This window comes from Cervus canadensis, chromosome X, assembly GCF_019320065.1.
Source record: "Cervus canadensis isolate Bull #8, Minnesota chromosome X, ASM1932006v1, whole genome shotgun sequence".
Lineage (NCBI taxonomy): Eukaryota > Metazoa > Chordata > Mammalia > Artiodactyla > Cervidae > Cervus > Cervus canadensis.
The window spans coordinates 117,357,888-117,429,976 of NC_057419.1; the positions used below are offsets into that span (position 1 = coordinate 117,357,888).

At 43.0% G+C, this 72,089-nt stretch overlaps 1 protein-coding gene and 1 non-coding gene across 2 annotated transcripts; both read right to left on the bottom strand.

Moving 5' to 3' along the window:
• Window positions 1-40,426: 40,426 nt before the first annotated feature.
• Window positions 40,427-40,498, bottom strand: TRNAP-UGG. The gene has a single exon. It is a non-coding gene; the product is annotated as a tRNA-Pro (tRNA).
• Window positions 40,499-68,447: 27,949 nt separating this feature from the next.
• On the bottom strand, window positions 68,448-69,818 carry LOC122435861 (aldo-keto reductase family 1 member B1-like). The gene has a single exon (XM_043459949.1). It carries the CDS (start codon window positions 69,777-69,779, stop codon window positions 68,814-68,816), a length of 966 nt encoding a protein of 321 aa, XP_043315884.1. The 5' UTR covers window positions 69,780-69,818; the 3' UTR covers window positions 68,448-68,813.
• Window positions 69,819-72,089: the final 2,271 nt, after the last annotated feature.

Consider the following 72,089-nt stretch of genomic DNA (forward strand, 5'->3'; position numbering starts at 1 on the left):
CTCTACAACAGTCCTGCCAAGCGGTTGCCCAACCACTGCTTGAACAGCTCCAGTGACAGGGATCTCACTGCTTCACCAATGGTGTTATCTCTAGGCAGCTCTAAGTATTAGAAAGGGTTTTCTGCCGACTCCAGAGTGTCCGCATATGTACTGTTTGCTCAGTGATTAGGTGGCAAAGCCTTTGAAGTTGCTGTCAGTGTTTACTGGAAATGGAAGTTTTCAGATGTTTCTAACTAAAATTTCCTTGCAGATTCATAAGTGTTGCCAAGAGATACTTTAAAAAATAAACAATTGAGTAACTCTGGGAAAATTTTGGCTTGTCTGCATTAAGATCTGTAGATATTTTTCATAATTCAAACCCATTTTTGGCTTGACTGGTTTAAATTTTAACAAGAGGTTAGACCATAGCATAACCTAATAACTAACATTTTGGGGGGGAAATGTTTTAAGGAAATGCCTTGTGGTATTAGCTTTAAAAGTAGTCTTTGTATGTCCCACATAGCTCCTGCCCCAGTTAGATTGGAGAAGCCTAGCTGAACTCCTCGTTGTCCCTGTGGGAAGAGGAGGTCATCTCTTGCTGTGAGAGTAAGATAGTGTATTTGGTGTGTTCACATGAATCCAGATGAATGGGAAATAGCAATGGCTCCTGCCTTGGCCATGCCCACAAGGACTTGGTAGCAATGATGGGTGTGCTGCAGTGGGTGGGAGTTGGGGACAATGTCTCAAGGGGATTCTAGGGTAGAGATTAAGGTATGTTTTGTCCCCTAATAACTGTTCTTCTCTGGATACATGGATCGCCACTCCCTGATCAAACCAAAGGAAGTTGCCCAGGCTCACCAGAGTCATAAATTCTAGTCAATTGTTTTTAAATCTCAATATGACGTTATGGAAAGATTTTCTCTATGTCCAGCTGGGAAGATTGCCCATAAGTGTGCCTGCATTGTCAGAGACATGATATTACTTTTTTAAAAAACTGAAGTATAGTCAATGTACAGTAATATTATATAAGTTACAGGTGTACAATAGAGTGATTTATAATTTTTAAAGGTTATACTTCATTTATAGTTGTTATAAAGTACTGGCTATATTCCCTGTGTTTTACAATATATCCATATAGCTTATTTTATACTTCATTCCCTACTCCTTCATTGCCCCTCATCCTCCCCTCACCCCACTGGTCACCACTAGTTTGTTTTCTATATCCTTGAGTCTGCTTCTTTTTTTTTTTTTTTTTATATTCACTACCTTGTAGTACTTTTTCAGATCTACATTTAAGTGATAATCATACAGTATTTGTCTTTCTCTGACTTATTTCACTTAACATAATGCCTTTCCAATCTATCCATGTTGTTGCAAAACTTCATTCTTTTTCATGGCTGAGTAGTATTCCATCCTATATATGTACCACATATTTTTCATCCATTCATCTGTTTATGAACACTTAGGTTGTTTCCATGTCTTGGCTATGAACATTGGGGTGCATGCATCTCTTCAAATTAGAGTTTTTGTTATGAAATAAAAAGTAATATTTCAAGGTTGATTCCCCAGTGAGTCACAGGAGCAGTGAGTGGCTAACCTCTTGAGGGAACAGCCTAAACAGACCCTATTGGAAAAATGAGAACATGTCTGTTAAAGGAGAATGGCCACGTGTGACTACTGGAAGTTGGGCACTATCTTCTGAAGGTTAGTTCCACAGACTATGTCAATCTCTAATGTTACCCCTTCCTTCACCACTCTCCAGATTCATGGTCATTCCCTCCACCACCAATTCTGAAGCCACTGTCCTTGTAGCAATGCTACTTCCTTCCACCTCCCTTCTTTGGGACTGGCCATCCCATGTTCAGATATGGGATTTGGGTTTGGTTTCAGCTTTGTAGAAATATGATTAAGGCAGAGTTATACTTCTCTAACAGTGACCAAGAGCTTGACATGGCCTGTAGAACCAACCTTCAGAAAATTGCTCCCAATTCCCAGTAGTCACAGATGGCCATTCTCCTTTAACAGACATGTCCTCATTTTTCCAATGGTGTCTGTTCAGGCTGCTCCCTCAAGAGGCTAGCCACTCACTGCTCCTGTGGCTCACTGGGGAGTGTCTTCCTAGGCTGTGGCACACTTGGGGGCCCATTTCCTAACTCTGATGATGGATATAAAATTTTTTAATAGCCAGAAGTTGGTAAAGGCCAAGTCTGATGCCCTGACCAAAGGACTCGGTCACTAACCAGACCCTTCTGCATATTATATGGGTGCCAAGGAAGCCAGGTTCTCGTGACCTCAGTGTCAAGGTAAGTAATTTTGCTCAGAAATGGGATGTGATTATGAAAGGAGAGAGATTTTCTCATATGGCTCTCAGAAACAGGTTCTGAAGGCAGGTCACATTAACAGTTGCTTCAAGCCTGTACTTGAGAGGAGCCAGCATGCTTGAAATGTAAGTCCTGCTCTCTTGTTAAAAGTCACAGATTTCATGACCGTATGGACACATGGTGGCTGGTATGAGGCTGCGTCAGGAGGTCCTATCAACTGGGTGGTCTTATCCAGCTCACTTTAAGGTTGGCTATTGTCATCTTGTCACCCATGACCTGCTTCTCTGGCAGTTACCACTGGTGTGATCAGTGCTCAGACCCGTCAGAGCCTCAATCTGTGTGATCTCTCAGGGACAAATTCTGAAACTCAAAAAAATTAGTGAGAGAAGCCAGGTTTGTCCCAGGGCCCCTCTGCCTCCCAAGTATCAGTCTCTTCCTACCCTAGGGGCTCTGACATTGACAGGGAACAATGTCTTCACTGGAAGACATTGTCATTGAGGGATTTGAGGTGAGGGTGGCGAGGAAGGGCAGGGCCCTGGAGGCTGCTTCCAAGTTCCCCAAGTCACTCATTAGCTCCAAAAAACACCAGCCACTGTGCTGTTTCCCATCCTCAAGAGAATGTGCCACCAAGATGGTCTCCAGAACCTTGTAATGCCTGGCCAAGAGAAAGATGGTTTCCATTTAGTCTATACTTTCAGCTGCTTCCCCCGAGGGAAGGCCTGGCCCGTCCACTTCACTGCATAAATAACAGGCAGGAGGAGCCTCTCTGGTGACATGGGCCAGACTTCTCGGGTCCCTCCACGGATTGCAGATAAGCTGAGTGAGGACTCAGGGTGGAGGGCACCATGAGTGGATACCAGCCAGACCACCATGGCCCAGGCAGGTTAATTATACAGGCGGATCCCAGCTCTGGAGAGGGCTGGGCTGGTGAGGAATTGGAGGCTGTTTCAACAGTCGACCTAATTTGAGGCCTAAGTAAAAATGTGTGTTTGGTAATAGAGACACTCATATTGGAAACAGGTGGGGTTTGGGCTTTTGCCTACTCTCGAAAATGGATTGTCTGAGGCCCACAGTGCTTTTCTGGCTCCAAAGTCTGCCTGTTTTGGGTTTGGAGCTTCACTAAGGATGAGGCCTGCTTGAGCCTCTGTTCTGAAGGGGGCTCCTTGACGGTTACCAAGGATGTGGGGTTTTCGTCAAGTTACAGACCTTGCCCCACAGTGAAGAGCAGCAGGAAGCCCAATTTCTGTCCTGTTGGTCATCATGTGCGCCTATGCTTCCTGGGGGCAAGTGAATAAGCAGCTGCAAAACTAACTTGGAGGGGACTTCCTTGGTGGTCCATTGGTTAAGATTCTGAGCTTCCAATGCAAGGGGCACAGGTTCCATCCCTGATCAGGGAACTAAGATCCCATATGCCACGAGGCATGGCGGCATGGCCAAAAAAAAAAACTTACTTGAAGCCCTGGCTGTACACCAGTTACAGTGTAAATATGTAGGAGAGACAAAGATGGGGCTTACATGCTAATACAAGGCATAATATGCACAGGAAATGATAACAGTAGAAGGTAACACAACTGCCAATTAAGCACTATGGTCTAGGGCTCTCCAGACTGTTCTCTCAAAGCTTACTATAGTGCACTGAGAGTGTTTTATAAGTAGGGTTGATTCATTAATGTGTCCGTTGATGCATTTATTAATTCAATCCATAAACTCTGCTTCCATGGAAAGAGAGGTCATTCACACAAGAGTATGTGTGTGTGTGTTTTAAGTGAGGGCTCCTGGTTCTTATTTAAATAATGAATTTCCTTTCTTTTCTCTCTGCAAACCATACTCTCATCTTCACCCTGTAGTGAGTATATATTCAAGTGCAGGCCGGAATCAGTCAGAAAGTGATCTGTCCAAGTGTTGCTATGTAGAAACAAAAAGCTGTTTCCATTCATATGCCCAATCATCCATAATACCCTGCATCTCATCTCATCTTTAATATTTTATCATTTTTAAAGAGAAACAACACTCATCATTGTATATTAGTTACAAGTGGTGAAAGTAGGGCTTAATTGGAGTTTTTGTGGGTTGGCGCAATTGATGTGCTGGTTCCACGAATGTGAAGGTAGAGCTCAGACAGGTTGGAAGGAGGGCATAGTGGGGCTCCCACCACCACCACCAGCCCACTCTGGAAACTTCCTTTGGATCAAAATGACCATTATGTTTAGGTAACTCTTGGGTGTTTGAATGCAATTTCTGAAGTACTACCTGCTCTAAATATCAGTGTTTTGAAGACAACTTAATGGATTACTTTAGCTGGGATTACCTTACCCACAGCTGGGGAGGGTAGCCAAGGGGTTGAGGTGGCCCTTATTGTTAGTGTCACTTTTGACTGTAGCTTATATTAAAAGACTATGGATACAATGAAGAAAATAAATTTAATGTGAGATTTTCCAATGTGTTGGGCCACATTTGGCCATCTATGGAATTACTGGGGAAATTACCTGCAAGATTTTACACAGTGATCTCAAATATTTACTGGAATGCAGTGAATACAAAATCACTGACATATACAAATCCTGATGAATTTGCAGGTGGATATCTGCTGGGTTTTCATCAGCAAGCTAGACGATTCTCTGAATTCAGTTTCCAACTGGGAAGTTCCACCCTAGCACTTTGTTTCATGTGAAAACATGAACAAACTTGGTGTGGCTTTCTGGCTTTCACTGAAATGCCCTGGAGCCTTTCCGCCTCTCTGCAGTCTGCGGGGCTGAGCCTCAAGTCGGACTGCATGGCTCTGAAGCCAAAGGCGATCTGAGATTGGAGGCTATTTAGTTTATGACCATTTGGGGGTCTTAAACCCTCATGAAACTGAATGGGTCTTTTTAATTTTGTTGCTGAGTTAGTGGGGTAATTGCTTCCAATTCCATTTCATTCTGGCTGGGGTCTCGTGCTCTTGTTTTTGTTTCTTGAGGATTGTACTTGATTTTCTCACTTGAATCCTATAAAGGTGCTGTCCACAGTGCTCTTAGGGGACCATTCTTTGGCCATTTTCTCTGATACCTAGTAAACAACTAAAAAGTCCTGCTCCTAATCAGTGACTGGATGGAGCCGGAGCAGGGAATTTTGATCCCAGTCGTGAATCTTTCAACGGACTCTCCTGTGAAGCTCATTCTTGGAGGACACCTCCTTGTTAAGGGAGGACCACGGAGTTGAAGGGAATCTACACTGGCTGTGACCAGAGGGAGCGAAGACAGTGTTAAGCGCTTCGTGGACCTTTTGGAAAGATTTCTCTTTGCATATCTGTGTGGGTGAAAATGTCCATGTGAACATGCTTTGGTTAGCATGAAGTCACCAAAGTTAACCTAAGTAATGAACTTAGAGACCCTTCGAAACCTTTTCTGGTCTCTTTAGGCCATACTGAAATCCCCATATAATTAGCCATTCATTTTTAAATCAGAAGAAATGAGTCATATTTGTAGGTAAAAATGTTGAGAAATAAAGAGGAAAGGGAGAAAGTAGAAAAAGATCAGGTACAAGCACAGTACATGTGCTTCAAATTTTTTATTCCTGAGACTCTGAAAAGGGAAATGAAGTTTTGAATTTACCAAGTCTAACTGGACATGGAACAACAGACTGGTTCCAAATAGGAAAAGGAGTACATCAAGGCTGTATGTTGTCACCCTGCTTATTTAACTTATATGCAGAGTACATCATGAGAAACGCTGGGCTGGAAGAAGCACAAGCTGGAGTCAAGATTGCTGGGAGAAATATCAATAACCTCAGATATGCAGATGACACCACCCTTATGGCAGAAAGTGAAGAAGAACTAAAGAGCCTCTTGATGAAAGTGAAAGAGGAGAGTGAAAAAGTTGGCTTGAAGCTCAACATTCAGAAAACTAAGATAATGGCATCTGGTCCCATCACTTCATGGCAGATAGATCGGGAAACAGTGGAAACAGTGGCTGACTTTATTTTGGGGGGGCTCCAAAATCACTGCAGATGGTGACTGCAGCCACGAAATTAAAAGATGCTTACTCCTTGGAAGGAAAGTTATAACCAACCTAGACAGCATATTAAAAAGCAGAGACATTACTTTGCCAACAAAGGTCCATCTAGTCAAGGCTATGGTTTTTCCAGTAGTCATGTATGGATGTGAGAGTTGGACTATAAAGAAAGCTAAGTGCAGAAGAATTGATGCTTTTGAACTGTGGTGTTGGAGAAGACTCTTGAGAGTCCCCTGGACTGCAAGGAGATCCAACCAGTCCATCCTAAAGGAAATCAGTCCTGGGTGTTCATTGGAAGGACTGATGTTGAAACTCCAATACTTTGGCTACCTGATGCAAAGAGCTGACTCATTGGAAAAGACCCTTATGCTGGGAAAGATTGAGAGCAGGAGGAGAAGGGGGCGACAGAGGGTGAGATGAGATGGTTGGATGGTATCACCAACTCAATGAACATGAGTTTGGGTGAACTCTGGGAGTTGGTGATGGACAGGGAGGCCTGGTGTGCTGCAGTTCATGGGATTGCAAAGAGTCAGACACAACTGAGTGACTGAACTGAATTAGGTTTTCTGATCTCAGAACAGGTTAAAGTGGGGTTTCCTTTCCCAACTGTAAGCTAGAATTGAAATTGAGGCCAGCTTTGTCTTCTTAGACTTAGAAAGTACCTTCCAGGCAGAGTATTTTAAGGCACAACTTTCCTCATAACTCATCAGTATAAACAGAAAACTTTGAACAAATGCCTTCTTCATTCCATAGCAAATAAGGTGCTGATAAGATACAGGAGTAAAAATATAACCACCTGCTCAATAAGGAGTTCCAGAGGGGAGAGAGAGGGAAGAATGTGTGTGTTCCTGTGTCCTCGACCCAAGGACTTTCCTAGTGACCCAAGTTACTAAAAGAGAAGTGGGTGAGTCCAAACCAACCTTTCATAGCATTTGCTGCTTTCTTAGAAATAAACTGCAACCAAGCATCATGCAATGTTCCTTGGGCATTGTTTGAGGGCTAGTTTGCAAAAGTCAAGTGAAGGAATTGTTTGAATCTTCTTTGAAAAGCACCATGTAGCTTTTAAGAGATTTATCGAAGTCATTGAAGTAGCTTCTGAAACAAAGGGGGGGATGTAATATCTTTTTTTTTCTCGGCCACATAGCATTTGGGGATGTCAGTTCCCCAACCAGGGATGGAACCCATGGCCCCTGCAGTGGAAGCTCAGAGTCCTAATGACTGGACCACCATGGAAGTCCCATGTAATATCTAAATTGTATAAACCTAAGTCATTTGGGGGCTAGAAAGCAGCTGAAGGTGAGGCAGCGTTAGAGGAGCCAGCATTTTGCATTCACATTCCCTTCGTCTTCTTCGCCTGCTGTTTAGTCACTCAGTCATGTCCGACTCTTTGCAACCCCATGGATTATAGCCCGCAAGGCTCCTCTGTCCATAGGATTCTCCAGGCAACAATACAGGAGTGGGTTGCCATTTCTTCCTTGCCTACTTTCTCAGTAATGGATTTGTCAACAGCAGGATTGACCTAAAGAATTCCCTGAGAGCAACGCCTTGTTATTGAGCAAACAATTATAGTAAGAATGTTGAGATTTGGGCTCAAATTGTATTTTGTTACACCGACTTCCTACAGACCTCAGGTGAGTATGGTATGTAGGGCTTTAACGTGAAATGATCTCTATGAAGAATTTCATTTTCCCAGGATCTTTGAATGAAATGAATACTGATCCACTATTGTTTTCTCCCAGGGCTTATCTAGAGGGAGAACAGAGGGGCTATAGAAGTGTGTACTCCTCTCTTTCTTTGGGGCAGTGATCAAGCAGATAAGATCGAGGGATCTTCAGCCAGCAGGGATTCCCCTTCAAAGAAGGAATGTGAGCAGGTCAACTCTTCCAGCTCTTGAAGGATTTGGGTGAGAATTTGTATGTATTTACATGTATAGAATTGGACACCTAGCCCTCTCAGCTTGGGCTCATATATCAATTTGATCAAGGGATTCTACTTAAACTTCTCTTGACAAGGAATATCCATCCACACAGAGCTGGAGGGTCCCACTCTTCCCCCCAACCCATGCTGCCATCAACCAATTCCCTGGAAGAGTAAGGCACCAGATGCAAGCCTCCTTAACTGTTACCATCCACCCACATTTCACCGTTTTGTTGATGAGAGTATCATGGAAGACAGTACAGTTTAGAACACATGGAAGATCAGCAGAACTTTGAACATGCAGGTAAAGAAGAGTACTCATTGAACCAGAAAATCTGGAGCAGGGGCTTTGCTGTTGTGTGAGTGATGAAGGAATTATTAACAAAAGTCTGCATCAGAAACCCACTTTAAGCTATTCTCGGCTGTTGGTTTTATTTCTGTTTAAGAAAGCTCTTGCAAAACATAATCCATGCTGTAGGTTCAGTCATTCTCAGTACTTTCCAAGATCTTCGTGATGTCCTGTGTTTAATACCCCCTCCAGGTGTTGTTACAGAAACACGAACACTACGGTCCATCCTGCTTCCCGTCATCAAATACTGCTCTTTGACTAGAGCTGCTCAGAGGTTTCCTCTTTAACCTTTTCAAGCCCAGTGGTGTGTGGGCTCCACATTCTTTTCTAAATATGCAGAAGCCACCTGTTTGAGAATGTGGTCCAGAATATTGCTGGGGCTCAGTGTCAGGTTCACCACTTTGCCGTTTCCGGAATCCACCCATATGTGTGTCTATATTTAGTCACTACCATCAACATTTTCCATCTCTTACATGTTTAGCCAACTTTTGTGTGGGCTGTTGCTTTGACCTTGCAGTGAAGTTCTAACCGTGTATGGGACCCAAAATAAATAATTAAAAGATCATCTGTTCACTGCAGTCAGCAACCTCCTCAACCTATTTCATTTCAGCGACGGTTGGGACCCAAGCCAGGCATACTAGAGAGACGAACAACTCCTCTCAATGGCTTTGGGTCGCTGAGAGTCTTGTACTTGCAACTTGGGTTTTGCGCTTTAGCAGAAATGCTTGCCCACAGATGCACAGCAGGGCCCCCATCCTCTCTAAGAGGGGTGCAGGTGACATGATGGGGACTGGTCACAGATGCCTGCTACTGCTGCTAAGTCGCCTCAGTCGTGTCCGACTCTGTGAGACCCCATAGACGGAAGCCCACCAAGCTCCCCTGTCCCTGGGATTCTCTAGGCAAGAACACTAGAGTGGGTTGCCATTTCCTTCTCCAATGCATGAAAGTGAAAAGTGAAAGCGAAGCCTCCCGGTTGTGTCCAACTCTTAGCGACCCCATGGACTGCAGCCTACCAGGCCCCTCCGTCCATGGGATTCTCGAGGCAAGAGTACTGGAGTGGGTTGCCATTGCCTTCTCCACACAGATGCCTAGGCCACAGCATTCTAGAAAAGGCCCAACCCTCTACCCATTTGAGTGGGACAGAGATTGGTGACAGAGACTATTTCTGGGAAATTCACAAGAGGAAGGAAATTACACAGTGTAGATTACTTTATTTAATAATTTTATCCATAAAATCTGCTTCAAATGAACACCCTGGTGGTCTAGTGTTTAGGACTCCATGCTTCCACTGCAGGGGGCATAGGTTCGATCCCTGGCCAGAGAACTAAGATCCTGCATGCCTCACGGTGTGGCCAAAATAAAAATAAACTAGCTCTTTCTTAAAAAAAAAAAATAAGGAACAGCCAGGAAAGATTAGCAAGGAGAGGGGATGTGACAAGTTGAGCCTCCAAAATCAGGGGCGTGTTCTGGGAAGGGCCTGAGGAAGACTCCATGATGAAGTCAGCTTATTTCTGGAGCTCTGCATATGGCTGGTCATATGTTAGCCTCCAGTGAAATATCCCCTGTTTAACAGCAGAATGGGAAAGTGGATTATAGAGTAAGCCGTGGATGGTCAGCTCCACGAGGGAGGGGCCCAGGTTTGTCTTGTTCAGGCACTTGTCCTGGAACAATGCCTGACACAGACTAGGAGACCAATAATTATTTAAATCCATAACTATACATAGTATCATAATGTAGTTTAAAGAACAAGACGTTAATAAACTCATTGGTCCCCTTTGAAGATATTAGGTAGCTAAATCATTTGAAAAATGGTGAATAGTAAGAAAGAATCAAGCATTTATCTTTCTTTTCTATATAAACCATACTCCCAGGGGAACAATATTATGAGGGGAAGATTTGTTTTACTGAAAGCATTCCAGCTAATAAATGAGAAGAGATGGACAGAATTGAGGTGCCAAGATTTTGTATCCACTAATAAATCAATGAATCCAAACCTTGATCATCAGTTGCATTAGCATCATAAGAAGAATGAATGACCAGGCATCGATTGCTTCCTGATGAACTTCAAGCCACCACTTACTAAGGAATCAGCCAAGAGAATCAAACGTGAACCTGATCATGCTTCTAATTCTAACTTCCAATAGACAGGAAATCTAGGAAACAAGGCAGTACATTGCCATGAGTAAAATCCAGGCTGGGAAGCTGAACAAGACAAATGCAAGCGGGAAAAAAAAAAAGAGAGAAAAGGGGAATCTGAGAGGTTTTAAAAGTCTTAAGAAATTTATTGATTAATTGCCATGAATGAATTGGAGGTTGATCTTGATTTGAACAAATAAATTGTTTTAAAATCTTTTTAAGGGAGTTCCCTGGGCTTCCCTGGTGATTCAGATGGTAAAGAATCTGCCTGCAATGCAGGAGACCTGAGTTTAATCCCTAGGTTGAGAAGATCCTCTAGAGAAGGGAATGGCAACCCACTCCAGTACTCTTGCCTGGAGAATTCCATGGATAGAGGAGCCTGGCAGGCTACAGCCCATGGGCTGTGACTGACTGAGCGATTAACAGACATACACAAGGGAGCTCCCTGGCAGTCCAGTGGTTAGGACTCGGTGCTTTCGCTGTCGAAGGCCCAGGTTTGATCCCTGGTTGGGGAACTAAGATTCCACAAGCCTCGTGGTGTGGCCAAAAATAAATAAGCAAATCTAATATTTTTTAAAAGAAAGAAACAATCATTGATGGGTGAATGATGGCAAGTTGAAGCAGAAGACTGCAGCTTGACAAGCTCATCTGTGCTCAGTGGCTAGCCCAAGCCACAGAGCAGTGGGACTAATTTTAGTTCCCACCTGCTGGTGGAAACAGGGCTCTGAAGATTCTACCAGGCTTGATTGGAATTAGTATATGCTCCATTTCAAGACCAGTTATCAAATCAGCTAGATAAAAATATTTGTAACTTCCAAGGGTTCTGTTTCAGGATGTAGGAGCCCCCTGCACCAAGACTGGGGGAGGCTGCAGCCTGGTGAGTGGCTCAGAGCTGGACACTGTTGGCATCTTTGAAAGTTAAGGGCAGTTAGAATTGTTAGTCTAAACGGGAATATTAAAGTGGAAAAAGGTGTCAACAAGAGCCAGTCAAGCTCATTGGAGAGCTCATTCAGGGTGAGGAGAGAGAAAATGAAATTTGCCCACAAGAGAGCCATCCTGACTTACTCCACTGATGGAGGTGTAACTTCGCTAAGGGTTACAGTCTAGTTTGGTGATGGTGCATCCCATGATTTTCTGAATTGTACTGGTTCCAAATTGATTTCTTACCTCACTGGCTTATTTATCATTTGGTTTCTAGCCCCTATCTGCTTCCCTCAAAGAACTGGAGGCGGCTTTCTTCCCTAGTGAATTTTCAAACAGGACCATTTTGAAAGACCTTTTCACACTGCCAGCAGCAGCGGGGGCCGGCGGGGCTGTGGGAGGCAGGCTGGGCCCCCAGTTCTGGTTACTGAACTATTCAATATGCCAAGTATTTACAGGGCACCTGTGTGCATAGTTCTCTGGCTACAAAAGAGAAAGAAAGGCTGTTTCTGTCCTTTCTCCTTGGCTCAATCCACTCCCAAGGCCTCGGGAACTCGAAGGGGTGGGGAGCAAAGGTGAGAACCCTAGAACAAAAGGGGACATGTGGCAATTAGGAACTCAGGAGCCTCCTATAGACACTAAAAGACAGCCGGGCCCTTTGAGACATCGCCGCCCATGCTTCCCAAACTGAGGCCGGCAGACCCTTAGGGCTCCAAGACAGTGTGCTGGCCACAGGATAGGACTTGAAACCAGCGGAGAAAACGTATGTCTTCTTTTTCTTTAATTTAATTTATTTTATTTATTATTTATTTATTTTAATTGGAGGCTAATTACTTTACAATATTGTGGTGGTTTTTGCCATACATTCACATGAATCAGCCATGGGTGTACATGTGTTCCCCATCCTGAACCCCCCATCTCATCCCTCTGGTGATGGGTCATCCCAGTGCACCAGCCCTGAGCGCCCTGTCTGTTGCTTAAAGGTATTAATTAGAAAGTGAAGGCAGGGAGAGAATTTTGTTTTTCCTTTTTTAGACTTGTTACTTCTATATTAAAACAAACACATGGGCATTTATAAAATGAAAACGTGAGATTTCAAAGAAACTCCCTGCTTATGGCAGACTGCTTCAGATTATGCTCTGAGCCAGCCTCCCCCAAACTCCTCCCTTCAGTGGGACTTGTATTGGGTGATATTTCTGCGGGGAATTTTAAGGGCCTCTAAGAATTATAACTGTACATCCCAGTGCTGCCCAAGTGCTGTATCACTGTGCAATACAATGTGCGCCACATGTGTAATTTCAACTTTCTAGTAGCCATGTTCAAAAGAGAAAACGGACAGGTGAACTTGATTCTGGGAATAGATTTCCCTTAACGTGACATACCCCAAATATTGTTATCTCAACCTGTAATCAATATTTTAAAAATTAGTAGTAAGATAGTTCACTTTCTTTTTTTTCACATTAAATCTCCGAAATCTGGTGTGTATTTTCCACTTACCACACATCTCAATCCAGACCAGCCAGCTTCCCAGGGTTCAACAGCCACACGTCACCAGTGGCAACTTTGACCCCACTGGCCCCCGGCTGACCCCCTGTCAGAGCAGAGAGCCCGACTGCCAAGAATGGACTGCGCGGGCCTCACCTTCTCATTTTGTAAATGAGGAAATAAGGCCAGGACCGGAAGGTGCAGTTTCTAGTCTGCCTTCCTAAACTTTCCCAGAAAACTTTGCATTCTTATGTCAGATCTTTACCCCTTTCTTCCTTTACAGTGTGACTACTCTCTTGCTTGGAGAGCAGACACACACACATACACACACATGTACACCCACAGGGCATTTGCTCACATGCTTTGCCTTTTGCTTTCCACATTCCCTTCCTAGTCCCACACAAACCAAACTGCTCTCTCCTGTGGCCTGTTGCCCCCAGGTCCAGCCTTCCAGACAGCAAAAGCAGACACTCCAACCCCAGGTCAGAAGTTCATAAGTGCTAGTGACTTCACGTGCAAAACCCTCTCCATCCCCACCCTGTCTCACTCCACACACATTCCCACATTTTCAAAGAGGCCTTCTGGAAATCACGCCTTATCACACTTTGTGGGTAACAACGCACCAGGGCTGTGGCCTTTTGGGGTGGGGTGGTTCAATGCTATTCCAGGAGCCTGTACAGTCATTATTCCAATCAATGAACAAATCCAGTGACTCTAAAGAAGAAAAGGAACTCACCCACAAGCCCTCTCCCCAAGCATAAGCACTGCCCGTAGGATTTCCTTCCTGCACGGGGCCTTTTGATGGGCCTGAGACACTTCGGAGGAGGGCCAGCTGGGACCGGGACCACAGTGGCCGTAACCTCGTCTCAGTGAGTTTCCCACAGCTTGGCTGCTCGCAGGGGCTTCCTTAAGGAAGGGGAGTCCCCGCCCCTCCCCCAGGCAGCCCCTCCTTAGAGACGTGCGCTTGCCAGGGGGCTGGCCCTGAAGCTGTCAGCTGTGCACACAGGAGCCCAAGCAGCCTGCGGAGGTTCCTTGACCCCACTGGCCCCGGGCTGACCCCCTGCCAGAGCAGAGGAGCCCGACTGCCAAGAATGCACTGGAATCCCGCTGAGGCTGGAGCCGCAGCCGCGAAAATGCGCGGAATGCCATTTGTTCAGACACACTGGCCTTTGCACAGAAAAGCTCTTTGGGCTTCAACAAAGGTAGGATGCATTGTTTCAGGACTAAGGGTCTGATCCAAGTTCACTTCAGTCGGTCTTAAAAGGAGGACGCCAGCTCATTAAAAACAGAGCAAAGCAGCGGTGCTGCAGAGATGACTTGAACTTGACAAAGTTCCCACCCGGTCTCAATTTTGAGACTGATGTCAGATCTCGTGTTGAAAAGAAAAACCGAAAGGAGAAAAAAAAAAAGCCCTTGGGCTGTTCACAAAATGGGTACTCTCATAAAGATAATTCCACTGTGATCTACAGTGTAAGGAAAAGATTTAGAAATGACTATGATTTAGAAAATGATTTTTGTAATTTAAAAATTATCATTAGAATTAATTTTCATTAACTTGATGGGATTCCATTTTGGTCATGGTGGAGGGGTGTTTGCTGGTGAGAGGTATGTGGTAAAGTAACATCAGAACTAGGCTGGGGCTGTCTAACATTCACCTAATACTTTCAATTTGACACAACTTTTTAGAAAAGTCTTTTTTCTACATAATTAAAATATAGCCTTCAAGGTAAGCAAACAGGTATGGGCTGTTACTATGGTGAGATGAGGAAACTGAGGCAGCTCACCAGAAGGTGAAGGGACTAGCCCATGCTGACAAGGCATATCCATTAAAAATAGTGTTAATAATACAATCATCATTTTAACATTATTTTTACTGGGTTAATAACACAATCATCAGGGACTTCCCTGGTGGTCCAGAGGCTGAGATTCCACACTCCCAATGCAGAGGACCTGAGTCTGATTCTTGGTCAGGGAACTAGATCCCATGTGTCACAATGAAGATTGAAGATCCCATGTGCTGCAACTAAGACTTGGTGCCGCCAAATACATAAATATTTTTAAAACGACTCACTCTTTCAAAAAAAATCATCAATTATATCACACATTATAGCTTACTGGAATGCAAAAGTAGGAAGTCAAGAAACACCTGGAGTAACAGGCAAACTTGGCCTTGGAGTACAGAATGAAGCAGGGCAAAGGCTAATAGAGTTCTACCAAGAGAATGCACTGGTCATAGCAAACACACTCTTCCAACAACACAAGAGAAGACTCTACATGGACATCACCAGATGGTCAACACTGAAATCAGATTGATTATACTCTTTGCAGCCAAATATGGAGAAGCTCTATACAGTCAGCAAAAACAAGACCAGGAGCTGATTGTGGCTCAGATCATGAACTCCTTATTGCCAAATTCAGACTTAAATTGAAGAAAGTGGGGAAAACCACCAGACCATTCAGGTATGACCTAAATCAAATCGCTTATGACTATACAATGGAAGTGAGAAATAGATTTAAGAGACTAGATCTGATAGACAGAGTGCCTGATGACTATGGATGAAGGTTCGAGACATTGTACAGGAGACAGGAATCAAGACCATCCCCAAGAAAAAGAAATGAAAATAAGCAAAATGGCTGTCTGAGGAGGCCTTACAAATAGCTTTGAAAAGAAGAGAAGCGAAAAGCAAAGGAGAAAAGGAAAGATATTCCCATTTGAATGCAGATTTCCAAAGAATAGCAGGAGAGATAAAGCCTTCCTCAGCACTCAATGCAAAGAAATAGAAGAAAACAGTAGAATGGGAAAGACTAGAGATCTCTTCAAGAAAATTAGAGATACCAAGGGAACATTTCACTCTTTCAAGTGAAAGAGCCCACGGATGGGCTCAATAAAGGACAGAAATGGTATGGACCTAACAGAAGCAGAAGATATGAAGAAGAGGTGGCAAGAATACACAGAAGAACTGTACAAAAAAGATCTTCATGACCCAGATAATCATGATGGTGTGATCACTCACACTCACCTAGGGCCAGACATCCTGGAATGTGAAGTCAAGTGGGACTAGGAAGCATCACTACAAACAAAGCTAGTGGAGGTGATGGAATTCCAGTTGAGCTATTTCAAATCCTAAAAGATGATGCTGTGAAAGTGCTGCACTCAATATGTCAGCAAATTTGGAGAACTCAGCAGTGGCCACAGGACTGAAAAAGGTCAGTTTTCATTCCAGTCCCAAAGAAAGGCAATGCCAAAGAATGCTCAAACTACCGCACAATTGCACTCATCTCACATGCTAGTAAAGTAATGCTCAAAATTCTTCAAGCCAGGCTTCAGCAATACATGAACCGTGAACTTCCAAATGTTCAAGCTGGTTTTAGAAAAGACAGAGGAACCAGAGATCAACTTGCCAACATCTGCTGGATTATCGAAAAAGCAAGAGAGTTCCAGAAAAACATCTATTTCTGCTTTATTGACTATGCCAAAGCCTTTGACTGTGTGGATCACCATAAACTGTGGAAAACTCTGAAAGAGATGGGAATACCAGACCACCTGACCTGCCTCTCGAGAAACCTGTACGCAAGTCAGGAAGCAACTGTTAGAACTGGACATGGAACAACAGACTGGTTCCAAATAGGAAAAGGAGTATGTCAAGGCTGTATACTGTCACCCTGCTTATTTAACTTATGTGCAAAGTACATCATGAGAAACGCTGGGCTGGAAGAAGCACAAGCTGGAATCAAGATTGCTGGGAGAAATATCAATAACCTCAGATATGCAGATGACACCACCCTTATGGCAGAGAGTGAAGAAGAACTAAAGCATCTCTTGATGAAAGTGAAAGAGGAGAGTGAAAAAGTTGGCTTAAAGGTCAATATTCAGAAAACCAAGGTCATGGCATCCAGTCCCATTACTTCATGGCAGATAGATGGGCAAACAGTGGAAACAGTAGCTGACTTTATTTTTTGGGGCTCCAAAGTCACTGCAGATGGTGACTGCAGCCATGAAATTAAAAGACGCTTTCTCCTTGGAAGCAAAGTTATGACCAACCTAGACGGCATTTTAAAAAGTAGAGACATTACTTTGTCCACAAAGGTCCGTCTGGTCAAGGCTTTGGTTTTTCCAGTAGTCATGTGTGGATGTGAGAGTTGGACTATAAAGAAAGCTGAGTGACGAAGAATTGATGCTTTTGAACTGTGGTGTTGGAAAAGACTCTTGAGAGTCCCTTGGACTGCAAGGAGATCCAACCAGTCCATCCTAAAGGAGATCAGTCCTGGGTGTTCATTGGAAGGACTGATTCTGAAGCTGAAACTCCAGTACTTTGGCCACCTGATGCGAAGAGCTGACTCATTGGAAAAGACCCTGATGCTGGGAGGGATTGGGGGCAGGAGGAGAAGGGGATGACAGAGGATGAGATGGTTGGATGGCATCACCGACTCAATAGACATGGGTTTGGGTAGACTCCGGCAGTTGGTGGTGGACAGGGAGGCCTGGCTTGCTGCAGTTCATGTGGTCGCAAAGAGTTGGACATGACTGAACTGAACTGAACTGAACTGAACTATATAGCTTACGTGCGTGTTCAGTCACTTCAGTCGTGTCCAACTCTTTGGGACCCTATGGACTGTAGCCTGTCACGCTCCTCTGTCCATGGAATTCTCCAGGCAAGAATACTGGAGTGGGTTGCCATGCCTCCTTTAGGGGATCTTCCCAACCCAGGGATTGAACCTGGATCTCCTGCATTTCAGGCAGATTCTTTAGCCACTGCACCACCTGGGAATCCCTATCACTTATATGTAGAATCTAAGAAAAAGGGGGGATACAAATGAGAAGTAGAAGTGCAGATGTGGAAACCAATGTATGGCTACCTGGGCATAAAGGAGGGGAGGGATAAATTGGGAGATTGGGATTGATATGTACAAATTACTATATAAAATAGATAACCAGTAAGAACCTACTGTATAGCATAGGGAACACTACTCTGTGAAGACCTTCATGGGAAGAAAATCTGAAAAGGAATAGATATATGTGTATGTATAACTGATTCACTTTGATGTACAACAGAAACTAACACAACACTAAATCAACTATATGCCAATACAAATTTTAAACCCAAAATACAATCATCATTATCATTATCATCATCTTGCCACTAACATCTGACACATACACTGCCTCCTTCATGCTAGTTACTGTGGTAAGGGTTTTGAACATATTTCCTCATTGCACTAACCATAGCTCTATGGAAGAAGGTGTTGTCATTCTTCCCAGTTTATAAATGAGGAAACTGCAGCACACTGATATTCAGTACCTTGTCTAGAGTCACACAAGTTAGTATGTGTCAGAGCCTGTATTTGAACCCAGACCTCTCCAACCCCTAATCCTACATCCCATCACCTTTTCTCCTTAGCAGAGTGGAAAGAGCATTTGAGAAATATGGACAGTAGTAATTGCAGCTCTGTCATGTTTGACTCCAATGCAAACTCCTTTTTTCAGCATTTATTGAGTGACTACTATATGTATGGCTCTGTGTGTGTGTGTGTGTGTGTGTAGGGAACATGGTGGTGGGGGCAGAGGTTAGAGAGAAGAGATCATTAAGAAATTTGCTTATTTACTAATTATGAATTTATTTGTCCACTGTTCCTGTCCTCATCGTGTTTATGCTTCAGGGTGGCAGGCAAATGTGTAAAAATCTAATGACGTGGAATGCTAAGGGGCTGAAGGGAGGTACCAGTAATCTGGGCTTCCCTGGTGACTCAGTGGTAAAGAATCCACCTGCCAATGCAGTAGATGCAGTTTTGATCCCTGGGTCAGGAAGATCTCCTGGAGGAGGGCATGGCAACCCACTCCAATATCCTCGCCTGGAGAATCCCCATGGGCAGAGAAGCCTGGTGGGCTACAGTCCATAGGGTCACAAAAGAGTTGGGACACAATTTAGTGACTAAAACAACAACAATTGGTAATCCACTGGGGGAGCCAGTCCTCAGCTTAATGCAAGAAAGGGAGGAAGGGATACACTTGCCCCTGAAAACAGCCTAAGCGTAAGGCAGGGACATGGGGCCATGTGACCAGAGCAAGGCCAGGGAGAGCAGGAAGCTGCATGTGATTGGAACCTAGGAAGCCTGAAACAGTAAAAGGGGGGTCCAGAAAGGCAAAAGGCAATTTAGGGCCAGATGCTTGAATGGAATGGTGAAGAGTTGAAATTTTATTCCTTGGGTGATGGGGAACTTTTGAATAATTTTGATTAGAAAAATGAGAGAAGGATATAACATGCTATGCTTTTTTGGGGTGGTAGGGAGGAGTCAGTATGGCCACTCTTTGAGGCATGCAAGATCTTACTTCCTGGGCGCCTGCAGTGGAAGCACCGACTCTTAACCACTGGACTGCCCGGGAGTCCCTGACTTGTTGTGCTTTTTAAGGAAGCGTGCAGGAGAGGCTGGAGGAAAGTGCCTTCACTAAGAATGCTGGAAGAAGATCCTGAGTTCCAAGTGGAATGAGAGACATCAGATGATACTTCCTATCAACTACAGCATGCGCCTCGTCCACCACCTCTGAGATTCCAGTTTGGAGGAGTAAAAGCATGGCCACGATCTATTAGTTCTTAGGAAGAAAAGAACAAGTCCTGTTGGAGGGCATTCCACCTACAGCAGTAGTTTCCTAATGTTACTGTTAACACATTATCACAAAAGCAGTGGTTTGAAATCACACAGATTTATGATCTTCAAGTTCTGGAGGACAGAATTCCTAATATCAAGGAATCGGCAAGGCTGTGTTCCTTTGGGAGGCTTCACCAGAAAATGGGTTTCATTCCCTTTTCCAGCTTCTTGAGGCTGCCCGCATGTCTTAGTGGAGGACGCCTTCCTCCACTTTCAAAGCCAGCAACCCAGCATTTTCAAATCTCTCTGACCTCTGCTTTCATTGTCATATCTCCTTCTGACTCTGAGTTTCCTGCCTCTCTCTGTATAAGGTCTTATAAGGTCTTTATAATGACAATGGGTCCACCTGGATAACCTCGGATCATCTCTCCAACCTGAAATCCTTAACTACATCACATGTCCCAAGACTGTTTGGCTATGTAAGATAACAGGCTCTGAGGATTAGGCTGTGGACATTTTTAGAGTGGGCATGGTATAGCCTGCCATGCCCATGCTCCTTTAAATCATCTATTTCTCAAGCACCTTAGAGAAAAATGGCTGTCCATCAACTATAGCTATCTAGACTTTTTTCCTGGCACTTGAAATATCAATAACCTCAGATATGCAGATAATACCACCCTTATGGCAGAAAGTGAAGAGGGAATGAAGAGCCTCTTGATGAAAGTGAAAGAGGAGAGTGAAAAGCTGGCTTAAAACTCAACATTCAAAAAACTAAGTTCATGGCATCTGGTCCCATCACTTCACTGCAAATAGATGGGGAAACAATGGAAACAGTGACAGACTGTATTTTCTTGGGTTCCAAAATCACTGCAGATGGTGACTGCAGCCATGAAATTAAAAGACACCTGCTCCTTGGGAAAAAAGCTATGAACAACCTAGACAGCATGTTAAAAAGAAGAGACATTACTTTGCCAACAAAGGTGCGTCTAGTCAAAGCTATGGCTTTCCCAGTAGTCATGTATGGATGTGAGAGCTGGACAATAAAAAAGGCTGAGCACCAAAGAATTGATGCTTTCAAACTGTGGTGCTCGAGAAGACTCTTGAGGGTCCCTTGGACAGCAAGGAGATCAAACCAGTCAATCCTAAAGGAAATAAACCCTGAATATTCATTGGAAGGACTGATGCTGAAGCTGAAGCTCCAATACTTTGGCCAATTGATGTGAAGAACTCACTCATTGAAAAGACCCTGATGCTGGGAAAGATTGAAGGTAAGAGAAGGGGACAACAGAGGATGAGATGATTGGATGGCATCTTCGACTCGATGGACATGAATTTGAGCAAGCTCCAGGAGTTGGTGATGGACAGGGAAGCCTGGCGTGCTGCAGTCCATGGGGTTGCAAAGAGTGGACATGACTGAGTGACTGAAATGAACTGAACTGAAGACTTTTTTCCTGATACTTAAGGAAACTCTGATGGAGACACCATATGGACCATAAGTTCATTTGGATTTTTCATAAGATATGAAATTACAGATAAGATATTACAGAAAAATCTGAAGAACTTTGTAAGCAATCCATTATAATGCCTCCTACAGGAAGATGCTATGCTTGGGTTGGTTCCCAGAGGGCTGCAATCACTGAGGTAAATCTTCAGACCAAAGTAGGACTGCCCTTGCCCTCAGTGAAGTGAAGTGAAAGTCACTCAGTCATGTCTGACTCTTTGTGACCCCATGGACTGTAGCCTGCCAGGCTCCTCTGTCCATGGAATTCTCCAGGCCAGAATACTGGAGTGGGTAGCTGTTCCCTTCTCCAGGGGATCTTCCAAACCCAGGGATTGAACCCAGGTCTCCTGCACTGCAGGCGGATTCTTTACCGTCTGAGCCACCAGGAAAGCCCACCCTTGACCTCAGAGTTCCTGTAAAATTTGTTCTCAAAAACCACCTTGCACAGGAGCCTGGGAGCTGGCATTCCCTGCCCAGCCCTGGAGCTGTCACAGGCAGTGAGGAGTTCGCACGGTTCCTGGGAGCAGTTCAGCAGTGCTGTCGCCCAGGGGGACTGTGAGGTCTTGTTATCTAGGGAATTCTGGGACTGCAAACTGGTTTTCTTGTTTCACCTAAGGAAGACCAAATAGAAAAGCTAAATGAGATGATGAAAAGAAAAGTTCAAAAAGAAAAAAAGGAAAAGTTCACTGTATCTCTGCATGAGGGCAAAGTGCTTTTAGCACTCCATGTGAACCCTCCCCATCTTGTGTAATCAAGAGCCGTCTGGATACATATCTTGATTGTATGCTGGACCCTCTAATGGAAACTCCATCCATCTGAATTTCAGACAAGGGTTGAGTCAAAGCTTTTTTTTCCATGGCTATGAATAAATGAGCAAAAGCATGGTGTAAACTAGAATGCCTGGGTGAATGAAAGAGAACAAATGTCTCAGCACCCCCACAAGCACCACAGATGTGTTCACTGACAAAAAAATAATATGCTGATTAAAAATCATTCTGTGTGAAAATTGACAACAAATTGATCATTATGCTATCGACAAAGCATTGACCTGTGAGGAACTAAAACCTTAAACTGCTGTTTAAAATCTCCTTTGACCATGTAGCAATACACTTGTATCAGTAATTTACTGGACACATTTCTGAATACTTTTGCCACTCTCGGAATATGTTTAACTTTGACAACATTGGTTGCCAGTGGAGAGCATAGCTTCTTGAGATTAAAATGGATCCTATCCAGAACCAGGACCAGAGTGTGCCCATTGGGTTTGTCAAAAAGATATTAAAACATGAAGACAAAAAATAACAAAGGAAAGATGCCACGTAAGAAAAGGGAGATTGGGCTTGCCTCATTCCCAGTTGAACTGTATAAAAACCAATTGGTCAAATAAACATGGATTTTAAATTTGAAAAAATGATTCAGTGGATCCTCCAAAGAGTTCCATTTAATTGTTTTGTTAGGCTGAACCTGATGACTGGATGAAAATAATCTTGGAACCAGCTTGTGGTGTCTGGCACACCCCATCTCTGCTTTGGATCACTTTGTGTATGCATAGAATAAGCTTTAGGGCTTTAGCATTCCTTGATGTTTAGTTTAGTTATTTTATCAACTGCTTTCAAAGGGACCTTTAAAAGACTTCTTTTACCACTCCACACACCACCCAACCCCGACCTGTTTCATGGCATTATTATTATTATTATTTGAGCTAAGTGTGTTTTGAATATATTGCAGCTGAGCCTCTGGAAATAAAATGGAATGTTTTGAATGATGTAGTGTCCGGGGCCTAGACTAGCCTCCTCCAGACAAATACCTATTGATCTTTGGAGTCAGCTGCCCAATGGCCATGCCTCCATTGCCCAGGAGAAACGTGCCTTCCCTCTTGTCTCTGCCCTGTGACTTCTCCCATAGCCCCCATCACACCACCCGGTACATGATTTGTGTACCTGTCTCTTCTTCAGAGACGCTTAATGCCTCCAAGGCAGGGGCCTTCTCTAATATTTTCCTAAAACTTTTAACAACTATTTCAGTCACACAAGTAATACCTCAAAATGGTTTCATTGTAAAAAAAAAAAAAAAGTGTAAATAAATAAATAGAGATAAAAACAACATTTCTGTTAATTCCCCTATTCCCATTCCTTTCACAGCTATCCAAATCCTTCCATTTTGTTTTTTAATTTTAATTTTATCATTAATTGTGCTTATAAGCACCTGACATTAAATTTACCACCTTAATCATTAAGTATAAACTTAAGTATAAAGTGGTAAGTATATTCACATTGTTGTACAACAGAGCTCTATAATGTTTTATTCCTGCAAAACTGAAATGCTATGCCTATTTAACACTATCTCTCCCCCACTGCCACCCAGGCCTGGGCACCTTTCTCCTTTCTGTCTCTGTGAATGTCATTACTCTAAGTACCATGTATAAATAGAGTCATACAATATTTGTCCATTTGTGACTGGCTTATATCACTTAGCATAATGATATCAATGTCCATCCATGATATAGCATGTGTCAGAATTTTCTTCCTTTTTAAAAAATTTAATTATTTTTGGCCATGCTGCATGACATGTGGGATCTTAGTTCCCTGACCCAAGATCAAACCCAAACCCCCTGCATTGAAAGTGCAGAGGCTTAACTGCTGGACCACCATGAAAGTCCTAGAATTTAAGGCTGGATAATATTTTATTATTCCATTATACGGCTGTATATTTTGTTGATCCATTCGTTCATCAATGGACATTTGGGAAGCTTCCATTTCTTAGCTATCGTGAATAATACAGCAGTGAACATGAGTGTGCAAATATCTCTTTGATCTGCCTTGAATTATTTTCTTTATCTACCCAGAAGTGGGACTACTGGATTACTAGATCATATTTCTAATATTTTAAGGAACCATCATATTGTTTTCCATAACAGCATTTTACACTCCCACCAATAGAAAACATGTGTTCTCTTTTCTCTGCATCCTTGCCAACACTTTTTTTCTGTTCTTTTGGTAGTTGCCATTCTCATCAGTGGTGGTAGTTTAGTCGCTAAGTCATGTCCAACTCTTGCGACCCCATGGTCAGTAGCCTGCCAGACTCCTCTGTTCATGGGATTCTCCAGGCAAGAATACCAGAATGGGTTGCCATTTCCTTCTCCAATTCTCATGGGTATGAGGTGGTATTTCACGATGACTTTAGAGAAAAAAATTCTCTAATGATTACTGATGTTGAGCATCTTTTTTATGTTGGTCACTTGTATATCTTCTTTAGAGAACTGTCTAATGAAGTACTTTGCCCACTTTTAATCAACTTAGCTTGTGTTGTGGATTTGTGTTAGATGTATGACTTTCAAATATTCTCTCACATTACACAGGCTGTCATTTGAGTCTGTCAATTGTTTCCTTTGATGCATAAACATTTTTAAGTTTGATGTAGTCCCATTTGTCTTTTTTTGCTTTTGTCGCCTCTGCTTTTGGTGTCATATCCATCCAAGAAAGCATTGCCACATCCAATTTGTTGAAATGTTTCCTCTATGTTTTATAGTTTTAGGTCTTAAGTTTAGGTATTTAATCCATTTTGAGTTAATTTTTGTGTGTGGTGTGAAGAAAGGGTCAACCTCATTCTTTTTCATGTGGATATCCAGTTTTCCGTACACTATGTGTTGAAGGAAATAGTCTTTCCCCATTGTGTTTCCTTGGCACCTTTGTTGAAGATCATTTGATCGATATATGCAAGGACTTATTTCTTGGCTCTCTACTCATGTGTCTCTATGCCTTTATGCCAGTGCTACACTGTAACGATTGGTATTGCTTTGTAATAGGTTTTGAAATCAGGAAGCATGAGGCCTCAACTTGTCCTTTTCTCTAAGATCATTCTGGATATTCTAAGTCTCTTGAGATCCCACATGAAGTCTAACGGCAATTTTTGTATAAATAGAAAAATCTAACATTCATATGTAATCTGTGGTTTTCTTTAGAATATTTTTTTAAAAACTTAAATGAAATCAGACCAGGCAGATTTCTCTGCTTTTGCCATGCAGCAGCCTCAGCCTCATGGTGGTACATGTTGAACCCTCCCAATTCTTTTAAGCTGTTGCACAGTCTTCAAATGCTATGTAACTGTCTCCTGTATGTCTCAGGTGGCTTCCCACATGGATCAGAGATAAAGAACCTGCCTGCCAATGCAGGAGACATAAAAGATGAGGATTCTATCCCTGGGTCAGGAAGATCCCCTGGAGAAGGGCATGGCAACCCACTCCAGTAATCTTGCCTGAAAAATCCCACGGACAGAGGAGTCTGTCAGGCTCAGTGGATGGAGTCACAGAGTCAGACACGACTGAGCGGCTGAGCACAAAAACATGTTTGGTAATGGTTTGATAGTAATAGGTACTGTGCTAACCTCTAGGTGTCAGAGGGGAAAACATAGGTAATAGGATACAGCTGTGAACAAGACGGGCAGGACATCTGTCCTCAGAGTGTTTACATTCTAGTTGGAAGAGAGAGATAGTAACCCAAACTGGAAGATAATTTCTGATTACGGTAAATGCAGTGAGATAAATAAAAAGATCACATGATGACATTGTCTAAAGGTTGGAGGGATCTTGAATTAGTTATGGGTCGTGGAAGGCTTCAAGGAGCCATTCATGTGGCATGTAAATGTTGAATGACTGAACGAATGAATAAGCAAATGAAATACTGACTGAATAAATAGAAGCAAGTTGGTTTCTGGTATGAATATATGCTTATCATTTCATACTATATGTATCTCTGTATAGCTATAGCTGTTCTATAGAGACTTAACTGTCTTCTAAGAATAGATCATGGGGGTGGGTAAGTCCAGAAGTCCCCAGGTTAGATGATGCTCTAACTCAAGAAGGGGCCTAGCAGAGTCAATGATGAAGATCAAGATCTTTACTCTTGGGTAACTTGAGGCTTTGAAGCTTCTAGGCTTCAAAGGAAAAGGGCCTAAGGAAAAGGCCCTTTTCCTTGGGGGAAGGTTTGAGAGATGAGGTACCATGAGTTTAGTGTGGATAATGTCAGTTGTCTACCAGCACCTGGCACAGGCAATTACAGATGTGCATCTACAAGGAAATTTGAATTTGGAAAGAGGAAAGAGCTCACAGGAACAGGAAACAGTAAGGAGGAGCCGGGGTGGCATCAGATCTTCCCAGAACAAGGAGGCAGAGCTGATGTCAGAGCCAGAGGCAATGTGCTCAGTGACACCATTGCCTTTTTGGTGCTGAACTCATAGGGGTGGCAATAGACCTTGGGTGGCCAGGCCAGAGGGTGTTCTATGGCTTTTCCCCTAGAAGGGTGATAGTAGGAACTTTTGGCCATAGATGAGACTTCTCCCTTGATAAGATTTTGTGTGACAGCACCCATGGGGATTTGGCTGGGTTTTCATGAATCACTCTCCTGACAGGGAATTCCTGTATTTCTGCTTATATCCTAAATGGAAGTTTCATGTCCATGGACATAGACATATATATTCTCTGAAAGTCCATTGCATGACAATGGCCTTTTGTGTGTATTTCCCAATACAGTAGATCCTCTACATATGAACCTTCAAGTTTCAAGCTTTCAGCGATGTGAACGTGCATTTGCATGTGCAGTCATGTAAGTTAGTTCACGTGTCTGGCATGTATTGTCACATGCGTGCATCCTCTACACTTTTGTGTACTTTACTATAAAGTACTACAAAGAATACAGTAGTACAGTGTTTTTATTTCAAGCCCAGCATGTCTGGAAGCAAGCATAAAAGCAGCAGTGATATAGCTGGTACTACTATACTTTTCAAGGTACTGTACTATAAGATGGGCTTTCCTGGTGGCTCAGACAGTAAGGAGCCTGCCGGCAGTGTAGGAAACCCAGGTTCAATCTTTGGGTCAGGAAGATCCCCTGGAGAAGGAAATGGCAACCCACTCCAGTATTCTTGCCTAGAACATCCCATGGATGGAGGAGTCTGGCAGGCTACAGTCCATAGGGTCACAAGAGTCGGACACGACTGAGCGACTTCACTATGTATTATTTGTGTGAAAAGTATTATAAACCTATTATAGTACAGTACTATATAGCCAACTGTGTTATTACTAGTTGGGTATTAGGCTAACTTTCTTGGACTTACAAACAAATTGGACTTAGGAATGGGCTCTTGGAATGGAACTTGTTTGTATGTAGGAACTTATTGTAGTCAGGCACAAATTCAAACCTCTTAAAGGAAGATGCCATTGAAAGACCTGTATTGGGGATTACAAGTCCTAGGTCTCAGCCTATGACATTTCACATGCTGCCCAACCTCCCTGGACTGCAGTTACCTCATCTAGAAAATGACTACATGACTCCAGCTGCTCCTTTCAGCATGAGATTCAATGATGATATAACTCTTGCAAGTGTGGACATTCCCCTGGGACCCCTGGTGATTTTGGTGCAAACCGCAGAGGTCAAATGGGCCCAAGCCTCTTGGGTATGGAGGAGGAAAGATAGTACATTATTTACAAGATTTCCTAGATTCTGAAGTAGTTGGGTTTGTCAAATATGCAATGATGAAGGAAATTAGAAACATAAGGTTAAAAATGAAGAGATGACAGTCTCCCCTGGCGGTCCAGTGATTAAGACTGTGTGCTTCCAATGCAGGGGGCCCTGGCTGGTCCCTTTATCAGGGAACCGAAATCCCACAGGCAGCCGAAAGGAAAAAACAAACAAACCACAAGAAAAACAAATGTCAAAGGACAAGAAGGAAAGATCAAAAGATCAAAACATTGGAGCTTTATTCCCAAGTTGCAAATTACAGCTGTTGGGAATGTCCCCCATCGTCCTCATCCCCCAACTCGCTGTACCCCTGCCTCCGCTGCCCCCACCCCTGGGGCACTTCCTACCCTTTAGAGACTGTGCAAGCAAGTCAGCTGGATCCTTGGACCCAAGCAAGCCCCTCATCTATTTGCCCCATTTCCTGATTCTGGAGGACCATACTTCACTCTAGAATCCCATGGAACAGCTCAGTGACTGCGGTGGTCAAAGTTTTGGATATATTGAGTTTTTCCATTTGGGGTTCATGTGCTTCTGATGGTTTGAAAATCTACTTTCAATGAATCTTTCTGTTGAATGTTCTGTAGTAATCAGACGGCTACAGAGTTAGATCTGGTTCTTTTCACTGCAGATGCATCTGCAGTAACATTTAATAAAACTCTTTTGTCAACGTAATGAAGCAGAAAAACTAGAAGGATCGATAGCCCCCACCGGGGTGGGGGAGTTATGTGCAGGGAATAGAAGTTTCAGAAATAGTGTTTTAGAGGGTTTTCATCTTTGCAATATGTATTTTTTTTTTAAAAGAATGACAGTTGAGAATGTTCTGCTTGCTATTTTGATGTCACTTAGGCTAGAGTATGCAGCCAGTGGTGGGGGCCCTAAGCAGGACCCCCATTCCACGTAGGTCATGGTGTTGACACTGTGAAATTGAGGAGGGGGACAGAAGCCCTGGGTTGTGGAGCTGCAAATCTTGACCCCATCCAAGTGGGAGGCCCGAACCCCCAGACGACAGTGAGACCCAGAGGACTGAGTCCTGCCAGAGCCACCTGTACTCACCAGATGGAACTCTCTACAGGGAAGGCCCTGCTGTCCAGGGCATGGCAGCCACAGGAAAGGTGAGGCCAAGGGAAGGAAGTGGGTCCTGTCTCCAGGAGCAGCTGTGAGGTCAGGTGTGCACAATCCCAAGGCAATAAGGAAGTGGCGACTGGCGACCGGAAACCCTATGGATCAGAAAGTACTGGGGGAGCTGCCAGATGGGGAAAGAAGAAAGGCAGGAGATGATGGGGTGGGGAGAGAATGCTAATGAGATGAGAACACAGGGCGAAGGGCAGGAGAGAGATTCCTAAGAAGAGAGAGACAGCAGGTGTTGATGATAGAACTCAAAGAAAGTAGGAGAAGACTCATTTATCTTTTTAAAAATTTAATTTTTAAAAAATTTTATTTTATATTAGAGCATACTTGAAGAACAATGATATGTTAGTTTCAGGTATACAGCAAAGTGATTCAGTTATATATATTCTTTATTTAAATCTTTATTCTTTAATTCTTTCCCCATGGAGATTATTACAGAATATTGAACAGCGTTCCCTCATTTATCTTTTAATCTTTTTCCTTCCCTTGGGTTGGAGAGACTTGGCGGGGTGTGGCTTCAAGGCGTGGGCAGCCTGGCCAACCCTGCTCTCCTTCCCCATCTGGCCTGAGCCTGCCCTGACCCCGAGGCTCTGGTCGGAAGGGTCTCTCAGTTCTGACCTCTTGCTCTGTGTGCCCTCCCCCTGCCCACTTCCGCTTCCGCCTCCTCCTGCCCTTCCTCCACTTCTCCTTTCTCTTTCTTCGGCTTTCCTCCCACTTTGCCAGCACCACCTCCCCTTGAGCTGGCCTTTGGTCCGCCACTTGCAGGGCCTCGAACCAAGGGGAGGATAAGACAGGACCTGAGGACTCCATGTTATGGCGACAAAGTTCCAGTTCAGCACATGGACTGTGTTGCCATGGTCAGCAGGAAGATAGGTTTTTCTCTGCAGAGCTGACAACGTCTAGTGCCTGTAGGGTTTGTCAAATGGAGCTCTCACCTCCCGGGGAGATCCCCTGGGCCTCGTGGGGAGATGCTTCTGACCGTCACCTCCCTGGCTCCCTGTAGATAGGTTTGGAAAAGGTCATGCTAATGGTATTTTGTCTGTTGCAATAAGATTTGTAGACAGGCCAGATTGGCAAATGACGGGGGGAAATCCCCCCAAACAAATTACAATCCACTTCATGTTTACTAGCCCAAAGCGAATGTGCTTTATAGACTCCAAATGTGTAGCTCAAGGTTGCCAACTCTTCGTGCCTCCAGCTGACTTCCCAGGGCTCAACCCTCTCAGTAACCTGTGGCTCTCCAGGCCCCCATAGGAAGCGACAACTGTAAGGAAATTTGCCAAAGGGTGGCAAAAACAAGGACCGTTTATGAGACCTCAGCCGTAAAGAGTGGACGAGCGTGTTTCTAAGCACTCCTCTCAAAAAAAAAAAAATCAGGACCCACAGTGTGACCGAGATCAAGTGCACTGACATCAGTGACCAGGGGAAATAATTGAAATTTGGACTATGTGTTTGCCAGAATTATGACAACCACTACTTTCCATAAGTCTGGAGCAGGACCTTGGCAGGACTACCAGGGTCCCTTTGGAAACCTGGTCTGTGCTCCTCCGGCTCTGTTCCCCACCCCCACCCCCTCCCATCCTCACTTAGCTCTTGGTAGCATTTCGAAGCCTTGGTAATCACCGAAGGCAAATGATAGAACACAGATTTTGAAAAAGACAGCTTTGTTGTTGCCAGCATCACGGGCATTATTTGTTAGAGTTTGTTGTTTCTGGACAGGGATAGGAAGGGGGAGGAGGAATTTGATCTAGCCCTTCCAGCTAGAACTGTGTGAGCTGTGAGATGTGGATCCTGCTGCTAGGCCAGCCGCTGCCAGACCTAGAGTGGGCCCTTTGTCGGGCTTTCTCTGCACACTGTTCCTGGGGCCCACTGCCCCCATACAGAGGGAAACACGGGGATTCAGAATGCTTCCCAGTCCCCTCCTGGCTTTCTTGCCATGTAGTTTAGATGCTTTAAAAGCAAAAAAAAAAAATAAATAAATAAAGAGCACAGTTGAAGTCCCAGAGAAGTTCTTGAGAAACACTACATTGTATACAAAGGGTTTCCTGGTATAGCAGCAGGTCAGGTGTAGAAGAAAGTTCTAGAAAGTCTGCTGCTGTGACCACTCTAGGATCCTTTGATGTCAGTGTATCCCACAGAAGCAAAAAGCCGATGCTTTCTTCAGGAAGAAGAGGTTAGTCATTTGTACTGATGTTTTGTTTTTTTTTTTCATTTATTTTTATTAGTTGGAGGTTAATTACTGTACTGATGTTTAAGTGTGACATGATAAAGATTATTTCAAACTTGTCATCCAACTGGGATGTCACACATAGCATGTGTGACATGCTATGTATATTGTACATGTCTATGTATACAGGTGTAACTCAGTGACAACCTGAACTTGAGGTCCTGCACAGAATTGGGGATACTTCCTAAGAATCTGGTATTTCTTCAGAGAAACACTAGGTGGCATGGAGAACTTAATAAATAGAAAACACCAATATCACAAATTGGAAAGTAGAAAATAACCTTCTCCTTCAATTTGTAGCAATTATAAAACCTCCCCATCAAAGTTCAACAGGAAAACATCAGGAATATGGCTAATGTTCCTTCTTGAGGCATTCCCAGAGAGAACTGGGCTGAAGGAATTCTTTCCCCAAATCTCCTCTTATAATCTTTTCTTGAGTATCGCTTTATAAACATGATGATAAATTAAAAAATATAATTGTTACCATGACCAGATTCCCTAATAGAAAACAGTCTATTTCTGTCAGTGTGGACGTGTTTTTCATTTGAGAAATCCTGACAGACTTTTCTCCTCCCTCTTTTCCTTTATGAAATCAGCCAAGGGGTTGAGGGTAGGGGCATGGGGAAAACAAAACTGAATCTCATCACTCTTCTCCAAACATCCCTTTGGATAAAATAGCAGGATTTTACCTGCCATTTGGACATTCACATGTTTACTTTCCTGTGTTCAGGGCTGGAAAGAAGAGTATCTTTCCCATGATGCCAAATATGAAAACATAGGGAACAGGTGTCCGAGTTCAATAACTATGTCACTTCTAACAACACCGCATCCTCTCCTTTGCTTAGCAAATCCTATAAGGACAAGCAAAGCTCCGTTACACGAAGACATTCTCGGCGCACCAGGTACTATTTATCAGAGCCTGGCTTCTTTAAAAAGGGCCTCTTCTGTCCTTCTAGTAGTTGAAAGTCCTAAAACACACACAGTTTCCAGCCACTTAGTAATACCATGGTCTTCCCCTGCCATACAGGCAACAGGCTAGTAAAGGCAGGGGTCACAATTCTTGCTACTTAGAGCAATGAGAGCAGTGCTTTGCAGATTTAATATAGTCCAAGAATAAGAGTCAGCCAGAAAAGTGCATACTCCCAAAGGCTTCAGCTCTGTGAAGGGGAGCTGTCTTGTCATAGCTGACACCAATGGGGAATAGTTGAACATCTCATGCTTAGTCAGAGGACTCACAGGAAGTAATCAAGACACCCCAGTCCAGTTTCCATAGAGACAGTGATCAGATGCCAGGGGATGTGAACATATGGCTTCCCTCTCCCCTTGACCAGCTGTGTGACCTCTCTGACTCTGAGCCTCTGTGTGCTCACCTGTGAAATGGGCATTATAACAGTGTTGTATAAAGAAGCACATTAAATGGGAAGTCCCCTGGGGTTGGGGGGTGCCAGGTCATACTGCAGTGTTATGATTCCAAGCAGCAGCAGAAGAACCCAGGTGACACTGCTCTTGTCTTCTGACTTCAAGCAGAAGCAGCCAGAATAAGCCAGTCCAGTTATGCAGATGAATCCCAGCAGAGTGAAGCTACATTCAGAAAGTGTCTCCTTCCCTCAGGTTTTTTTTTTTTTTTTTCATTTTAAAGTGTCTCCCTCTTACTCCCCTAGAAAGGAAATTCGGCTCACAAGATCTCTTTCTCTTTTTTATTCTTCAAAGTTTATTTGTTTTATTTCTTGGCTGTGGTGGGTCTTCATTGCTTTGCATGGGCTTTCTCTAGTTGCGGCGAGCAAGGGCTACTCTTCATTGTGGGGCTCAGGCTTCTCACTGCGATGTCTTCTCTGGTTGCAGAGTGCAGATTCTAGGCTCGTGGGCTCAGTAGTTGTAGTTCGTGGGCCCTAGAGTGCGCTGGCTTCAGTAATTGCAGCACGTGGGCTTGGTAGTTGCAGCTCTCGGGCTCTAGAGCATGGGCTCAGTAGTTGTGGCACAAAGGCTTGGTTGCTCTGTGGCCTATGAGATTCTCCTGCACCAGGGATTAAACCTGTGTCTCCTGCATTCATTGCCAGGTGGATTCCTATCTACCGCAGCACCAGGGAAGCCCAAGATCCCTTTCAATCCACCTTAAAGTGCAGATTTGTATAAGTCCACTTTTTGCTAAATAAATCATGCTAATTTCCACAGAAAAGTATGTAAAACACACACACACACACACACACACACAGACTTTAACAGGCATTTAAAGCAGAAGGAATATTTTCTTCCTTGAGGATTTTTGGGACAATGATGATAAAAACCATTGTAACCAACCTGGTTGCATTTTCTCTGAAATTTTGAACATCTCTGTATCTCATGTTCCCTCTCTCCCTGGGAATGAAGGGTCTGCTAATACAATACACCAAGGATTATAGCCATTTTTTTATTGTACTGCACTCCTTAGAAGGTATAGATTTGTTTACAAATTAATCAGGTAAATCCTTTTCCATAAAAATGACCATGTCCTAAATGATCAATTTTGCAAATGTGGATTTTTTTTCTCGAGGAAGATTATCCTTTTCCCCCTCTCAGTGTATTATGAAAAGTTTGAAATACACAGCAAACTTGAACTATTGATATTTTCACAGTGAGCATCCATATCCCAATTGCCTAGATTTTGCCACCAATATTTGACTATTTTCATTTAATCATAAAACATGGAACTATCCATCCCTCTCCCATCTACTCATCCATCTTATTTTCTTGATGCACAAATGTGGCTTTTGGCCTAATCCAAAATTTGAATTTGTTCAAAGTGCTATCCATCTGTTGGGACTCTTGTAAAGCTTGCACTCTTCTCCCACTTACTTAAAAAGAGACATCGATGTTCACCTGAAGACTCCATCTTCCCTGATGAGCTCACTCTGCATAGATACATGGTGCCCTTGTGATGCCTCAGTCAAAGAAGGCAGCGTGCCTCTACTGATGGACTATGAACCATGGCTCAGTGAGCTCAAGGTCAAACTGGCCCCATTCTGGGCTGTGCCTGTGCCTCAGACTAAATAAAGGGTTTTCCAGGGCCCTAGTGGCTTGGATTACCATGAGGGCCTGGGTACCAGCATGTACATACTTCCTCTGCTTCCATCCCATTCTCCTTGAAGTCAAATTAACTTTCAGTCCCACCACCATTTCTCTAGGTTAGGCATGGGCGACCCACAGCTTGCACACCAAAAGTGTCAGGCTTTTATACATTCGCCAGCCTGCAAGGATAGCTGACAACCTCTCCTGGGTCTCTGAGCACCCTTCATCCTCCATTTTTATACTTTGATCTTGTTTCCCGGGGCCCTTTTTTATCTTGTCCGCAGAAAATGTGTGATGTTGCTCTGATGATCTACTCAGAGCTACACTTCCCTCAAATACTTGAAGCTCTAAAAGTACTTCTCAATAAATTTTTTTCATTTTCACATTGTAATAGACCTCAGATAAGAGGATATTACTGAGTACAAATTAAAGGCATGTATACTAAGGTGTGAGTGGCTGATAGACTCTTATCCTCCCAGAGATTAACTGCCTTTTATTTCTTTAAAAAAATTTTTTTTCATGTGGTATGGCATGTGGGATTTTAGTTCCCTGACCAGGAATCAAAACTGTAACCCCTGCCTTGAAAGTGTGGAATCTTAACCAATGGACAACCAGGGAAGTCCCCTTAACTGCATTTTAAAAGAAAGAGGTACTTACTAGCTCAGATGGATCTTGGGATGGTAGTATATGTGGGAAATCATCATGAGGCCCATCACAGTGACCCTTGTCTGCTTCTAGACCTGTGCTCCCTTGGTTCCCTTCACCGCAGTGTACACAGAACAAGAATGTGTGACATTTGACTCTTTTCAGAGAAGTTGCCAAGCCTTGCTCTAGTCCTTCAGCTCAAAAGGCATACTTTTCCCTTTGAGTTGAGTTTGTTTTCCTATGCCATTGCCTTGAGTAAATAACATCCTAAAGTATCTTAGATAGTTTCTGGAAAGTTTAGGAGTTCTCTAAACATGGAACAACAGATGTACAGAACATCTGGGTGGTAGGCTCTTTGCAATGCCTCAAGGCTCCCATTGTCCCTGACAGCTAGAGTCCATCTGCCAGGGTGGGCATCTGGAAGCTCCTAAAGTTAGAAAGTCTTTTTTTATTGGTTTATCTCAAATGAACTTTTGGGGACCTAGATCCTCATATAGTGCTCGAAGCTTCTGCCCAAATTTCCAGATCTTCACCATGCACCAAATGCTTGTTTTTTTAAAAAATACATTATTTCTGTATTAGAAATTTTTATTCACATTTCACTGACAAAGCCATAACATATCCTACAACAAGTAAATGGTAATAAGCTCCTGATATGTGATTTTTGAAGAACTCTTATGTATACAATCTTATTTGATACAGCAGCACCTGTGGATAGGCAGGGCACATGTCAGTTGGAATATGATTAATCTTGTTTTGTAGAAGTGGACAACACAGAGATTCTATCCAGACCTCATATAACATGCCAGCCCTGGAGCTCAACATGCTCTGTCTTTCTAGGATAGTTCTCAGCCACGGAGCATTCTACTAAGTTTGGACATTATTAAGCTCAGTTCTTGAGGAAGAATGGATATTATAGATATTCACTTTTTAGATGAGAAAATGGAGGCCCAGAGAACTAAAGTGACTTGCTCAAGGTCACACAGCTAATGAGGGTCAGAACTCGATTTCAGATCTTCTCACTCCTACTAGATATAGGACCACACTGATTGGATTGATGGGGAAAGCCAACTTTTGAGAGTGTTGCTTGTGTGAAATGGAAAGATATGAATTGGGGGCTGTTGGTATATGGTCTCTAAGACTGAGCTTTGGGAGTGGCATTTCCATTCTTCCTCAAGAACTGAGCTTAATAATGTCCAAACTTAGTAGAATGCTCCGTGGCTGAGAACTATTCTAGAAAGACAGAGCATGTTGAGCTCCAGGGCTGGCACATTATATGAGGTCTGGATAGAATCTCTGTGTTGTCCACTTCTACAAAACAAGATTAATCATATTCCAGCTGATGACTCACTACCACACATCTGAAGACATCAAGGATTAATAGCACTACAAACCACTTGGCCAAAATAATCCTCAACTTGGGTCACCTTGTGAATCTCAGACTAATCCCTCCACCCTTCTTATCAGGCCTGAGGGTTCACATTCTTTCTACTTTCTCTTTGAGTAAGTGTGAACTCTGATCAGTGATAAAAGTCAGATGCTGAGAGCAAACTGGGCAAGTGCCAATTTCCAGAGTCCTCTCTGATGACTCGGTTACATCCTGCCTTCCCAAGAACCTCTCACCCACATTCAAGCCAAACATCTCAGAGGGGTTTAGAGCAGCACTGCCTCTGCTGTGGTTTCAAAGAGAACTTTAAAACCAAACCCAATAGATGATAAGGACCTACTGTATAGCACAGGGAACTCTACTCAATACTCTGTAATGACCTATATGACATCACTTTGCCAACAAAGGTCTGTATAGTCAAAACTATGGTTTTTCCAGTAGTCATGTATGGATGTGAGAGTTGGACCATAAAGAAAGCTGAGTGCTGAAGAATTGATGCTTTTGAATTGTGGTGTTGGAGAAGACACTTGAGAGTCCCTTGGACTGCAAGGAAATCAAATCAGTCAATCTCAAAGGAAATAAACCCTGAATATTCATTGGAAGGACTGATGCTGAGCTGAAGCTCCAATACTTTGGCCACCTGATGTGAAGAACCAACTCACTGGAAAAGACCCTGATGCTGGGAAAGACTGAGGGCAGGAGGAGAAGGGGGCAACAGTGGATGAGATGTTTGGATGGTATCATTGACTCAATGGACATGAGTTTGAGCAAACCCTGGGAGATAGTGATAGACAAGGAAACCTGGAATGCTGCAGTCCATGGGGTTGCAAAGAGTTGGACATGACTGAGCAACAAAAACTGATTCACTTTGCTATACACCTGAAGCTAACATAACAATGTAAATCAACTATACTCCAATTAAAAAAAAAAACCAAACCCAGTTTCTTATTGATGACATTTGAAGCATTCTCCTATTGGGTTGTTGAAATGGAACAAAAACAGGAATTATTGCTTATATTCAGGGTGGATCTACTTGTCATCAAAATAATTGGTTGAAAATTAAAAATGCAGCTAAAACTTTTTTGGGGTGTCATGTAGCCAAAAAAATCACTGAAAGAGTCAGTATTTACACAGAATCGGAAAACTGGTTTGATCCAAAGATGCAGCTTAACTTTAGATCATGCATGGTTCGTCAAACCGAATGTTTAAAAGAAAGTTGCTTCTTTCAGGGTGGGTCAGACAAAAGATAGATTACACCAGGAAAAAAAGACTTCTTTTTAAAGAGATGGAGTTATCAAAGCCAATCAAAAGAAAAGATTTAAACATCCTACTCAACCCTAAAACCCAACTCCTGCCACTCAGCATCAGAATCTGTTTTGATGCTGAAAATCTTGTAAGATCGGAGTTGATCTGTGTCTCAGCATCTAGTGGCAACCATTGAGTCAACCAGTGATCCAAATCATTCAAATATCCTGCAAGAAACTCATCATGGAAAGCTTCATTTTTTTTTTTTTCATCAAAAATGTCTCAGCTTCCTTTGGACAGAAATGGAAAGTGACATTTCAAAGTTTAATCCCTTAATATGTAGTCTGGTTCTTTCCAAATGTTGCAAGATTTCCAAGTTCTGGAATTCATAACTAACCATATGGAAACAGAATGTTCTACATATCTTAGCTTCCCAAATATTGTCAGAGCATGAGTGACTCTCGTTGACACTGGGCAGGACCATATGTGCAGTCATCCCTCTTTAGCTGCACTCTTTGCCAGGACAAACCCTTTCCTCTCATAAGACTAGTGTCTTTACTGTGCCAAGTGCATTGGATGTTCAATTTCTTCCATCAAGAGTTTGCCCTTACCACTCCCCCTACCTCTACTTCCCTGTTTATGTTTCCAGATCCATCTCCGATTCCACCTACCCACGAAGCTTTCTTTGATAACAACAACCAAGAAGGCTCTGTACAATTTCTCCCAGCTTGTGGGGTTTATTGTCTATATCATACAGGTTGAGACTCATGTGTCCATTTTCCAATCATGACATGCTGCCATGGCTCAACTCCCAAACTAGCCTCTCAGAGAACAAGAGCTAGCTTGAGAGTCAGATGGAAGTCTCTTCCAATTAGGGCCCCTCCGCTTTCTAGCTGTGGGAACAGTGTACCTCTTCCAGCCGCCCTCATTTTTTTCCTCTAACAGAAACCACAGTATCTGTTAATATATTAAAGGGTTAGGAGAGAATATTTGCAGTGTGCCAATAGTATTATTACACCTGGCACATGATAATTGGGTACTAAATAATAGATATGTATGTACTTCACAATATCTATCCTGCACAGGGCACAGAATGGGTAATGGATTGAAGACTTCACACATTTAAAAAATATTTATTATTTATTTGGTTGGGTTGAGTCTTAGTTGTGGTTTGAGGGCTTATTTGTGGTTTGAGGGCTTAGTTGCCTGGGGGGGATGTGGGATCTTGGTTCCCTGACCAGGGATCGAACCTGATCCCCTGCATTGGAAGGTCGATTCTCAACCACTGGACCACCAGGGAAGTCCTGACTTCACACATTTTAATGCAGTATCCCTGAGACTTAGATAATAAAATAAAAATAATTCTAGGGTTATGAGACTGGGAAAGGTCATAAGAAGTCATCTTACTATGATGTATCTGTTGATATGGAAATATATTCACTATCTATTATTAAGGCAAAAAGACAGCTTCTTAAGTAGGATGTTTGGGATCTGTATGCATTTGTGTGTGTATGTATATGCACATACATATTAACGTGTGTGTGTGTGTGTGTGTGTGTAGTTTTTAAATTGGAAAGTGTTCACCAAAATGCTAAGAGTAGTTATCTCTGATTTGTAGGGTTACAAACAGTCTTAATTGTCTTTTTGCCTATCAATTTTTACATTATGAATATGTTCTACTTGTGTAAATAAGACATAATAAGTGATTTTCAAAATATCCTATGTATATATAATTAAACTATGAATATAGATCAGGTCTGGGAGATAGGAAAAATGCAAAAATGAAAAAAAAAAGGAGTTGTGGGATATGAGTGCTTTCTCTCAATAAGAAATAGTTATTTCTTATTGTTTCACTATGTTTATAATAGAATTTTTAGTTTGTAGAAATCATTTTCTAAATCATTCCTATACTTTTGAAAAAGTGAAAGTCACTCAGTCTAGTGGATAGCCTATCCCTTCTGCAGCAGATCTTCCTAACCTAGGAGTTGAACCAGGGTCTCCTGCACTGCAGGTGGATTCTTTACCAACTGAGCTATCAAGGAGTGCTAATCAGTTTCATTTCTACTCAATAAATAATTGGCTGCTCTCAACAGGCAGTATTCTGAAACAGGGGTCTTCTTCAGCTCCCAAGAATTACCCACAACCATAAATGGGCAACCTATGTCTTGACCCATCTGTTAAGTAGTTTCTTGCCTGGTGGACCCCAATGATTTAGACTCTGGTGCTCTGTGTCATGTGGATCCTGCTAAGACTTTGTGAATTATTCTGTGGCTATGGGGATTAACAAGTGCTTGTCTTGGTGGCCAGGGTGAGGACATAAGCCTCTGTTTGTGTGCATCAGCCTATGTCCTGGAGGCTAGAGACACAGTGCCTACAGGTGAGTGAGTAGCCCTGGGATGCAGACTGTTTTTTCTCCATCATCTGATCTTCTGTCCTAGGCAGTGTGTGCCTCTCCATGCCACCTTGTCATGGTTGCCAGCTCAGGACTGGGGTATGGACTCCGACTCTCATCCCACGTGGACACACAACCTGGATTCGTAGCAGAGGTCAAGAAGTAAGTAGAGCCAAGACAAGGAGACACAGGGTAGGGTTGGAGGGGTCTTGTTCCTGTCCCTGTCAGCTTCAGGAACAGTTAAGCACAGTGTGTGTGTGTGTGTGTGTGTGTGTGTGTGTGTGTGTATGAAAGTGTTATTTGCTCAGTCATGTCTGACTCCTTGAGACCCCACGGACTGTACCCCTCCAGGCTCCTCTGTCTGTGGAATTCTCCAGGCAAGAATACTGGAGTGGGTTGCCATTCCCTTATCCAGGGGATCTTCCTGACCCAGGGATTGAACCTGGGTCTCTTGCATTGCAGGCATATTCTTTACCATCTGAGCCACCAGGGAAGCCCAATGCAATAGCAGATGTATTTTAAATAAATTACTTATCAGAAACAAAGTAAACCAAGCTCATATGGGATTTAACCCAGGACCTCTCACACCCTAAGTGAGAATCATAGTCCAATGTGATAGCACATGTATTTTAAATTAATTATTTATCAGAACAAAAACCTAGTGGCCTGTCTGGGATTCGAACCCAGGACCTCTTACACCCAAAGCAAGTGTCATACCACTAGACCAACAAGCCACATGTGTTTGGAGGTCTCACCTGGAATTTTAAAGTCATAAGTATCCAGTTAACAACAATAGGAACAGAAGGCATTTACTGAGTGTTCGTATGTGTCAGACTCTCATCTCTGCAATGGAGCTAAACAGTGAGATTATATACTTTGTATACTTATTGTGGAGGCTCTCTCCAACCTAATGGTGCCTTCCCAATTCCAAACAAAGAAGAAAGTAACACAATGAATACAGATGAACTCTGGGTTAAGCAACCACTGACAACTGTTCCATGTTTGTCAGGAAGAGGCAGATTTCTGGGACCTTATCTCCTTGTTTCATTAGGTTGTGTTTCTGCCAGGAAAATCTATATCTTCTTTATGAACACTTGCTTTAATCTATTCTGTATGATCATTTCAGAAAATAACTCCAGAGAACAAGATTTCAGCTTCTGGACCAAGGGTGAGCATAGTGGGTGGACAGACTTCCCAACTTGCCTGATGAGGTGGATGGAAATGTGGTCTGTGTTACTATACATAGTATATACAGCTGCTGCTGCTGCTGCTAAGCCGCCTCAGTCGTGTCCGACTCTGTGCGACCCCATAGACGGAAGCCCATCAGGCTCCCCCGTCCCTGGGATTCTCCAGGCAAGAACACTGGAGTGGGCTGCCATTTCCTTCCTCCAATGCATGAAAGTAAAAAGTGAAAGGGAAGTTGCTCAGTCATGTCCGACTCCTAGCGACCCCATGGACTGCAGCCTACCAGGCTCCTCCATCCATGGGATTTTCCAGGCCACAGTACTGGAGTGGGGCGCCATTGCCTTCTCCGAGTATATACAGCAGGGAGTATGATTTCCTAATAACAGTAAAAGAGAATGTGTCCTCGGAGATACACTGCCCACTAACAAAGAATTGTGTCATAGAAAATGTAAGTAACTATGTTATAATAAGATTCCTACACAATGTTCTGATTATCTATCTTGATTTTCAGACTGACAAAGAGTGTGGGAGTTTTCAGTAACAATTTAAGGTGTCCCATACTGAACCAAGATCTTTCACAGTGTGACCTGGAAAATGATGGATCAAAAGGGGTAGATTCAGTCATCATGGACCAGTTTCCTTTGGTGAGGGTGTGTGTGAGAGAGAGAGAGAAAGAGAGAGAGGGAAGAAGGGAGAGAGGAGATATATCTAAGGATATGGAGAGTCATTTTGTTTAGAGAACGTGGCCTGAAGCTTATAACAATGCCTTAACAAATCTCCTGGCACTGGAATCCAAGCATTGATTTTCATTAAACTTTGGAGCTTTTGCAATTCTCACTGAGCTGAGGTCAGAGCTGGTGGAGTAGGACCCAGCTGTGTGCCCTAATAACCACAGCCTCTGAGTCTGTATATGGTCTTAATGGCCAGGGAAGCCTCCTCTTCTTCCTCCCTACCGTGACTGTCATTGCTTCAGAAATGCCCCCCAAATGGCACTAAATGATGTGCAAACACAGCAGCTGGATTGCTAATCTTTTTTTGAGGCTTCTTTAATGGTGCATTCATAGCCCCTTGGAGCAAACTCAATTTCTCTCTGTGCACGCTATTTCCACTTCTACAATTCTAGAAGAAATCATTTTGGCAAACACACTTTTTGAGTTGGATGAGAGGTAATTTATACAATTGCTTACCTACTATTGACAACAGGCAGCAACTCCAGTCACAGGACGAAAGATGGCTATTCATTACTCACAGTGGAGACACATAAATGGATCTGGAGCCTTTTATGAGGCTTGTAGCAGTGAACTTGGGGCAAGCAAATCTTGTGTGTTTGAGGAGTTAGGGAATAGAAAACCAGAAGTCACCTCTTTAGACCTTCACCTTTACACTGAACACCACATCTGAAGAGAGACTCAAAAGGGTCCAACAGAGAGAATAAAGCTTGAATGGTACAAATGTCAAATACCATATGCTGAAGTAGGCACTGCCAGAGCATTCATGCTAAGATTGTAGCTGTGGTCCTGATCTTGGAGGGTAATTAGGCAACTGAGTGATGAGACATGTTTATTTTCCCCAATGGACCAGTCAGCCCACCTTTTATGTCTCCTGAGGGAGCCTGTAGTCACATCCAACAGAATTCCAAATGTGTTCAGAAAATGTTGCTTTATACTTCAGGCTCAGTAGAGAATTTAAAAAAGAGATCGAAAAAGTTGGCTTAAAGCTCAACATTCAGAAAACTAAGATCATGGCATCCAGTCCCATCACTTCATGGCAAATAGATGGGGAAACAGTGGAAACAGTGGCTGACTTTATTTTTCTGGGCTCCAAAATCACTGCAGATGGTGATTGCAGCCATGAAATTTAAAGACGCTTACTCCTTGGAAGGAAAGTTATGACCAACCTAGACAGAATGCTAAAAAGCAGAGACATTACTTTGCCAACAAAGGTCTGTCTAGTCAAGGCTATGGTTTTTCCAATAGTCATGTATGGATGTGAGAGTTGGACTATAAAGAAAGCTTAGCACTGAAGAATTGATGCTTTTGACCTGTGGTGTTGGAGAAGACTCTTGAGAGTCCCTTGGACTGCAAGGAGATCCAACCAGTCCATCCTAAAGGAGATCAGTCCTGGATGTTCATTGGAGGGACTGATGTTGAAGCTGAAACTCCAATACTTTGGCCCCCTGATGCGAAGAGCTGACTCATTGGAAAAGACCCTGATGCTGGGAAAGGTTGAGGGCAGGAGGAGAAGGGGACAACAGAGGATGAGATGGTTGGATGGCATCATCAACTCGATGGACATGGGTTTGGGTGGACTCCGGGAGTTTGTGATGGACAGGGAGGCCTGGCGTGCTGCAGTTCATGGGGTCGCAAAGAGTCGAACATGACTGAGCAACTGAACTGAATACACATATATATACATATGTATATATATTATATGTATATGTATACATATGTATATATACATATACATACATACATACTTATGATCCATTCATGGGTGTGCCACACACGCACACCCATGAATGGATCATAAGCTCTTTTCTAGGTGTGTTTGTTCTAAGCCAGGACTGATGCAGAAGCTGAAGCTCCAATACTTCGGCCACTTGATGTGAAGAACTGACTCATTGGAAAAGAGACAGGCTGGGAAAGATTGAGGGTAGGAGGAGAATGGGCCAACAAAGGATGAGAAGGTTGGATGGCATCTCAATGGACATGAGTTTGAGCAAGCTCTGGGAGATAGTGAAGGACAGGGAAGTTTGATGTGTTGCAGTCCATGGGGTCGCAAAGAGTCAGACATGACTTAGTGACTGAACAACAACAATTGGTTTACAGCAACAGCTGCCCATTAGAATCCCCTGAGAAGCTTTGAAAATTCCCTAATGTCCAGGCCCAGCCCAGACCAACTGACTCACAATTGCTGGGGGTGGGACCCAGGAGCCAGTATTTTTCTGAGCTCCCCAGATGTGCAGCCAAAGTTGAGAATCAATGCTTTAAGCGTTTAAAGCTAATCAAGGCAATGGGTTTCTAGTGCATATTGGAATCATCTTGGAAGCTTGTTAAAACGCAGATTTATGGGGGACTTCCTTGGTGGTCCAGTGATTAAGACTCCAGACTTCCACTGCAGGGGGCATGAGTTTGATCCCTGGTCAGGGAAGCAAGACCCTGCATGCTGCACAGTACCCCCCTAAAAAAAGAAAAAGAAAAATGCAGATTCATGGGTCTGGGTTTGGGGCCTGAGATTCTGTATTTTCAAGAAGCTCCCTAGGTGATTCTGAGGTTGGAAATCCATGGGTCACACGCTGAGAATCCTAGTTAGAGAATTCTTCCCTGGAGTTTGTGTGTTTCCCATGCCTCATTCATTGTTTAATTTCATATTGGTCCTCTCCTTTCATACAGATCCCCCTTTGCCAGTGAGTATGTGGGAAGTTCTGGTCCCTGACGGTAATCAGGCTGATAAATTCAGATGCTTCACCTTGTCACTTCCAGAAGTACCCAGTCAATATATCCAAGAGGTGCTAGAGGCATACGGTCAGGGGTGAAGGTGGACAGAACAGGAAGAGAGGGGAAAAGCTGGCTCGAGTCTAGTAGGTGCTGGAGAGGGAATGAGACTTGGAGTTGAGAACTTGGTCTCTTAGACAGCCACCATTGGAAAGATCAGCCCTGTAGCACCCCCTGCATTGCTGCCAAAAAAAAAAGAAGAAAGAAAGAAAAGGTAGAATCTACTCAAACTGGGCCCAGACCATGGGGTCGCAAGGGTGCTTCCTGAGTGGGTCCAAGCTGTATCTGGCTCTGCCCCAGGCACCTCCTCCCTCCAGCACTGCTTCCTTGCCCAACCTATTGGGCTGACCTCCAGGAGAAAAGGCTGAGTATTGCTGCTGATGAATTTCTCGAAGATAAGAGGAAAGGGATGGAGTGGGAGAAATCATGACCACAAGAAAGAGATCCCCAGTGAATTTCCTAACTGCCTGTGCTGTTAGATAGTTGTCCATTCTCTGTAATTTACTGCTCATTCCACAGACCCACTGGATGTAGAATGAGAGTACACAGCCTTTGATGTCAGGAATTAAGCAAATTGTTACATGGAAAGAACAGCATGGCCGCCCCTTATTCCCTACCCTATAGCAATACCCCTGTCAGTCACCTCTGCTGGGGATGGGGGAGCATGACATTAGGGAAGGCTTCGCAGAGAAGGTTGCGTGTACCTGGGCCTTGAAGAGGATGGGGAAGGATTGCCATAACAGAGATGGAAGGAAATGTTTCTAAAAGCAGGCGTGATATGTAAAATGCTGGAAAAGGTGATTACTGGATTGTCTGAATTTGCTGCTAGAACCCACCCTGGTGGCTGCTGGGAGTTACTTGGTTGTTTTTACCAAGTTCATTTTTAAATTGCAGTTGGCATTTAGCCTCCTCTGACCAATCAAGAGACAGCTCTGGGTTACTCTGTTGTTTGTTCACCCTGAAATTTCTAGAATGTCTGCAACCAAGTACAAACCTAAAAAAAAAAAAAACCAACCCTGGAGCCTTCCCACCAGTCCAGTCCAGATGCCAGAGCCCCCAACACTCGTGTCCACTCCAGCTCTGATGTTTTCCCCCTCGTGCCCACCCGACAGCACCAGGAGAGAGCCCGTTACCTGCTGGAGTGGGGAAAGAGAATCAAGAAGGCCTCATGCAGGAGGCTGCATTGGAGCGGGGACCTGGGGGCAGGGGCATTGAAGAGAAAGGGGGGAGGGGATATTCCAGTGAGAAGCAACCACACAAAAGGCACGATGACTCTAGTAATCGGTAAAACATGAACACTGTGGCTAGAGGACAATGAGTTCAAAGGATTCTGACCATTTCCTAGTTGTCCTCATGATCCCATCCCCCAGTTCTCTCACAGCCCATCCTCCCTGCGGTGTGAATGCACACCCAACTGCTCATGCTCAGTGAGGTAGTTTCCATTCTGTGTATCTGGTCTTCAGTGGTTGCACAACCCCCTCCCCACCCCACTTAGGGCACATGGTGAAAACAGGCCACAACTTACTTGTTGTAAGGCCTCAGGTATGTTGTTTAACTTCTTTGAGCCTTCATTTCCTGATTTGTAAAATGGGAATATTGAAACTCTCCCCTTATATACAGTTGTTGTAAGGATTAAAGACAATGCATAAAATACGTATAAAATTCTTAGTATGATTCCTAGAATATAGCAAAGTCTTAACATATTCTCTCACGATATTATGCCTTTGACTATTACGCTTTTATAATATGAGATGAGTGCATAATAGAAACTGACTTTGCTCTGTGAAAAAGAATTAGAGGATTTCACATTCTTTCAATGCAGTTAGAGAGCAGTTTTGCGGACTCCGAGGGTCAACCCTTTTCATAACTCAGTTCTCACTTCACTGGTTCTACAAATATTTATTGAGCACCTATAATATGCCAGGAAGCATGCTAACTGCTGGGAACATGGGGAGCAAGACAAAGTAATACCCTCGCCACCCACATGGGGCTTGCATTCTAAAAGAGAGTAAATGTACATTGTCAAGTGGAACAAGTTCTAAGGAAAAACTCAAGCAGGATAAGTAGATGGGGAATATGGGGTCTGGGGCATTGAGTGGGCAGGGGAGGACTAATATAGGAAGTGTCTTGAAAGCTCAAGAGACTGAGTCATGGGAATATTTGAGCTTTCCAGGCAGAGAGAAGGGCAAGTGCAAAGACCTTGAGGCTAGAGAGCGCCTCATGTATTTGAGGAACAGCAAAAAAGCCTTATTATTTTTGTGAACCACAGTGTTTACTTTAAGGGATACATGGCTGTCAATATCTGTATGTTTCTTTCAAAGTTCTGAAGACTGAAGGTCATGGAGAAGACAGCTAATTGTGCAGCCTAATGATTCCTTGTGGATTCTCCAGCCCCGGTCATGCTGCTCCATTTGTGTGCCATTGGCCTTTAGATCATGCCTGCCTTTGCTGTAGGCATTTAACCTGGAATACCTTGAGAATGTGATGGAGTGAGGGGAGGTGGGAGGTGGGGAGCCTTTCCTTGACTCTCACTCTAAGGCTAAGGACCCAAATGAATGTACTGGAATTTTATGGATCAATGGCATTCCTTTATTCATCCTGCCAACTCAATAAGCGTTTATGACTTACATTCTTTAGGTATAACTGGACTAAATTCTGGGAAAGATAAAAATAATTGTAAGACAATAGGCCCATCCATCTTGAAACCTTTTTGGAAACATTTGGGATAAATCGGAATTTTTTAGAACTATATTATCCCACTCTTAGGACTAAATGAAGTGAGAAGACATACATATACAAACAGCTAATGAAAGAGTGATTAGTGTTAATAGCCTTAGACAATTGTAGTAAAAACAGCACAATGCAGTGCATGGTAGTGTGCTAGATACATTGTTCAAATGACTATAGCAATTAGTCAGAGGAAGCTTCCTGGAAGTAGAGAGGCTCAGACTGAGCCTGAACATATATGCAAGGGCGGAGAGGAAGAAAGAATACCTTTGCTCAAGAGAACAAAATGCCAACCCTTTGGAAATGTTCACTCCTGGAAAAATGTAGGCTAAGTCAGTCATGCTAGCTAGCCCCACTCTCTCTGCCATTACAATCTATGGTCTAGACCCATCATAATTTTTTTTTTTTTAGCAGATACATAGTACTTTTAATTTTTTTCCATTTATTTTTATTAGTTGGAGGCTAATTACCTTACAATATTGTAGTGGTTTTTGTCATACATTGACATGAATCAGCCATGGATTTACATGTGTTCCCCATCCTGATCCCCCCTCCCATCTCCCTCCCCATCCCATCCCTCTGGGTCATCCCAGTGCACCAGCCCAGAGCACTTGTCTCATGCTTCCAACCTGGGCTGGTGATCTGTTTCACCCTAGATAATATACATGTTTCGATGCTGTTCTCTCAGAACACCCCACCCTCGCCTTCTCCCACAGAGTCCCAAAGTCTGTTCTGTATATCTATGTCTCTTTTTCTGTTTTGCATATAGGGTTATCGTTACCATCTTTCTAAATTCCTTATATATGTGTTAGTATACTGTATTGGTCTTTATCTTTCTGGCTTACTTCACTCTGTATAATGGGCTTCAGTTTCATCCATCTCATTAGAACTGATTCAAATGAATTCTTTTTAATGGCTGAGTAATATTCCATGGTGTATATGTACCCAGCGCTTCCTCCATTCATCTGCTGATGGGCATCTAGTTCTTCCATGTGCCTGGGCTATTATAAAACAGTGCTGCGATGAAACATGGGGGTAACGTGTCCTCTTTCGATCTGGTTTCCTCAGTGTGTATGCCCAGAAGTGGTATTGCTGGGTCATATGGCAGTTCTATTTCCAGTTTTTTAAGAAATCTCCACACTGTTTTCCATAGCGGCTGTACTAGTTTGCATTCCCACCAACAGTGTAAGAGGGTTCCCTTTTCTCCACACCCTCTCCAGCATTTATTGCTTGTAGACTTTTGGATAGCAGCCATCCTGACTGGCGTGAGATGGTACCTCATTGTGGTTTTGATTTGCATTTCTCTGATAATGAGTGATGTTGAGCATCTTTTCATGTGTTTGTTAGCCATCTGTATGCCTTCTTTGGAGAAATGTCTGTTTAGTTCTTTGGCCCATTTTTTGATTGGGTCATTTATTTTTCTGGAATTGAGCTGCAGGTGTTCCTTGTATATTTTTGAGATTAATCCTTTGTTGCTTCATTTGCTATTATTTTCTCCCATTCTTAGGGCTGTCTAGACCCATCATAATTTTATAATATTTCCAACCTCTAAAATCTTAAGTGTTTTTGCATTCCATGTAATCAGTAAACTCTAATCCTCAAAATAATAATATCTGCAATTTCCCAAGACCATGGGCCTAAGGTAAAAATTGGTCTCAGTCCCAGTTTATGTGAAGGATTCCAACTTGCCATAGGAAGATGGATGGCCTTTTCCAACTTGGATAGGCTTTGAAGGCAGAGGTGTTCAGTTCAGTTGCTCAGTCGTGTCTGACTCTTTGCAACCCCATGAACCGCAGCACGCCAGGCCTCCCTGTCCATCACCAACTCCTGGAGTTTACCCAAACTCATGTCCATCGAGTCGGTGATGCCATCTAACTATCTTATCCTTTTCCATCCTCTTCTCCTCCCTTCAATCTTTCCCAACATCAGGGTCTTTTCCAATGAGTCAGCTCTTCGCATCAGGTGGCCAAAATATTGGAGTTTCAGCTTCAACATCAGTCTCTCCAATGAACACCCAGGACTGATTTCCTTTAGGATGGACTGGTTGGATCTCCTTGCAGTCCAAGGGACTCTCAAGAGTCTTCTCCAACACCACAGTTCAAAAGTATCAATTCTTCGGTGCTAAGCTTTCTTTATAGTCCAATTCTTACATCCATACATGACTATTGGAAAAACCATAGCCTTGACTAGACGGACCTTTGTTGGTAATGTCTCTTGCTTTTTAGTATGCTGTCTAGGTTGCTCATAACTTTCGTTCCAAGGAGTAAGCGTCTTTAAATTTCATGGCTGCAATCACCATCTGCAGTGATTTTGGAGCCCCCCAAAAATAAAGTCAGCCACTGTTTCCACTGTTTCCCGATCTATCTGCCATGAAGTGATGGGACCAGATGCCATTATCTTAGTTTTCTGAATGTTGAGCTTCAAGCCAACTTTTTCACTCTCCTCTTTCACTTTCATCAAGAGGCTCTTTTGTTCTTCTTCACTTTCTGCCATAAGGGTGGTGTCATCTGCATATCTGAGGTTATTGATATTTCTCCCAGCAATCTTGATTCCAGCTTGTGCTTCATCCAGCCCAGCATTTCTCATGATGTACTCTGCATATAAGTTAAATAAGCAGGGTGAGAATAGACAGCGTTGATGTACTCCTTTTCCTATTTGGAACGCGTCTGCTGTTCCATGTCCAGTTCTAACTGTTGCTTCCTGACCTGCATACAGGTTTCTCGAGAGGCAGGTCAGGTGGCCTGGTGTTCCCATCTCTTTCAGAATTTTCCACAGATTATGGTGATCCACACAGTCAAAGGCTTTGGCATAGTCAATAAAGCAGAAATAGATGTTTTTCTGGAACTCTCTTGCTTTTTTGATGATCCAGCAGATGTTGGCAAGTTGATCTCTGGTTCCTCTGCCTTTTCTAAAATCAGCTTGAACATCTGGAAGTTCATGGTTCATGTATTGCTGAAGCCTGGCTTGGGGAATTTTGAGCATTACTTTACTAGCATGTGAGATGAGTGCAATTGTGTGGTAGTTTGAGCATTCTTTGGCAATGCCTTTCTTTGGGATTGGAGTGAAAACTGACCTTTTCCAGTCCTGTGGCCACTCCTGAGTTCTCCAAATTTGCTGGCATATTGAGTGCAGCACTTTCACAGCATCATCTTTTAGGATTTAAAATAGCTCAACTGGAATTCTTTCACCTCCACTAGCTTTGTTCATAGTGATGCTTCCTAAGGCCCACTTGACTTCACATTCCACGATGTCTGGCTCTAGGTGAATGATCACACCATTGTGATTATCTGGGTCATGAAGATCTTTTTTGTACAGTTCTTCTGTGTATTCTTGCCACCTCTTCTTTATATCTTCTGCTTCTGTTAGGTCCATAACATTTCTGTCCTTTATTGAGCCCATCTTTGCATGAAATGTTCCCTTGGTACCTCTAATTTTCTTGAAGAGATCTCTAGTCTTTCCTATGCTACTCTTTTCCTCTATTTATTTGCATTGATCGATGAGGAAGGCTTTCTTATCTCTCCTTGCTAGTCTTTGGAACTCTGCATTCAAATGGGTATATTTTTCCTTTTCTCCTTTGCTTTTCACAGAGATGAATAGGGCATTTTTTTTTTCAAGTTTGAGCAGAAACATACCTACAAAGGCCCTGACACCTAGGCTAAATGGTTTTGATTGGCTTGATGCAGTTGTTTCTCTTGTGGGCTTCCAAGCTGAGTGGATGTGGTGGCTATATCCATGGCTGCTCTGCCACAAGGAATACTGCGATCCAGTCTCTTGGGCTAGGCTGGATCTTTGCGTTTAATTACAGCAACATACTAAAAATGGACAGGATTTTTACTTTGTTTATGTTAACCCATCCCATTCCTTTTGTTTCCTTCCTAGTTCTTTTCCCTGGAAGACACTTTTAGAAATCCACATTCTCGGGATGATACCTAGGATGGTGAAGTCCAGAGATTAGTGATGGCTCATCTGTATTTGTCCCATTACTACTTATGACCTTTTTTTTTTTTAAATTGAAGTATAGTTGATTTCAATGTTGTGTTAGTTTCAGGCATACAGTAAAGTGAGTCAGTTACACATACATGTATAAGCTATTTTTTTTTTCAGATTCTTTCCCCTTGTAGTTTATTACAAAATATTGAGTATAGTTCCCTGTGGGTCTATACAGTAGGTCTTCGTTGGTTATCTATTTTACATATATTGATGATAGTATGTATGTGGGCTTTTGGTTTTAATTATTTTTAGTTGTACTGTGTCTTCATTGCTGCATGTGGGCTTTCTCTAGTTGCAGCAAGTGGGGGCTACTCTTTTTTGTGGTGTGCAGGCTTCTCATTGTGGTGGCTTTTCTTGTTGCAGAGCACAGGCTCTAGAGCATGGGCTACAGTAGTTGCAGCTCACAGGCTCTAGAGCACAGGCCCAATCGTTTTGGCACACAGGCTTAGTTGCTTTGTGGCATGTGGAATCTTCCTGGACCAGGGATTGGATCTGTGTCCCATGCATTGGCACTGTGCCTATCCACTGTACTACCAGGGAAGTCCAGGCCTTTGGTTTTGAACTACCTAATCTGGGTGAGGAAGCCAGGATCTGTTGATGACTCCCAAGGGAGGAAGTCATAAGGTCCCATGGTGGAGATTTTGGCCATGTTAATAACACTAATGATAGCTACTATTTACTGAATGCTTACATGGCACCAGACTATCTGCTAATCTGATCTTTCCAACAACTTTGTGAACTAGGTACCATTATTATCCCCTTCTTTACAGAAGGAGAAACTGAAGGTCAGGGACACTAAGTGACTTGCCCAAGTTTGTATAGCTAGTGAGCCTTGGGGCTTCTGAAGGTTGGTCAGGTTTGGGTTCTGAGTCCTAGTTTGGTCTTTTTAATTTACATAACAGCTTCATCCCCTTTTCTGAAAAATCGTATGCTAAAACCCCTACCTCACATAGTGGCTGTGAGGATAGAATTAGACAACATCCACCAAGTGTCTAATGAGGCTTGGCAGATAGTAAGTGCTTAGTAAATGGTGTGTTCGTACATGTTAAGTCACTTCAGTCATGTCCAACTCTTTGCGACCCTATGGACTGTATCCTGCCAGGCTCCTTTGTCCATGGGATTCTCCAGGCAAGAATACTGGAGTGGGTTGCCATTTCCTTCTCCAGGGGATCTTCCTGACCCAGGGATCGAAGCTGGGGCTCCTGCAGCTACTGCATTCCAAGCAGATTTTGTACTGCTAAGCCACTGGAGAATAGCTGCTCTTATTAGGAACCCGATTCCCAGGTTTGGAGACCGAGTGCCACAGTGGTCTAGATGCTGAGTCACAAATAACGTGCTGGTTTCCCTGAGCTGCCAGAATGCACATCTGTTTATATCTCCTTCATCTGATCAAGCACGTCACATGCTCCAGTGCTAATGCGGGAATGTGTGCCAATTCTATTAGCTTGGGTAAATTGGGCGGGGAGCCCTGGACAATTTAAGGCATTCATGTGATATTCCTATTGGAATTTGTTGTGTGTTTGCGAATTGGTCCTACAAGAATGTCGTTTCTTCAGAAATCCAGTGGTTGATGCAAAAGACCCCAGGCTCTAAAGTGCATTCGGTGATTCTGATTGCAGGTGAGAAAATGTCGCCGGTGCAAAAGACCCTGGGCTCTAAAGTGCATTCGGTGATTCTGATTGCAGGTGAGAAAATGTCGCCTGACATGGGACATGAATGCCTTTCCATATAATAAGTTTGGTCCCTTTGCTGGGCAGCTCCAGGCCTCCAGAGTATTCAGGCCTCTGTCTCACTCCATCAGGAAAAACACGTTCTGTGGCCCGTTTACCTGGTATGAAGGGGGAGAGCTTGTGCCTGGTATGTGAAGAAGAGGGTGTGGGACCCAGTGGGCAGTGGGAAGCCAGAGGAGAGGAGCAGGCCGGAGAAGGCCTGGGCTGCATCTTGAGGATGAAGTGCCGCCTCTGTCTATTATGAGGGCGATTACATGAAGAATCCAGAGAATGACTTTGATTAAGGGTATAAAAGAAAAAAGAAAGAAAAGGCTGTTCTAGTCTGTTATCTAATAGCAGATGAACTCTTAAGGGCGTTCTGGACTGCATGTCTGTGTCCTCTCAAAGTTCATATGCTGAAGCCCTCACCCTCAGTATAAGATTCCTATTGGAATTTGTGAGTGGGGCCTTTGGGGCTAATTAGAAGGCACTTGTCTCCAGATCTATGCACTACCACAGAGAGTAATGCAAATCTAGTACCTGGAGAACTGAGTGGAGACTCATGATCATGTTTTTTTCCTTCAGCATTGAGACTTCACTTAACCAAAAACCTGGAAAAGATACATGACACTGGGCAAAGCAGATTGAATCATTAAAACCTTCTATCACTGACCTCTCCTTCCTTCTTGCTTTTTCCTCCCAACTAATCAGATACATCTTTCTTTTGAAAAAAAAATTATTTATTTATTTGGGTGCGCCAGGTCTTGGTTATGGCACACGGGATATTTAGTTGTGGCAAGCAAACTCTTAGTTGTGGCATGTGGGATCTAGTTCCCTGACCAGGAATTGAACCTGGGTCCCCTGCATTGAGAGTCTTAGCCACTGGGCCACCAGGGAAGTCCCCACTTCCCCTATTGCCAAGCCAAACACTTGAGCCTGTCTCTTGCACATTTATACTCCTCACCTCACCAATGAACTGCAGTTCATTCATTTTTTTTCATTCCATACATTGGGCACCTACTCCCATGTGGCAGGTGCTGGGTGAGGTGCTGAGGACAGGCCTGTGAAGCAGTCACGTGTCCTCCCAGACCCACTGCTGTCATCAAGCTCTTCTGCTTCCTGTCCTTCACTCCTGCCACTGCCTCTCTACACACGCCTGCTCCGCTATGGAAACATCTTCTCTTCTCATCTCTGCCAATGTACGCTTCTCACCACCTCTAAAAACCCTATTAAAATGCAGACTTCCCGCACGTGCCCCACACGTTGAAATAGCAAGCAGGAGCCCAGGAGGGTCCGCTTTGCACAGAAGGCTGGAAGATCTGTAGTCAGACACCATCTGTCTAGAGCCTTTGTGTGTGAGCAAAAGAGAAAACTTCCAAAGACTTCACATGTGCCGATTGATTTCATAAAGAGTCATACTGTAGGGATGAGAAACCCAGTTCCCGGCTAGAACAATCCCTGAAGGTGAGAGACATAAAATCAAGCAGAATTTTTGTTATCATGAATTTTCTGTGTGTGTCTTTGGTGGAGTGGGGGGTGGGGACTTCCTCTGTGTATGCAGGTTACACTGATTAACCAAAACTTTAGCCGTCTTTGGTATGCCCTATTACTGGCATGAATTGCTTTGGAATAAGTGGATAGGTCTTATCAATAGAATCACATTTAGACTCAGTGATACAAATGTAAATCTGAGATGAAAACCACAGCCTATGATATCCATTCAGCTAATTATGTACTGAGTAGCTACTCTCTGTCAGCCAAGCCTGTCTCTAACTTATGTGGGGCCCCGGGCAAATGTACAAAGGGAGTCCCGCATACTATATGGCTGGAGACTTTCAAGTTAAGCTAACAGTGTTTCATAAAGTGTGTTCTGTCCTCCTACTTTGACAAATAAAGCAGATCTTTGTAATGATCTGGAAGTTCAGGTTCAAATTTAAAATTCTTAGGGGACTTGCCTGGAGGTCCAGTGGTTAAAAGTCTGCTTCCAATGCAGGAGGCACAAGTTTGATCCCTGGATGGGGAACTAAGATACCATATACCGAGGGTGGCATGGCCAATAAAATAAAATAAAATTCTTGGATTCTTCAGCATTTCATGCCAAACATGACAGCACAGATGGATCAGTTGCAGGTCCCCAGTCCCCAGCTTGATCTTCTGATTCCCTTTCTTCCATCGCCTGTTATGAATTTTCTCATTCATGTTTTTTTGGTGATCATTTATATAATTCTCTAAAAATGCTTTTAATTTTGAAATAAGTTCAGACTTAAATGCAAAAACCTTTCAAAGAGCTCCTGTATATTCTTCACTTGAGTTTCATTCTTTTAAAAATAGCTATATAGTATTCCACTATAAAGACTTTATTTATTTTTTTTATAAAGACTTTAAAAAGCATTTACCTCTAATTTCCCCATAACACTTAAAGCTTTTACATTTCTTTTCTGTTTTCTGTTATAGAAATTTAAGCAAAATATATACTTTGTGATTTATATTATTCATTGAGTTAAAAAATACAGTCATACTTCAGATTTACATTTTACCAGTGCCTTTTCAATCTGTGGTCCGTAATTTCCAATTGCCTGATTTTCAGAAACAGCTATCACTCCTTACATTTCTAATCAAATTTTCTTATTGAAATTCCTTTCATTCCTCCCAGATTCCTGAAGCCTCTGTTTTCTGCCCTTTTGCAATGTAGGAGAAAATATCCGAGTTCTCCCAAGCCTGCTTCTGCTCAGCTGGGGCACTTAGAGTCAGTCTAGATTCAGGGCTTCACGAGCCTCTGTCCAACTGAGCTGACAGCAGGACTGAAAGTTTAGCTAAAACGACCTACAACTTCTGAATCGGTAACGGGCTGTGTTTATAAGCATCCATTGATGAGTGATCCACCGACACACCCATGAACACACACACACACTCAGGGAGACAGAACATGAGCTAATAAGGCCTGCAGGGCACATCTTTGCTTCAGGTAGCTTTAATGCAAAAATGGATTAGCCACAGATGCTTAATCAGAAGATGCAATGAATGGTAAGCCATTTAACCGAGGGGTTTCTGTCTGCGTTTTGAGCATGTCCCACACTTGCCTTTCCCACCCCAACTCTTCATTGTAGTACTCAGCGTGCACCATGGAAGTTTGCTCCATTTCCCAGAAGACCATGGGGTTCACAAGTTAATGCTTTGGCCCATTGACTGCTCATAGCTGCATGTCACCAGAACAGGGTTAACCCATAGGATACTTTCTCCTTCAGGACCACGTGACTATCTTGCTGAAAATCGACTCGTTTCTGGCCTGTTGTTTTGTTAACTGGCACCCAACATAACAGGTGCTGAAAACACAACTAGTCCTCGCTACACACTTCTTCCTTCATGAAGGCAAAATATCTAGACGAACAAGAAGGCAGGAGAGACTGTCAGTCTTTTGGAAATCCCTTCCACTCCATCATTCTAAGATTCACTCATGGTTTTCCAGTCCAACAGAATCTCCAGCTTTTTGTACATTTAATCCATATGTTTCTGATGCATGTAGGTTTAAATTACTACAAGGTGGATTTAGAAAAGCAACTCATTGTCAAAGATCCCTCAGGATCCATCTATTTAATTCTACACCAGATGTTTCATTTTCCCAGTAGGAAATAGACTTTGAACTTGGAAAGTTCACATTCTGTTTTCTACTCATCTCTACACTGTGAGAGAATTTTCAAATTGGTCAAGTGAGCCTCTTCTCTCCCAGAGCAATGGAGCATGGTTTACATTGTGTGGGCTGTCAGTGGACTTGTGTTGTGTGGCAGGAAATCTGCTCGGCTTCGAATTCCCCTACATAGTCAGAATGACCTGTGGGAAGTCACACCTTTTGGGGCCCTTTGTTTCCCCCATCAGGAGACAATCACGCCTTGACTACAATATCAGATGATAGAAAAGAGATGTTCAGAATGTTGAGTTGGCTGAAAGAAAGAAAATTACATACTCCCCAAGTGGCCTGCCATCACAGTAATTTGACTTTTTAATTCCATGCAGTGAGTTAGGACCTATGAGATTGAGCCTTAAATTTGATTGTGTCCCATGTGTTCATATAGACTTCTATGGTATTAGAAGAATCCTTAGAGACACCATCTATCCCAACTGCCTACGTGGCCAATAAGATTTTTAGAAGCATCCTAACAGATTGACACAAGGCCTGCGCTTGAATGCTATCTTCCCAGGAGGTTTAGTACTGTCTGACCAGTCTGTTCTTTGTTGAAACCACTTGGTCATTAGCAATATCTTTCTTAAATTAAGCTGGAATTCATGTATGTGTGTGATTTCTGCCCTTGCTCCTCACTGGTCGCTCTGGAGTCACAAAGATTAAGCCTTTGCTTTCATCCACAAGATGGCTCTTCTGATAGTGAAGACAGCTTTCATCATGTCTCCCCTGCTCCAGAGAAAAGTTATTTTCCTTAGCATCCAATTCTACCCCTATCCCAGAAGCTCTTGCTGAGAGGATAAAGGTAAGATTTCAGGGATCTTGGGCTTCCCAGGTGTCTCAGTTGTAAAGAATCTGCCTGTAATGCAGGAGATACAGGAGACTTGGGTTTGATCCCTGGGTTGGGAAGATCCCTTGGAGTAGGAAATGGCAAACCACTCCAGTATTCTTGCCTGGAGAATCCCCATAGACAGAGGAGCCTGGCGGGCTACAGTCCATGGGGTCGCAAAGAGTTGGACATGACTGAGCGCCTGAGCACACAGCAGGGACCTTGACCATGTTCCCTGATCCCCCCAGGAGGAGCTCTGAGATCTCATCCAAACAAGCCTTCATGTCCAGTCCTGAGCCAAGGGGATCAGAAGTTGAGATGCCCAACAGACCCTCCTTCAGCTCTCCCTCAAGTACCCTGAAGGGCCAGGAGGATATTGTGTTAACGACTTGCTATCTGTTTTTATAAATAAAGTTTTTTGGAACATAGCCACACCTTTTTTTTTTTTTTTTTACATAGTGCCTATTGGCACTTTGAGCTACGATGGCAGTTGAATTGTTAAGACAGAGACCCTCTGGTCTTGAAAGCCTTGACTTTTTACTATCTGGCCCTTAACAGAAAAACTTTGCTGACCTCTGCTTTAGACCATAACTGACAATTCCACAGGTTATGTGAAAAATCTTGATCCTAAACATGTAATACAGTGACTTTGCTGAAATAAAGGCAAGCAAAAAAATTTTATGGAATAAATACAAGTTAATTCTCCAATTATGTATGTCCTTAAGTTATTACTCATCCAAATATTGTTGACCCATCAAAAGAACACCCAGTTATGCACAATCGTAATTAAATTCAGTCCTCTTTGATATTGTGCTGACTTTCAAAAGTATAAAAGCCATCACTTGACACATTTTCATTGCTTTTGTTATTATAAATCATAGTTGTCAAAGTAAGAGATAGAACAATTTTAATAGTTTGCTGCCTTGACTTATAATTTAAAATTTTTAGACATGTGATATATGGGCCTTTGTTTGTATTCTTTGCTTGTATTCTTGGTCCCCCAAATGTCAGGGGAGCACACAGAGGCTTTGCAATTATATCAAAAATTAGGTGTCAGGAGCCATTTTTTAGTGTATTGGGGCCTTGTGTTCTGAGCAAAGGCTCTGAGAGGTTCTGCCCGCACCTTATGAGTACAGTCAAGCCTGCCCTCTGCAGCCACCCCAGGGCACTGAGAGAGAACCCAGTAGAGTAAAATGTTTCCAGAGTTCATCCATACTTTAACATATATATCAGTACTTCATCCCTTTCTAAGGCAGAATGATATTCCATAGTGTGAATAGATCACATTTTGTTTATCTTTTCATCTGTTGATGGAGATGAGTTCCTTCTACCCTTTGGCTATTGTGAATAATGCTTTGATGAACACAGGTGCACAAATAACTGGTCAAGGCTCTGCTTTCAATTCTCTTGGGTGTATGTATACCTCAGAGTGGAACTGCTGGCTCACAGAGTAACACTATATTAAATCTTTTGCAAAACCACTATGCTGCTTCCCACAGAGGTTGCACCATTTTACATTCTCACCAAGGGTCAAGGAGATGGCTTTGACTAGTCCTGGAAGGAGAGCTGACACTACCCAAGTCACATGTGTCTAGAAAAGGTACTAGCTGGTACTGGTTTTACAGCCAGTTCTCCTTGCTTTGTCTTTATGCTCTTTATAAATCTTGCTGAAAATTAAATGCCCTTTCTCCTTTTATATTTTTATCTAAAATATTTATCTATTTGGCTGCACTAGGCAGCCTCTTAGTTGTGGCATATGGGATATAGTTCCCTGACCAGAGATTGAACTTGGGCCCCCTGCCTTGATAGCACGGAGTCTTAGCCCCTGGACCACCAGGGAAGTCCCGTGCCCCACTTTTTAAAAGCAAGTCTTAGCATGGCAGCCCCACCTTATAAGTCTCACAAACCTCATAAGACTTTGGGGCACCCCCATGGCACCGAGAAAGGAGATCCACCTCTCCAGCTCCACTTGCCCTACTTGGTAGACTTGGACTCCAGGAAGGGGCAGGCCCTGGGTTTGTTCAGCCTTTTGCCTGGCTCCCATTTGGCCCTGGCACCATCAACACCTGAATGAGCCTCTCCCAGGGCCTGGAGCAAAGCCTTCCCAGCCAAGTGTAGCCAGGCAGCCCGAGACAACACCTCCTCCAGCTTTCTGGCCTCCTAATATGCTTTGCATTAAAACACCCATTTTGGCTTTGCCTTTGAGTCAGTTCTCAGGGGAGTAATAAAAGATGAACCCCTAACATGTGGCCCATGGAGATGTAGTGGACTGAGAAATGACTACAGTTCATTCAATTCAAGCCCTTTTGGCATTTTTCCCACACCCCAGTGTTGCCTCCAGTGTTGTGTGTCCCTCCTCAGAGGGACACCTTGGAGGTTCAAGCTCCTCCGTGATCTGGAGGTGCAATTCCAGCAGACACCTTCCCCTCTCTGGGTCTCAGTTTCCCTATCTGCTGAACAAAGAGGGTATCTGCGAGGAGCACTTCCAACTCTAAGTATCATTCAGTGTTTAATATTCAGAGAGCCTGATTTCAACCAATACATTGGTCATCCACTCTGTGCAATAGAATGGTGGACAATACTTTGGAAGATATTTTCTTTCCTGGGTGAAATGGTATGACATACATGTCTTTCATAATGATACCAATCTCACCTCTTCCAAAACAGTTACACCCTTAAATATGTTGTAGGAGAAGGTTTTCTTTGCAGAATCTTAGTGTGACTTTTTTCTGAGGCAGAACATTGTGTTGAGGTTGGTGGGGGGAGTGGGAAATGGGGGTGGGAAATGCTGGAGTGATTAACCAGATAATGAACCCCGTCTGCTTTTAATCAGCCCCTTCCTGTTCTCCCAGACCTCTAAACTTTTAATATTAATGGAAACAGATTTGAATTCTGGAAAGAGCTATTCTGGAAAATAATTGGATATTTACTAGGTGAAAAGTGAAATTGCACAGGCATTTCATAGGCTTTGGTATTTGACAGGTGCCATTTTTCTTTCCAATGTGTTGCATACCTCTGTTTTATAAACCAATATGGATAGTGGCATAAAAAGATTACAGGTTTACATGGTGGCAAGGCCTGGGAATATGTTCAGGGTGGGGAGTGGGTGGGCAGAGAGAGAGAACTTCAGCTGGGGACAAGGCTGAAATGCCTGCATTAGTAGGGCAGAATTATTTGAAGGCGAAGAGTGATATGTCTTTAAAAGAGCCAGAGCCATGCTTAGCAATGGAGGTTGCACCCAGAGAAAGAGAGAGATTTTACTTATGGAACTTACTTACAGAAGCCTGACTCCTTCCAGGAAGGTAATGCCTCCCTTGGCTTCAAAAAAGACTTTGTAGGACTTCACTGGCGGACCAGTGGTTAAGACTCTGCACTTCCACTGCAAGGGACACAGGTTCCATCCTTGGTCAGGGTATCTAAGATCCCACCCCTTCAAAAAACAAAACAATACAAAACACAAAGGACTCTGTAGTTAGAGGGAGCGGGAAAGCACTGGAAGGGAATGGGGAACTTTCCTTAAAACAAAGTGCAGACCCATCCAGGGTTGCAGGCAAGCAGAACAAGGCAGATCTGCTGGGAAGGAAAGGAGGACTGCTGCAAGGGAGTGACTCAGTCCCCTTGGGGTCTTTCCCTTAAAGGCCTCAGACTTCAATTGTCACTGCTGTGAGTCATGGACCCCAACTTTTCCCTCCTGCTTTGGCCCTCGTGTGGACACAAGGCCTATTGGGGTAATTCCTCTAGGTAGAGTTGAATCTGGTAGACACTTTTGAAAGATATTTTTCTCTAGGGGAGGGAGAGAACCAAAAGGAAACACCTTACAAAGAATACAGTTCAGTTCAGTCGCTCAGCTCAGTCGTGTCCAACTCTTTGCAACTCCATGAATCGCAGCACACCAGGCCTCCCTGTCCATCACCAACTCCCAGAGTTTACTCAAACTCATGCCCATCGAGTCGGTGATGCCATCCAGCCATCTCATCCTCTGTTGCCCCCTTCTCCTCCTGCCCCCAATCCCTCCCAGCATCAGGGTCTTTTCCAGTGGGTCAGCTCTTCACTTGACGTGGCCAACGTACTGGAGTTTCAGCTTCAGCATCAGTCCTTCCAATGAACACCCAGGACTGATCTCCTTTAGGATGGACTGGTTGGATCTCCTGCAGTCCAAGGGACTCTCAAGAGTCTTCTCCAACACCACAGTTCAAAAGCATCAATTTTTCAGCGCTCAGCTTTCTTCACAGTCCAACTCTCACATCCATACATGACCACTGGAAAAACCATAGCCTTGACCAGACGGACCTTTGTTGGCAAAGTAATATCTCTGCTTTTTAATATGCAAAGAATACAAGCAGTCCTCAAAACAGGCTTCCCAGTAGATATTTTCCTGAGGCAGCCAGGTGGCGCTAGTGGTAAAAGAACCCGCCTGCCAATGCAGGAGACATAGGAGAGGCAGGTTTGATCCCTGGGTCGGGAAGATTCCCTGGTGGAGGAAATGGCAACCCACTCCAGTATTCACCATCATTCACTCACAGTCCCAGATAGCTGGTTTATTTTGATGAGAGTCTCGACGTTCTGGGGCCTCATCAGCTTCATGTTAGTCTTCACACGGCAATTGCCATCTTATTTCCACCTGGGAGGTATGTACACCCAGTCATCTTTTCTGTTTTGGTCAAAAAGTGAACAGGCTTGTTCTCAAATCCTTTTTTTTTTTTTGTTCTCCCTGAAGTCACTGGTTCTGGTCTACAACCTAAAAGATGCTCCTTTGTTTAGCATCAATTGGAGAGATGAGGTGGGTCTTTTACCTGGGAGCTCAATGTTGGTCACAGGGGAGGCTGGCAGAGAAGTCTGGACTGCTCAAGGCAAATGGAACAATGGAGCCTTAGGCCTAGTAACAAAGTAGCATATTTAGGTTTCGAAGGACAAGGAATGGCTTTGCAGGACTTTATTCATGTCCTTTAAGGAAGACACTCTAGGAGCATCACGGAATTTTCTCAATCATATAAAAAACTTTCTTCTGTGAAGGAGTCTTGGATGGATGGTCATATGTGCCATTCAGCCTTTCAAATTTGTTTAGGTGATTGCTTGAAGCAAAATATTAGAAGTTTTAGCTTCTGCAAGTTCATGAATAATAGAGTGTACTTTCAGCACATCATGAAAATGAGGCCTTTTAGACCAATTTTCTCGCAGATGAGGAAACTGAGGCCAGTATAGGAGAAAGAACTTGTCAACATCACTCCATAATTCACTAACAGAGCCAGGACGAGCTGAGTACCAGGGCAGTGCATTGCCAGGGAAAACTTTGGGGAGCCAAATTAAGGCAATAGAATTAAGCTACCCGGCTCACACAGAGATCCAACCCAGGACCAAGGACAACTTAATATTGCCTTCTAATCCAAGATTCTAAAGGAACTGGTACAGGAGCCCGAGCAAGAAAAGATCCCTTCATTCCCACCAGGATCAGTCCCATCACCTGGTTTCCCTGGTTGAAGCTAAAAGCTAGTCCATGGTGGAAAATTCCTGTTACTTACTCTCCCAATTACTGCTTCCACTCTGCTAAACTTATACCAGACACTGTGTTTGTTCCATAAAATTCACAGAAGGTATGTCTGGAGTGAATTAGGTGGCTGAAGAAAAGGAGAGGGGAAGAGGGAGAGGATGGACTTTCTTGAATCCATGGGCCAGCTCAGCTCAGCTGTAAGCAATACGGCTTATGTTTTGCTTGGGCTCTACATCCTGGGGACTTCTCATCTTCAACAGATTACCCAGAGAGACTTGCTGTTGACCAGACACCCTCCAAGGACCACCTCCCCTAGTTTGCAACTTTCTTGTTCTGCCAAAGCCCCTTTGAAGTTACCACCACCCATTTTATACAGTTAACCTATGTGCTAAGGATTCACTTTGTGGACCATCTATGGCAATTATTTTTATTACAGTGAAATGTGCATAACATAAAATTAACCATTTTAACATGAACAATTCAGTGGCAGTTAGTACCATCATGATGTTTTGTAACTACTACCTCTCAGTTCAGTTCAGTTCAGTCACTCAGTTTTGTCCGACTCTGCGACCCCATGGACTGCAGCACACCAGGCCTCCCTGTCCTTCACCACCTCCTGGAATTTGCTCAGACTCATGTCCATCAAGTCAGTGATGCCATCCAACCATCTCATCCTCTGTCGTCCCCTTCTCCTCCTGCCTTCAATCTTTCCCAGCATCAGGGTCTTTTCCAATGAGTCAGTTCTTTGCATCAGGTGGTCAAAGTATTGGAGTTTCAGCTTCAGCATCAGCTTCAACTACTACCTCTATCTAGTTACAAAACATTTTTGTCACCCCAAAAGAAAATTCCCTAACCATTAACTCCCCATTCCCTTCTTCCCTCAGCCCCTGGCAAATATGAATCTTCAATTCTTGCTCTATTGATTTACCTATCCTGGAGATTTTATATAAGTGGAATCACGTAATATGTGACCTTTGGTGTCTGCCTTCTTTCATGTAGTATAATGTCTTCAAGGTACATCAAAGTTGTAGCATGCATCAGCCCTTCATTCCCTTTTATGGCTGAACAATATTTCACTGTTTGGATATACCACAGTTTGTTTATCTAGTCATCCATTGATGAACCTTTGAGCTATTTCCACCTTTTGGTTATTGCAAATAGCAGTTTATGAATACATGTGTGTATATTTGTTTAAGTAGCTGTTTTCAATTTTGGGGGTATAAATCTAAGAGTGGAATTGCTTGGTCATACGGTAATTCTGCGTTTAACTTTTTGAGGTACTGTGTAGTAAAATTTTAATATCTTTCTGTCTTCTCCTGACCACTTTCTGGGCTCCATGGCCATATTCTCCCACTCCACAGCTGGTGGATGTCAGGGGATATTCATTGGTTTTAAAATTAATCTATTTAATAAAAAATTAACCAAATATAACTTTTCAAGTAAATTTTACTGCAAATTCATCATAAGATGCTTTCAAAATCAAACAGGAAATGATTTTTGGATTGTAGAACAGCATTATCAACAAAAACTTTTCTCACTGTCCAGGATGGTAGCCGTTAGGCACATGTGACTCTTGAGTACTTGACATGATGTGACTAGTGAGCCTAAGGCACTGAATTTTAAATTTAATTTATTTTTTAAATTTAAAATTTAAATAGCCACATGTGCCTAGTGGCTACTACAGTTATAAGCTGCATCCCTCATCTTCTATAGTAGAGCAAAACCCCAAGTAGTAGTTATTTTTCACATTAGTGAAGGGAGATAGCCTTGGATATGCTTTTTAAAAATATTTAGTTATTTATTTGACTGTGCTGGGTCTTAGTCATGGCACCAGGATCTTCAGCTGTGGCATGTGGGATCTAGTTCCTTCACCAGGAATCAAACCTGGGCCTCCTGAATTGGGAGCATGGATTTTAGCCACTGAACCACCAAGGAAGTCCCTAAATCTATTTTTCTTTATAGATATCAAGCATAAGTACTCAATGCTGGTAAGGTTAGTACTAAAATGGTATTTTTTAACAGTGCTGGTGGCAGTGTAAATTTCTTTCAACTAAAATTCATTTATTCATACATCCATTCATTTATTCATATTCAGTAAATGTTTTGGTTCTATGCTTCCATGTGTCAGGCACCATAATATGCACTGGAGGACACAGAGATGACCAAAAACATTATCCCTCCCCGCAAAAGCTCGAAGTCAAGCAGCCAGGTAAACACAAAATTGCAATACAATGTGATGAAGGATCTTACATATGTTTTTTTCACTTAATCCTTGCAATAGCCCTAATAGTGAATTAGGTATGATTTCTCTATTTTACAGACAATGAAGCTGTGACTTCGAGAAGTTAATAAATTGAGAAATGTTGCACTGTGAATGCTGTAATTGAGATATATACAAGGTCTACTTCTTGTACAAATAAGGGAGTAATTCATTATGCTTGCAGTGGAAGAAGGGAAATTTTGAGCTGAATTTTGAAGGATGAGCAAGAGATATGCCCAACAACAATCCACTTGGTTCTATGTCTTTAAGTTTTTTTCCACATAATCTGACTCAGTAACTCCATTTAGGAGAACTTATCTCACAGAAATATCCAAAAGTAAGGAGAAAAACCCTATATGAAAAGGGTGTACATGTCTCTATTATTTATAATAGTGAATGATTGCTCTGGGTCTTCCCAGTGCACCAGGCCCGAGCACTTGTCAAAAACCACTACAATATTGTAAAGTAATTAGCCTCCAACTAATAAAAATAAATGGAAAAAAAATAAAATAAAATCAATGTAACAAAAAAAATAGTGAATGATTGGAAACCATCTACATGCTTAACAATGAGAGGATAGTTAAATAGATTACAGTCCCTCTACTCTATGGAACATTGATGCTACCAATGAAAAAAATTTAAATGATAATTAAAAAGACTATGTAGCAATATCAAAATTACTTATGGCATGATGTCAAGAGATAAAAGCCAGATACCACACTGTGTATTCATTATGAATACAATTATGGAGACCATGATTACATATGAACAGAGCTACAATGGACACACACACACACACACACACACACACACAGAGTTGCTATCAGGCTGTGGGGATCAGGATAAGGTTACTTTTCTTTATTTTTCAAAGTGTTATTTAATGTTATTTTATCTTTTACTATAAAATAAGGGGACATTTTAAAAGAGACATCAAGCCTGGTTTTAATGTGACTTTTACTTGTTCCAAATAGTCATTTTCACTGGAAAATTTTGAGATTCCTTTGAAAATAGATCAAATATGGAAAATATTGTGTGGTCCCCTCTGTCTTAGCCAACTCAGACTTAGTCTCCAGGCAAGGCAATGAAAAAATAAGTTGAGAATTTTTTTTTTTTTTTTGCACATGTTTTAGTGGTCTTGATTTTATCGTGATGCACAACAGAAATCACATTGCTGTCAAATATTTGCTGATGTTTATGAGGCCATGGATTTGGAATAAGAGAGCTAATGAGCGACAGTCATTCCATTTTCAAAATGCCTCTCTCCTGGGACTGAAGTTGGGTTCTAAGTGTATTTATTTTTATTTTATGTGATGACATTAATATAAATCCAAGTCTCAATTTGGTAATGGGCTGCTGCTGACAGACAAATGTGGAAGAGGGAAGGAAGTCTTTGTTGTTCTTAAGTTGTTGGGATGAGATAGCTGTACAAATATAACCTCAAGAATGCTGTCACCTTGGTGCGATGCAGGGTAAGCCCTGGAGGCACAATTTCCGTTTACTAGCCGGACTGTCTCGAGTCTGAGATAAGCAGTACAGAGGTACTATTTTTATACAGGGTTTATTTCTCCTCCAACAAGTAAGGTCGACTATGAGACCCAGCATGACATAGTGGCTAAGGGTTACACAGACCGAGACTTAAATCTTGGCACCTCCATTGGTTGGCTATGTGATCTATGTTTCGGTCTTCTCATCTATAAACAGAGAACAGTAATAGAGGCACTTTATCGAGTTGTTCTGAGGATTATCTGAGACAATACCTAGTGCTTAGCCTAGAATCTGACATTAAGCTGATAGCTTAATAAATGATAACTGCCATTATTAACATGCGTATGATACTGTGCTAAGTAATAGGTCGTTTACTTGTCTTTTTTCTTTACTACATTATAAATTACTTGACATCAGGGGCTCTGTGTGACTTGTTCACCATCATATCCCCTGTCCCTAGCACACAATTTAGGACTCCATAGTTGCTCAAGAAGAAGTTGTGAATGTTTCATATTCTTATATGAGCTGGTTCGTCAGATGTGGCCACAAGAGGAGACAGAGGAGAGAAATTGGGGAAGCAGAGTTCATAATACTCACAGGTGCTAGACACAGGAGGCTCAGCACACCCCATAGGGCTACTGGGAAAGACACCAGAGTGGTCAGGAGGCAGGAGATAGGAGGGAGGGGAAGGTGGAGGCCTTGGCCTTCATGTTGGAATTTCTGGGGTGGGGGAGGGGTGCTGGTGGGGAGAGTGGGGAAAGGTAAGGCTGGGCAGAGGACTTTCAGAGGGGCTGCTGAGCTAGTTTGAATACTTCGGTGGGCTTTGGGCTATAGGGGTGGTCCCTACCTGTCTGGCACCTGGCCCTGGGGTGATTAAGGCAGAGGAATATTGTCTCCTAGGATGTAAGGGCCAGACAGAGATACCACTTTGGATTGGTTAGTTTGAAGATCAAAGACATAACCCCAGCTGGGTTCTTTCTATCTCTAAGAATGGCTAGCCCCAGAAAGGGCTGTCTCTCCCCAGCCAGAAAAGTTTTTTAAGATGTCAAAACATCTTAGCATACAAGAAATTTAAAATATTTACAATATAGTGGAATTAACTTAATGACTGCCTAGTGAATTTTGGAAATACCAGAAAGCATGAGATGTAGCCCATGCTCTTCAGGAGTATACAGACATTGTGGGTGGGGGCAGAGGGTGCAGGGAGATGTGGACAGGCAGCTAGGGGTTTCAGGGAATAGGAACTCATCGTAAAACTAGAAAAACGCAGGGGACAAGGGTTCAACCCCTGCTCAGGGAACTAAAATCTTGCATGCTGCATAGTGTGGCCAAGATAGAACAGAAAAACAAGTTTTTTAATACTAGTTCCACTTACTGGCTATGTGGCCTTTGGAATGTCAGTCAACCTTTCTGAACCTCAGTTTCCTCAAACTTAAAAATGGGAAGAATAATAATAATGATAATAATAATAAAGTGCTCAAAGTGAATGTCTGTGATGTAAATTTATGTGATAAGTATATACGAATTTATGTGGTAAGTGTATACTTTGTAAACTGAAAAACAGTATACAGAACTAAAGAGGTGTTATTATTCTAAGTATATACTATGCTAGGAATGATAAGTTTCAGACATGTGGGCTTTATTCTCTATAAGAGGTATGAAGTGTTAGTCGCTCAGTTGTGTCCGACTCTGTTACCCCGTGGACTGTAGCTTGCCAGGTCCTCTGTCCATGAAATTCTCCAGGCAAGAATATTGGAGTGGGTAGTCATTCCCTTCTCGAGGGGATCTTCCCAACCCAGGAATCGAACCCGGGTCTCCTGCGTTGCAGGCAGATTCTTTTTTTTTTTTCAAACTCATAACAGCACTTTTTATTTGAGGCAAAGAAAAGTCTAGCTGAAAGGATTACAGTTCCAAGCAATCAAAACCCCACTGTTAGAGGCACTATTCTGATTTTGTAAATTCAATTTAGAAAAGAGTATTTGGGTTGCATGTTCCCCAGTTCCCCAGACTAGAAGGGCAAAAGAAAACTGAAAAGACTTCTACTCATCTACTGATTCTGCTCTTTGGACCCAACACCAGACTGGCCGAGCCCTCGCTGACCCACCACTGAGGGACACGCGCCAAATTACACTACACATAAGAGAAGTGAGGTGGGAGACGGCAGGTCACCTGGGCAAGGGCAGGCACCTGCAGCTTCAAAACTCCTTCAAAACTCCTCGTGAAAGGGGTAATCCCTGTGGGAGGCACGGCTCACCAAGGCACAGGCCCTCCAGGCCCTGTTGTAGCTGAGCAAGGTGTTCATATCCTCCTCGTCCAGTTCAAAGTCAAAGACCTGGAAGTTCTCAGCAATGCGTTCAGGCGTCACTGACTTGGGGATCACGATCAGGTTCCTCTGCATGGGGAATAGGATCAGCACCTGGGCTGTGGTTTTATTGAGCTTGTCTGCAATCGCTTTGATCCTGGGGTCCTCCAGTATGGAAGGGTCCTCAGGCTTGGCCCAGGGCCTGTCGGGAGAGCCAAGGGGACTATAGGCGGTCACCACAATGCCTTTGGAGTTGCAGTACTGGATTAACTTCTCCTGAGTGAGGTATGGGTGGCACTCGATCTGGTTAACCGCCGGCTTGTATTTTAAGCCAGGTTTGTTTAAGATCTTCTCCACTTGGAGACGGTTGAAGTTGGAGACACCAATAGCTTTCACCAGCCCTTCATCCACCAGCCCTTCATCCACCAGCTCTTCCATTGTTGTCCAGGTATCCACTAAATCTTTCTCACTGGGAATCACGTTGCCGTCCTCATCCAATGGGAAGAAGTCTTTCCCAGGCTTGAAGCCCGTGGGCCAGTGGATGAGGTAGAGGTCCAGGTAGTCCAGCTTCAGGTCGCTGAGCGTCTTCTGGCAGGCACCTTTCACCAGGTCCTTGTCGTGATACGTGCACCACAGCTTGCTGACGATGAAGAGGTCCTCACGCTTCACCACCTTCTCCTGCAGCTTTGCCTGGAGGGCCAAACCCACCTCATTCGCATTCTGGTACACATGGACACAGTCAATGTGACGGTACCCATGGTCAATCGCCACCTTCACAGCCTCCGTCACTTTGCCTGGAGGGGACTTCCAGGTGCCCAGCCCCAAGATGGGCATCTTGGCACCGATGTAGAGCATGATGTGGTTGGCCATGACTGCTTGAGCTCCGCTGACCGGGATCAGAGAACCGTGCCAGGCAGATTCTATACCAACTGAGCCACCAGGGAAGCCCTTTCAGCCCCTGAACTGTGGTAGAAACACCAAACTGATTTACCTGGAGGATTAGATGGGCAAGTGGATGCATAGATAGGCACAGAAGAGTTAGTTCCAATATTGATTTGATTAATGAGCAAAGGAAAAGCACAAAGCATATGTGTTGTGCGTGTGTGTATGTGTGTGTGTGCATGTATGAGCCTTCCTTAAGTAGAAGCTTCAGAGCTTTGAACCCAATTAGTGATCTGTCATTGTTGTTGGAGTCACTAGATTGGCACCTTGGGTTTGGCACCAAGAGGAGCACATCAAATGGTTCGCCAGTTCATGGCACCATAGAATCCTAAGCTGTAGTAGAAACTATTTTTCTGATATGTTCAGAGAAGAACAAAATATAATGGTTATATGCAAATCAGTCTCTATTTGAGCATAACAGTTTAAAATGCTTGATTCTGTGGGGGAGGAAAAATAATTTTCTCTTTACCCTCCTAGATTCTTGGCTGGGACCCCCGTAATAAAAGATGGATTAACAGGAGAAAAACAAACAGAAGTTTAATAACATGTATACTCTTTGTCTACATGAGAGAGAGCCAGAAATCTGAGTAACTTCCCCCAACGGCCCCAGCTACCACCTTAAAAATTGTCTCCAACTAAGGCAAAAGATTGGGGGTGGGGGGAAGGCCAGCATTGGGAGGTGACCAAGAAAGCACAGTAAACAGGGTAAGATTATTATGCAGATTTAAGCCCGAGCTTTCTCCATTGATGAGAGTTTCTGGGGGTTTACAGTCATTTTTCTCTTCCTGGTACAGTGATGGAAACACCCTTACAAATGGAGATTTCTCTCATAGATGGAAATGTGTCTTACAAAAGGTTAACTTCTACTTGGTTTTTAGAGCTTTTCCTGTGTCTGCTGAAAAATAATCAGCTCAAAATAATCCCTATGCCAAAGACATATTTAAGGGTGTCAAACTATGCTTGCCTTCAATTCGTTTACTTTTAATTTTCCTTCTTTCTTTGATTAATTGGGTTGTGAAACTATTGTGTTGTAAGACAAACACAGTCTTGGGGTCAGTCAGTTTGGGGTTTAAATCTCAGCTCTGCGTCTTATTAGCTGGATAATGCTGGGGAAGGTCCTTACTGTTCCCGTAGCCCTAATTTCCATCTGAAAAATAAGAAAAGTTTTTGTGAGGATTTAATGTGAAACTGTATATAAAGCAACTGACACCTAATAAGTATGCCAAAAATAGTAGGCAAAAGATAAAGTATGTTTTGGTTCTCTTTTGAAAAGAAAAAAAAAATCACTGGAAAGAGACTGGCTCTTCTAGCATTGACTCATGGGGCCTTTATGAAGTCTTCGACGGCAGCATTTTTCATATATGTTAATCAACAAACACATTTTCATGATAAGAGTACAAGTATCTTCACTGGTCTGATTGGGGTCAGTTGTTTTCCTCCACATTATAAACTAACTCAGAGTTTTTGTGGAAATAAGTTTTTCTTCCAATTTATTTCTTATTGAAATCTAGTTGAAGTCCAATGTCATGTTAATTACTACTGTTCAGCACAGTGACTCAGCTATCCACACACACACATATGTACATTATTTTTATATTCTTTTCCATTATAGCTTATCACAGGATATTGAATATAGTTCCCTGTGTTATACAGCAGGACTTTGTTGTTTAACCATTATATGTATATATACCAGTTTGCATCTGCTGATCCCAAACTCCCAGTCCAACCCTCACTCACCCCCCACCCCCTTGGCAACCACCAGTCTGTTCTCTATGTCCCTGCTTCTGTTTCTGTTTTGTAAACAGGTTCATTAGTGTCATATTTTAGATTCCATATATAAGTAATATCATATGGTATTTGTCTTTCTTTTTCTGAGTTACTTCACTCATTTATGTTGCTGCAAATGGCCTTATTCCATTCTCCTTTATGGCTGAGTAATACTCCATTGTATATATGTACCACATCTTCTTTACCCATTCATCTGTCTATGGACATTTAGGCTGTTTCCATGTCTTGGCTATTGTGAACAGGTGATGCTATGAACATAGGGGTGCTTGTGTCTTTTTGAATTATAGTTTTGTCTGGGTAATATAATTGCATTTTTATGTAACTTAATAAAACATTTTGTTTTCTCCTTCTTCTGCCCAGGTTGGTTCTTTGATCCATTCTAAACAATACCAGCAGATTAACTGTCCTGAAGTATCAAGTTGAAAGTAGCATTTCTCTAGTCAATAGAGT

Coding starts and splice junctions, on each gene's coding strand:
- LOC122435861 (XM_043459949.1), bottom strand. CDS start 69,779: ATGGCCAACCACATCATGCTCTACATCGGTGCCAAGATGCCCATCTTG.